Below are 72,089 nucleotides of genomic sequence, written 5' to 3' on the forward strand. Positions count from 1 at the left end.
TTTGAATAAATAAATTTGTTCAAAAGTAAGGACATAAACATACTTCTAAGAAACAAGCCTTCATTTGTTGTAAGCAAGTTGCAAGAACATCATCTTTCCTCTTGTTGCCTTGCTTTCATGTCCTCTTCATTCATATTGCGCAGATACGGCTTCCAAAGTTCATACCTGAAATTGTCAAACACGTTGCAAACACATAGTTTCGAGGATCCAATTTAACAAAAATAATTGTCATATTTCAGAAGAAAATGATATTTGTTACAACATCAAAAAGTGAAGAAAAAAATAAGAAGTTAGTTATGCCTTACTCACCCCATATCGTTATATCCCATAACCAATGCCTCCCCCTGTAATCCATTCAGATTTGTAACTAAATTAGAAAAAAGTATTGAATAAAATATATGGCAGAAGAGAGAAATATTAGGGCAGATAAGGTTTAGAATTAAGAAATACAAGATTAGTTGGCTTGAAATGTGAGGCCTCTTTAGTACCATAAAACCGATCTGTCAGCTTCTTAATACCAATGCCTGTCTAATAGAATTACAAAATGAAGATTAATGGTGTATCCTAGGAGATACACACATAAAAACACCATTTTTGTACTGAAATATGGATCAAGCAACACAAAACATGACAAAATTTGGCAGTTTTCAGAGTCTGCCGCCCAGCGTACAGCAGGCCGACCAGCGTCAAGCGTAAGCCCTGCATGCAGCTTCTATGCATAAGCCCTTCTACTCAGCGCGTGAACGACACGCAGCCACATCAGCACACGCCACCGACATTCCGGATACTTCACGTAACAGAACCATTCAGTGATTGACACGTGTATCCTGTGAATTTTGGACATTCTGTGCCTATAAATAGACCCCCTGGGTCACCACATTTCATATCATTCTGATCTGAACTTCAGTCAGAGAGAAGTACACTTTCTCTCTCACACAGTTCTTTCTCACTCTAAACATACATTAGCCGCTTAGCAGTAGTACGCTAGACGGATCATTACAGATTGATCCACAGATTGATTGAGGCCACCCCACAGATCTTATATCTGTGTTCCGGGTCTGCAGAGATTATTTCTCGAGGGCAAACAACAATCAACAGTATACACCACACGCTGAGCAACTTATTTTCTGTACTAGTACCTTACAGCCGCTATACGAAAAATCGTACTAACAGATGGCGCCACCCGTCTCAAAGACCACCAAAAACACCAAGAACGCAAAGACAACCGAAACAACCTCATCAAAAACAACACTTGAACCAGTCAATGAAAACCTCATTGAAAATATACCAGTCGATCAGCTAACTCTTGAAGAGACTTCAATTGAAGAAGAAGATCATTTGCACACTGACACAGCAGATGATCAAGTTCATGAAACCATACCACGATTGAGAAAATCACTGATAGGAGGTTCTAGTGCCGGAATGTGGAAAGCTAGGCGAGGAACACATAATGTTTCTTTCAAGAAGACATCTGATGTCAATGTTAAGCACAACAGCAAAGGAAAATCAATTTCCAAATCACAGTTGTTTAAGCTATTCAATCAGTTGAATGCTTTAGTTGATGACACTGAGAATCAACACAGTGATGAAGGTTTTCTGGACGACGATTGAAATTTTGAAGAAGAAGATGAACAGTTCTTTATGACCGAAGAAATGACAAGCAAGTTACTGGATGGAATTTTGACTAAAACAGCGCCATCACGATCTAAGCAAAAATTAGCACAACCAACCATCCGTTCAACAACTGTGGATAATTTGTTTGCTTGATTACTGGAGATGAAGATATCAAACCTCCAACAATGGCAGAGTCAACACAGTGTTTTATCCCTCGAATTGCAGATTATCCATTACCAAGAAGTTTGGGAATTCCATCTATCGGTGTTTATGATGGTACAACAGATCCAGAAGAATTTCTGACTATGTTTGAAGGTGTTATGAGGTTGCAGAATTGGGAAGATGAAACTGTGTGCCATATGTTTCCAATGGTATTGCAGAAAATGAAAAGGGAGTGGTTTGCTAGTTTGCTACCAAGGAGCATTACCAATTTTCTTGATTTGAGGGCAAAGTTTGTGATGCAATATCAAAGCTTGAGAAGCTGCACATTGTCACATCTTGATGCACATGAGATAACAATGCACCAGAATGAATCACTGAGTGATTTTATAAAACGTTATACCATTGAATGTCAGAAGATACCAGACATACCAGAGTCTCAGCTTGTTTCAGGATTTATATTTTGTCTTGATCAGTGACGTTTTGCACGATTAATTCATGCTTTGCGTTATGACATTCCAAAAACATTGCATCAGCCGTTGGGTATCGCTCAGAAGCATTTACGAGCAGGAGAAATGGGATATCCAAGAGTGGATAATTATTAGAGATATTTCAGGCAGCAAGGCGGAGAACGGAACAGAAATGACAATTATAAGAGGCAACGTGGTTACGACAATAATTACCAGAAACAGCAGAACGGCTGGAGGGGAAATAATCATCCAAATGACAATTATCACCATCGAAAGCCATTAGACAGGCATCCACTTATCATGGCATTAACCAAAACTCCAAAAGAAATCTTGTTCACAGAACCTGTTAAGGAAACCTTTCACCCCCCACCGCCGATGAACGAGCGTCAGGGACCACAAAGTGACAAATGGTGTGACTTCCATGAAGCATATGGGCGTGACACCGATAATTGCAAGTCATTGATGAGAGAGATCATTGCAAAGATCAAGGCTGGAGATTTAAATCATCTTTTACCAGGAAAAAACTGAAATGTCCCATTCTTATTGATTAAAAACATTCCATATTAATTGATTTCGTTGCGAGGTTTTGACCTCTATATGAGACGTTTTTCAAAGACTGCATTCATTTTTAAAACAAACTATAACCTTTATTTCATAAATAAAGGTTTAAAAAGCTTTACGTAGATTATCAAATAATGATAATCTAAAATATCCTGTTTACACACGACCATTACATAATGGTTTACAATACAAATATGTTACATCGAAATCAGTTTCTTGAATGCAGTTTTTACACAATATCATACAAACATGGACTCCAAATCTTGTCCTTATTTTAGTATGCAACAGCGGAAGCTCTTAGTATTCACCTGAGAATAAACATGCTTTAAACGTCAACAAAAATGTTGGTGAGTTATAGGTTTAACCTATATATATCAAATCGTAACAATAGACCGCAAGATTTCATATTTCAATACACATCCCATACATAGAGATAAAAATCATTCATATGGTGAACACCTGGTAACCGACATTAACAAGATGCATATATATAAGAATATCCCCATCATTCCGGGACACCCTTCGGATATGATATAAATTTCGAAGTACTAAAGCATCTGGTACTTTGGATGGGGTTTGTTAGGCCCAATAGATCTATCTTTAGGATTCGCGTCAATTAGGGTGTCTGTTCCCTAATTCTTAGATTACCAGACTTAATAAAAAGGGGCATATTCGATTTCGATAATTTAACCATAGAATGTAGTTTCACGTACTTGTGTTTATTTTGTAAATCATTTATAAAACCTGCATGTATTCTCATCCCAAAAATATTAGATTTTAAAAGTGGGACTATAACTCACTTTCACAGATTTTTACTTCGTCGGGAAGTAAGACTTGGCCACTGGTTGATTCACGAACCTATAACAATATATACATATATATCAAAGTATGTTCAAAATATATTTACAAATATATTTTGATGTTTTAAGTTTATTAAGTCAGCTGTAGTAACCTACAACTAGTTGTCCACAGTTAGATGTACAGAAATAAATCGATAAATATTATCTTGAATCAATCCACGACCCAGTGTATACGTATCTTAGTATTGATCACAACTCAAACTATATATATTTTGGAATCAACCTCAACCTTGTATAGCTAACTCCAACATTCACATATAGAGTGTCTATGGTTGTTCCGAAATATATATAGATGTGTCGACATGATAGGTCGAAACATTGTATACGTGTCTATGGTATCTCAAGATTACATAATATACAATACAAGTTGATTAAGTTATGGTTGAAATAGATTTGTTACCAATTTTCACGTAGCTAAAATGAGAAAAATTATCCAATCTTGTTTTACCCATAACTTCTTCATTTTAAATCCGTTTTGAGTGAATCAAATTGCTATGGTTTTATATTGAACTCTATTTTATGAATCTAAACAGAAAAAGTATAGGTTTATAGTCCGAAAAATAAGTTACAAGTCATTTTTGTAAAGGTAGTCATTTCATTCGAAAGAACGACGTCTAGATGATCATTTTAGAAAACATACTTCCACTTTGAGTTTAACCATAATTTTTGGATATAGTTTTATGTTCATAATAAAAATCATTTTCCCAGAATAACAACTTTTAAATCAAAGTTTATCATAGTTTTTAATTAACTAACCCAAAACAGCCCGCGGTGTTACTACGACGGCGTAAATCCGGTTTTACGGTGTTTTTCGTGTTTCCAGGTTTTAAATCATTAAGTTAGCATATAATATAGATATAGAACATGTGTTTAGTTGATTTTAAAAGTCAAGTTAGAAGGATTAACTTTTATTTGCGAACAAGTTTAGAATTAACTAAACTATGTTCTAGTGATTACAAGTTTAAACCTTCGAATAAGATAGCTTTATATGTATGAATCGAATGATGTTATGAACATCATTACTACCTCAAGTTCCTTGGATAAACCTATTGGAAATGAGAAAAATAGATCTAGCTTCAAAGGATCCTTGGATGGCTTGAAAGTTCTTGAAGCAGAATCATGACACGAAAACAATTTCAAGTAAGATTTCCACTCGAAATAAGATTGTTATAGTTATAGAAATTGAATTAAAGTTTGAATATGATTATTACCTTGTATTAGAAAGATAACCTACTGTAAGTAACAAAGGTTTCTTGATCTTGGATGATTACTTGGAATGGATTTAGAAAACTTGGAAGTAAACTTGCAATCTTGGAAGTATTCTTGATTTTATGAAACTAGAACTTTTGGAATTTATGAAGAACACTTAGAACTTGAAGATAGAACTTGAGATAGATCAATTAGATGAAGAAAATTAAAGAATGAAAGTGTTTGTAGGTGTTTTTGGTCGTTGGTGTATGGATTAGATATAAAGGATATGTAATTTTGTTTTCATGTAAATAAGTCATGAATTATTACTCATATTTTTGTAATTTTATGAGATATTTCATGCTAGTTGCCAAATGATGGTTCCCACATGTGTTAGGTGACTCACATGGGCTGCTAAGAGCTGATCATTGGAGTGTATATACCAATAGTACATATATCTAAAAGCTGTGTATTGTATGAGTACGAATACGGGTGCATACGAGTAGAATTGTTGATGAAACTGAACGAGGATGTAATTGTAAGCATTTTTGTTAAGTAGAAGTATTGTAACACCCCGTTTTTCCCCGTACATGATTTATAGGTGTATTGTGTATGTACGACAGGCGTATGAAGGGTTCGATACATGTTTGGGTGTTAAAGTCTTGTATGCGAGAAAATGTGTCAGGCCACGTTGGGTGTCGCGGCGCGACAAAGGGAGCCGCGGCGCGGCGTTTCAAATAAATCCAGATCAGAAAGCTTGTTAACAAAGTCACCAGTTCGAGGCAATCGTCGCGGCGCGACGAATTAGGCCGCTGCGCGGCGAATGGTGTGAACTGGCACCAGATTCTTGTAAATTTAAATGAAGTTCAAGGGCATTTTGGTCTTTTCACGATTGAGCCAGATTTGAGGCTTTAACCTCATCCACCCATTCATTTCCTTATTTTCTTTTATCTTTTCTTTTCATTTTCTCTCAAGAAAACTCAAACACCCAAGTGATTCAAGTGGAATTTTGGAAAGGAAGAAGCGGGTTTTGATCTTTGGCGTAGTCGACAAGTATGTTCTCCTCGTTCCTAGCTACACGGTGATACTAGTGGTAAGCTCTAACTTCGAATTTCGTTTTTGTGTTCATCATTCAATTTGGGGCTTTTGATTGTATGATTCATAGGTGAAACCCATTTAGTTGTTAATTGGAGATTAACACCAAGATTCGGGTTTATTGTTGTTAATGTCGGGTTTTGGGTTTGGTGTGCAAGTTCATGATTGTAAGACTTGTAAATGGTGTATAATCACTAGTATTAGTGATTATTGAGGTTTTGGGGACATTTAGGGTTCTTGGAGTTGACTAATTTTGAATAGAGCCAAAATTAGGGGTTGGTGATGATTTTGACCCGATTGTTGATTTATTAAGGTTTATAAACTTAAAATGGATTAAGTTGAAGTATTAAACCGAGTTAAATGTGTTTTGGTGTCAAGACTTGTAAACGGTGAGATTTTGACTTAATGGGTCAAAATTAGGGTTTTGGTGTCAAAATGGGTGAGACATGTGTTTAACACTTGTGTTTGGGTTTACTTGGCATATTAGGACCATTTTCACCCGTGTTAGTAATTATTGGTTAGTTTGGGCGCGGTTTGTACTTGGAATTACATTTGGGTCGAATTTGCACTAAGTGTCAAATTGGGTTGGTTTGTAAATCCAATCTAAGTGTGTTGTTGAATTTGTGATAATGGAATAGGTACTTTCCATTGACGAGTTGCGGATTACTTGGTTGCATTCATCAAGGCTTAAGGTGAGTGTTAATATCCTATATGCATATGTATGTGTAGGATGGGTGCGGGTCGGGTGAAGTGGTTCTCGGTTATAGAGCTCACTTCACATATAGGTGGATTGATGGACTTGTGTGTAGGTCCAATTGGCACGGTTGTGCATTTTGGTTGACCATCTTTGACGAGATGCACACCTTGCGTGTACTCTATCACATGGGCGTGTGATGTGGATTATATAACCCCAATGGCGAAGGGTTAATATTGTGAGTGGAATAATTATGCGTGTACGTATATAATGTATTTATTTGTGTAGTATGAATGTGGTATTGTCGCGGTGTTCAAGACACCACATTCTAAGTAACGAGTAGTAGTGTCGCGGTGTTTAAGACACTACTCATTGTTTGATTGGCATGTGGTATTGTCGCGGTGGTTAAGACACCACATTGTCATGGGAGTGGAATTGTCGCGGTGTTCAAGACACCACTCATTATTTTGATTGACGTGTGGATTCGTCGCCGTGTTTAAGACGCCACATTGTCATGGGGGTGAATTAGTCGCGGTGTTTAAGACATCACCCGGGGGATTAGTGATTACGCGGTGTTTAAGTAACGCTAATGGATGTTACGAACTCCGACGGTCTCTTACGAGTATCGTTCCCTTGTACGATTGGTTAACCATGGTTATTGTGTTGTAAGCGTAAGCAAATTATGTTATTCGAGAGATATATACATATATATACATATATATTGTATACATATAATGTTGTATTGTCGTGTTGTAGCTAACCCTCCGGGTGTAGCTTATTGGCATTGTTCACATCGTTGTTGGCAAACTTATATTTTGTTGATGTATCTTTAGCTCATTGCTTAGTGATCTTACGGTATGCTTAGACTAGCTTGCCTTTATGTTTAGATGCTCCGGTATGCGGTATTTGCTATTTTGTGGCGTGTCCATTTTATGCATATATATGTATGTAGTATATTCTCACTCACTAAGCGTTAGATTACCCTCTCGTTGTTGATATTTTTATAGGTTCGCATGCTTGGCGGCTCGGGTAAGCTTGGGAATTAGAGATCTCGGCTAGGTTGCTTTAGAAGATCTTGCTTTTGGACTCGATTAGGGTTTGGGTAGCGTAGTCCCAAATCACCATGCTCGGTTTGGTGTAAACGTAACTAGTCGGGTCATAATGATTATAACCGGTTTACGATTTAATTAATGAACCATTGTATTAAGGAGTTTAAATCATTAATGTATGTTTTGAGTTTGATGAACTTACCTTGATAACAAATACGTTTTGGAATATGTGTAATGGGACCTAAAGTATTATTTAACGCGTATTAAAAGGAAAAAATTTTATGGGCCGGTTTTAATACGGGTTGGGTTGTTTCAAGTGGTATTAGAGCATGGTCTAAGGGATTTAGGCGACTTGAGATAGGTGCCTAGACTTAGACTTTTGTGTGTGCTTATTGTTGCGGGACTTGTAGGATTACGGGTCGGAATGGGTTTAGTTAGTGCCTTGTTTATAGGTTGACTAACGTTTATATTAGTAATGCGGATATTATTAATATATTATTTGTGTTGTGATGATAATTCTCGCGTGTGTTATATCGCGTAGAATTTTGTTTGTGTTTGTTTATAACATTGAGCGAGATGGTTGTTGTACTAACAAGTCAGTACGGCGTGTGTGCGTAATAAGGACTTGCAAACCTTATTACGGGTGCAAATCGTGTCTAACAAGTGATGTACGACGAGTGTTGAGCAAGATGGGGCGGTGTTGTGCGTATGTTTTTATACGTTCGTGGACTAATCGTTTTGCATTCTTTAGAATGACGACGCGAAACGAGATCGAGACGAATGACGAGGAGTTTAACTCTAGAGTTGCGGCCGCCGTTGCGGAGCAAATGAGTGCATTTCGAGAAAAATGGATAGGAGGTATTCCGAATTTCGAAATAGTAGTGAAATGGAGCATTGTCTTAAGAGCTTCATGAGGACTAAACCCCCGATGTATGACGGGAAACCGGATCCTTTGGTAAGCACAACTTGGATCTCGGATGTCGAAGGGTGTTTTCGTACTATTGAATGCCCTCCTGAGAAGAGGACAAGACTCGCTACTAGTTTATTGCGGGATAGGGCAAAGGATTGGTTGGATGGTAAGATTGATCTTGTCGGTGGTGAACCGTTTATGGCGTTATCGTGGGACGGGTTTAAGAAGGAATTCTTCGAGGAGTTCCGTACTTCAGCCGATTTGTCGGAAATGCGTAATGAGTTGCGAAATTTGCAATAGGGTTCTATGGATTTGAATACTCTCAAGACGACCTTTATGGCGAAGGCTCGTTTTTACCCGGAGTATTTAGGGAATGATAATTTGTTGATGCAAGATTTTCTATCAGACTTTGAATGATGACTTGAAGAGTAAGATTAGCCGGGGTTACGCGAAGTCGTTTGCGGAATTATTCGCGGTGGCTAGAGGTTTCGAGTCGTATACGCGATCAAAGATTGGTGAACCTTCAAGTGAGAGAAGGGTTGTTTCGTATGGTGCTCCTAGTAAGAGGACTAAGGGTCCGAGTGTGAGCACGGGTGGTATGCAGATGAGTATAACGGATTCTAGTGCGTCTAGGTGTTACAATTGTGGCGTAAGGGGTCACAAGTCTTGGGAATGTTCGGTACCAAAGGATGATGGCATGGTGTGCTTCAATTGCCAAGAAAAAGGACATCGTAAGTCGGAATGTCCCAAGTTAGTGGGGACGGGTGTGGCAAGGAGACGTTAGGGTACGTTTCGTTTTAATAAATATTCCTTTTGATTATTTATTAAGTGCCGTTTGAAGTTGAGTTTATTAAATGCATTGTGTTGTGCATGTTATTGATATGGGTGATGTTCCTAATGGAAGTACCCTATGACGACGTTTTGATTGACGGGCGAAGGGCGTAAGACTTGGTGTAACCAAGCATTCCTTGATTTTGTAAAATGTTTCTACCAAGCCATGGAAATGGGTTGGTGTTCGGTTGTTAAGCGCGTGTTCGCTTTTGTGTTGAGGTCGATGAACCGTGAGGTTCGACGGGTGGGCTGAAACCCTTGAGATCGAGTGTTTTGAATCTCGATGTATGTTGGTAATGGAGTCTTTATGACGCGACATTAGGTGCCTCTTTTATACCTACTAGCGTGGTGTTCGACTCCGATTATGTTGCGGTTACATTGTACTTAGGGTACCGAAGTGAAATCCTTAGGTACATGAGTGACTAGGTGTAATTTGACAAACTAAAGTAATTGGATGATTGCGAAGGGATGGTTTGTGTAATCGTGGTACACTTTTTGCTCGAAGTGTTTAAGGATTGATTGAAATCCTTTGTGTGCTCAAGGCTGGAGCAAGATATGGTGACGGGTCGTGTGAGCCCAATCTTTGTAAAGTCTACCTTAGGTAGCATTGTACGGTTGTACGAGTTGTGGATATGGGACGTAGTTCCAAATGGGGGAGTTACACTCCCGCACGAGGAAGTTTTAGCGTGAGATTTCGGATGATGCTTTTGGTAGATCCGGAAAATGTTGTCGAGACCTGATTTTGGTCGATTTGTGGTAGATTACAATTTCGGATAAATTGTACTTATTGTTTGGATTTGAATTATCACCGAGGTGGTAATGTGGTAAATCTCGATTGAGAGATAATGGACGTGTTTGGCGAGCAAGGTGAAATCCTTCGGTTAAGGGAGGTGTGTGTCGGATTCTCTTCTAGAGAATAATTGTTTTGTGCCTATGTTTGATATAGGTGGTTCTTGCTCGTGTATGTGAATGGTTAGTGGTATCCGTTAGGATTCACTATGGCGTAGCAGAGCGCGATGTTACGCTACTCGTCGTTCGAGGCCAAAAGGGCGTTGATTGATGGAGCATGACCTTCGGGGTCCGCTGACTTCATCATGGTATTGGTGATTGATGAAGCATGACCTTTAGGGTCCGATGACTTCATCATGGGAGTATGCGATTGGTGGAGCATGACCTTCGGGGTCCGCTGATTTCATCATGAGCGAGGTGTTATATCGGTGAAGCATGACTTTCGGAGTCCGCTGACTTCATCCGGTGTTGAGATTGGTGAAGCATGACCTTCGGGGTCCGCTGACTTCATCATGGGATTATTGATTGGTGAAGCATGATATTCGGGTTCGCTGACTTCATCATGGTAGTGAATCGCGTGTAGTTCGGATTCACTAAGGCGCGTGTGTTTTCGGCCAGCCTTCGTGTTGTGTGATCTGTCGGTTGTTTTATACACCGATGGTGGGGTCGTAAGGACCGTGATGTTGATCTGTTGGTTGTTTTATACACCAATGGTGGGGTCGTAAGGACCGTGTTGTGTGATCGATCGGGTGTTTTTATACGCCGATGGTGGGGTCGCGAGGACCATGTGGTATGATTAGTAATGCGATAGCCGTGTTTCGCTCACGTGTTGTTACGGGTGTGACGATAGTCGATTTTGTACACCTTTGGATTTGGCATTTTCATAGTCGTTTTGGGCGCTATCGGTTTAGCCTTTTGATTATGATGTTACGGTAGTTGCGTATTGATCGTATTGCGCACTACAAGGGATGTTTAGTGATTGGTGTTATCCGTCAGGATTCGTTGGTTCGGTCTTCATCGTTTCGGATTGTTGACCTTAGGTTGAGACTTGGTTGCTTTTAGCGTTGTACTCGGTAAGGGTACGCTAAGGGGTTGATATCTCTGTACGAGATTGGTTGAGTTTTCCCGATGTTAGGGAATGAGCATGGTTTTAGTGCTCGGATTGTAGATTTGATAAATCGCGGGTGACGATTTAGTTGTTAAAGGTAATTCAGTGGGAAGAATTGCTTAGGAAAGTCGGTTTGGACTTATGGTTGAGGACCGTGAAGTGTGGTCCGTTTGGTTAAATGACAAGGATCACGAGGACGTGATCGAGTCTAAGTGGGGGAGAGTTGTAACACCCCGTTTTTCCCCGTACATGATTTATAGGTGTATTGTGTATGTACGACAGGCGTATGAAGGGTTCGATACATGTTTGGGTGTTAAAGTCTTGTATGCGAGAAAATGTGTCAGGCCACGTTGGGTGTCGCGGCGCGACAAAGGGAGCCGCGGCGCGGCGTTTCAAATAAATCCAGATCAGAAAGCTTGTTAACAAAGTCACCAGTTCGAGGCAATCGTCGCGGCGCGACGAATTAGGCCGCGGCGCGGCGAATGGTGTGAACTGGCACCAGATTCTTGTAAATTTAAATGATGTTCAAGGGCATTTTGGTCTTTTCACGATTGAGCCAGATTTGAGGCTTTAACCTCATCCACCCATTCATTTCCTTATTTTCTTTTATCTTTTCTTTTCATTTTCTCTCAAGAAAACTCAAACACCCAAGTGATTCAAGTGGAATTTTGGAAAGGAAGAAGCGGGTTTTGATCTTTGGCGTAGTCGACAAGTGTGTTCTCCTCATTCCTAGCTACACGGTGATACTAGTGGTAAGCTCTAACTTCGAATTTCGTTTTTGTGTTCATCATTCAATTTGGGGCTTTTGATTGTATGATTCATAGGTGAAACCCATTTAGTTGTTAATTGGAGATTAACACCAAGATTCGGGTTTATTGTTGTTAATGTCGGGTTTTGGGTTTGGTGTGCAAGTTCATGCTTGTAAGACTTGTAAATGGTGTATAATCACTAGTATTAGTGATTATTGAGGTTTTGGGGACATTTAGGGTTCTTGGAGTTGACTAATTTTGACTAGAGCCAAAATTAGGGTTTGGTGATGATTTTGACCCGATTGTTGATTTATAAAGGTTTATAAACTTAAAATGGATTAAGTTGAAGTATTAAACCGAGTTAAATGTGTTTTGGTGTCAAGACTTGTAAACGGTGAGATTTTGACTTAATGGGTCAAAATTAGGGTTTTGGTGTCAAAATGGGTGAGACATGTGTTTAACACTTGTGTTTGGGTTTACTTGGCATATTAGGACCATTTTCACCCGTGTTAGTAATTATTGGTTAGTTTGGGCGCGGTTTGTACTTGGAATTACATTTGGGTCGAATTTGCACTAAGTGTCAAATTGGGTTGGTTTGTAAATCCAATCTAAGTGTGTTGTTGAATTTGTGATAATGGAATAGGTACTTTCCATTGACGAGTTGCGGATTACTTGGTTGCATTCATCAAGGCTTAAGGTGAGTGTTAATATCCTATATGCATATGTATGTGTAGGATGGGTGCGGGTCGGGTGAAGTGGTTCTCGGTTATAGAGCTCACTTCACATATAGGTGGATTGATGGACTTGTGTGTAGGTCCAATTGGCACGGTTGTGCGTTTTGGTTGACCATCTTTGACGAGGTGCACACCTTGCGTGTACTCTATCACATGGGCGTGTGATGTGGATTATATAACCCCAATGGCGAAGGGTTAATATTGTGAGTGGAATAATTATGCGTGTACGTATATAATGTATTTATTTGTGTAGTATGAATGTGGTATTGTCGCGGTGTTCAAGACACCACATTCTAAGTAACGAGTAGTAGTGTCGCGGTGTTTAAGACACTACTCATTGTTTGATTGGCATGTGGTATTGTCGCGGTGGTTAAGACACCACATTATCATGGGAGTGGAATTGTCGCGGTGTTCAAGACACCACTCATTATTTTGATTGACGTGTGGATTCGTCGCGGTGTTTAAGACGCCACATTGTCATGGGGGTGAATTAGTCGCGGTGTTTAAGACATCACCCGGGGGATTAGTGATTACGCGGTGTTTAAGTAACGCTAATGGATGTTACGAACTCCGACGGTCTCTTACGAGTATCGTTCCCTTGTACGATTGGTTAACCATGGTTATTGTGTTGTAAGCGTAAGCAAATTATGTTATTCGAGAGATATATACATATATATACATATATATTGTATACATATAATGTTGTATTGTCGTGTTGTAGCTAACCCTCCGGGTGTAGCTTATTGGCATTGTTCACATCGTTGTTGGCAAACTTATATTTTGTTGATGTATCTTTAGCTCATTGCTTAGTGATCTTACGGTATGCTTAGACTAGCTTGCCTTTATGTTTGGATGCTCCGGTATGCGGTATTTGCTATTTTGTGGCGTGTCCATTTTATGCATATATATGTATGTAGTATATTCTCACTCACTAAGCGTTAGCTTACCCTCTCGTTGTTGATATTTTTATAGGTTCGCATGCTTGGCGGCTCGGGTAAGCTTGGGAATTAGAGATCTCGGCTAGGTTGCTTTAGAAGATCTTGCTTTTGGACTCGATTAGGATTTGGGTAGCGTAGTCCCAAATCACCATGCTCGATTTGGTGTAAACGTAACTAGTCGTGTCATAATGATTATAACCGGTTTACGATTTAATTAATGAACCATTGTATTAAGGAGTTTAAATCATTAATGTATGTTTTAAGTTCAATGAACTTACCTTGATAACAAATACGTTTTGGAATATGTGTAATGGGACCTAAAGTATTATTTAACGCGTATTAAAAGGAAAAAATTTTATGGGCCGATTTTAATACGGGTTGGGTTGTTTCAAGTATTTTGATAAGTGTCTTGAAGTCTTTCAAAAGTGTATGAATACATATTAAAACACTACATGTGTATATATTTTAACTGAATCGTTAAGTCATCGTTAGTCGTTATATGTAAATGTTGTTTTGAAACCTTTAGGTTAACGATCTTGTTGAATGTTGTTAACCCATTGTTTATTATAACAAATGAGATGTTAAATTGTTATATTATCATGATATTATGATATATAATATATCTTAGTATGATATATATACAGTTAAATGCCGTTACAACGATAATCGTTACATATATGTCTCGTTTCGAATTCATTAAGTTAGTAGTCTTATTTTTACATATGTATTTCATTGTTAATACACTTAATAATATATTTACTTATCATTTAACATAATTAACCAAGTGTATCAATATCTTAATATGATTCATATGTACCTAGTAAGACGTTATTATAACGATAATCGTTATATATATCGTTTTCGAGTTTCTTAAATTAATAGTCTCATTTTTATGTATATAACTCATTGTTAAAATACCTAATGAGATACATAATTATAATAAAATCATGTTAACTATATATATAACCATATATATGTCATCGTATAGTTTTTTCAAGTTTTAACGTTCGTGAATCACCGGTCAACTTGGGTGGTCAATTGTCTATATGAAACCTATTTCAATTAATCAAGTCTTAACAAGTTTGATTTCTTAACATGTTGGAAACACTTAATCATGTAAATAACAATTTCATTTAATATATATATAAACATGAAAAAGTTCGGGTCACTACAGTACCTACCCGTTAAATAAATTTCGTCCCGAAATTTTAAGCAGTTAGAGGTGTTGACGTATCTTCTGGAAATAAATGCGGGTATTTCTTCTTCATCTGATCTTCATGCTCCCAGGTGAACTCGGGTCCTCTACGAGCATTCCATCGAACCTTAACAATCGGTATCTTGTTTTGTTTAAGTCTCTTAACCTCACGATCCATTATTTCGACGGGTTCTTCAATGAATTGAAGTTTTTCATTGATTTGGATTTCGTCCAACGGAATAGTGAGATCTTCTTTAGCAAAACATTTCTTTAAATTTGAGACGTGGAAAGTGTTATGTACAGCCGCGAGTTGTTGAGGTAGCTCCAGTTGATAAGCTACTGGTCCGACACGATCTATAATCTTGAATGGTCCAATGTACCTTGGATTTAGTTTCCCCCGTTTACCAAATCGAACAACGCCTTTCCAAGGTGAAACCTTAAGCATGACCATTTCTCCAATTTCAAACTCTATATCTTTTCTTTTACTGTCCGCGTAGCTCTTTTGTCGACTCTGGGCGGTTTTCAATCTTTGTTGAATTTGGATGATTTTCTCGGTAGTTTCTTGTATTATCTCCGGACCCGTAATCTGTCTATCCCCCACTTCACTCCAACAAATCGGAGACCTACACTTTCTACCATAAAGTGCTTCAAACGGCGCCATCTCAATGCTTGAATGGTAGCTGTTGTTGTAGGAAAATTCTGCTAACGGTAGATGTCGATCCCAACTGTTTCCGAAATCAATAACACATGCTCGTAGCATGTCTTCAAGCGTTTGTATCGTCCTTTCGCTCTGTCCATCAGTTTGTGGATGATAGGCAGTACTCATGTCTAGACGAGTTCCTAATGCTTGCTGTAATGTCTGCCAGAATCTTGAAATAAATCTGCCATCCCTATCAGAGATAATAGAGATTGGTATTCCATGTCTGGAGACGACTGAAGCGACCCGTCCTAATCCATCTGGACGAAGTCCATATCGATTACAAATGATTCACAATATTTGGTTACATCGCGAGGTACTTGACCTCTATATGATACATTTTACAAACATTGCATTCGTTTTTAAAAAGACAAACTTTCTTTACATCGAAAGTTGACGGCATGCGTACCATTTCATAACATATTCAACTATAATTGACTTAATAATAATCTTGATGAACTCAACGACTCGAATGCAACGTCTTTTGAAATATGTCATGAATGACTCCAAGTAATATCTTTAAAATGAGCAAATGCACAGCGGAAGATTTCTTTCATACCTGAGAATAAACATGCTTTAAAGTGTCAACCAAAAGGTTGGTGAGTTCATTAGTTTAACATAAATAATCATTTCCATCATTTTAATAGACCACAAGATTTTCATTTTTCAGATCTCATAAATATATGTCCCATATATAGAGACAAAAATATCATTCATATGGATTGAACACCTGGTAACCGACATTTACAATATACATATAAGAATATCCCCATTATTCCGGGATCCTCCTTCGGACATGATATAAATTTCGAAGTACTAAAGCATCCGGTACTTTGGATGGGGTTGTTGGACCCGATAGATCTATCTTTAGGATTCGCGTCAATTAGGGTGTCTATTCCCTAATTCTTAGATTACCAGACTTAATAAAAAGGGGCATATTCGATTTCGATAATTCAACCATATAATGTAGTTTCAATTACTTGTGTCTATTTCGTAAAACATTTATTAAAATTGTGCATGTATTCTCAGCCTAAAAATATAAAGGGTAAAAAGGCAAATGAAACTCACGCATATAAATATTGTAAAACAGTTAATAAAGCATTTGCATGCATTCTCAACCCAAAAATGTAATAAGTAAAAAGGGAGCAAATGAACTCACAATACGATATTTCGTAGTAAAAATATTCATACGACTGAACTGAACAATTGCAGGGTTGACCTCAGATTCACGAACCTATATCAATTATATATGTCAAAATATATAATAAACATATAATAGTAATAAAACAAGATTAAATGTTATTACTAGTAATATACTTGTTATATTATTAAATTATATGTTATATTAATAATAAATTACATATATTTATTTAATAAGCCACTCGATATAACATGTATTCTAGGGGTGAGCGTGGTACCATACCAGTACCGAATTATGAATTCCGGGTGCATTGGCAATCGAAAAGTTACCATAAATTACCTCTGTATTAGTCAAATCGTGATCTAAAGTTGTATAAACCTTTAGTGGTTTAAACATGGTGACTAATATTAAAAGTTACATGGTTTGTCTTGGTGTGTTATATTACTAATTACTATTAAATTAAATTAAATATCTTGTTTATGAATAGATGTCAGAAAAAGACATAACTAAAGCAACCTTTTAATATCTACTTATTAGCTTTTACTAATATTCTACAACATCCATTTTAATTATATGAATACAGTACCTTGGCTATTTGAACAAACACAATAATCAAATATGGGAACTTTATTCTATAAAAGATTAAATGTAAAGAAGATACTGATGGCTATGTTGATTTGATGTACGTGTATACATACTGACGTGGTGTTGTAATATGTTTGTATATTTGCAGAAGGCGTATCCTAATGATTTAGAAGTTGTAATCCAAAAATGTGAATATAATATGAGACTATTATTTCTAAAGCGGTATCTGGTACTAAACGGTAAAATACTGGTACGGTACCGAAAGTACCGCATTCAAAAAGAAAAAAATAAAAATAAATTTTGAACATGTAATTACCGAATACCGTACCGAATGTAGCGGAACGGTACCGGTTCGGTACAAGTACGGTATCGGAATTTTGGATACTAATTCTCATCCCTAATGTAATCATAGTCATATATTACTATTAGTATATATAAATATAATATCATAACTATAGAATACTCATGTCCCTATTTAAGTAATAATGGGAGGCTGTGTGAATCACAGTCTAGATTGGAGACCCATGTGGATGAATTATCTATCATTCAAATTTTTTGTTTTTTAACTCTAATATTTAACCAAAGTTAATCATTTATTGTTATTGATATAATATAATATATTTTGCATTATCAACAAGTTTTATTATAAAAAAAAAAATATCATTTTTAAAGAAATTTGATCATTTACGAGATCATTAATTTCTTTACTTTTAACTTCACATGTAACGTTTTAGTAATTCATTTTCTAAATAATAATTGTTGTAATAAACAAAGTACCTAAAATGTGACATTAGATTGGTTGTATAATCTTCTCCATCCCCATTATCCATTCATCAAAACGTCGAGTGACCCATCTGTTTCTGTCGTCCAATGATCGAAACATTGAAGCTCTATTGCCACGTTGGTACCAACAAACACAACCAGAATAACGGCTATGTACATGTTCTTTATAGCCATGGTCAACTTCTAAGTTTGCGTGATTGAATTTAAGATATTCGTTAAGAGAATTATTTGATGATGGTTTATTGGGTTGACTTTGATAGTCTTGTGGGTTTGTATTGAATTGGAACCCGAAAGCAGCAATAATTAACAAGTTGGTTTGTACGTAGGTTGTAAGGGTGGTTCTCAAGCTGGTTAGTAACAGAACAGTAGCAGACGTAGTAAGGCACTAGGAATGATTTGGTTTGAGCAGATGTGTTTCTATTAGTATGCAGAAAAAAAATTAAATATTAAATAAATAAATAAAAGGTGGTGGTGGTTTGTTTCATCAAGAGAACATGTGTATATATGTGTGACTTTGAAATCACAACATCACAAAAATAGTACCAAAGTGCATGCATCTAAATATAATTAAAAATATTCCCACTAGTTTGAATAGAAAAACATGTGTAAATAATCTTGCCAACAGTTTAACAAAAAAAAAAAAAAAAAAAATTTGAGTTTGTGGTTTTAAAGTGCCATATTTTATTTGGGAAGGAATTAATTCAAGAGGATCACAACAAAAATAAAAGGATTAGTTGGAGACTTCGATTTGTGGGTGACGATCAGAAGGATTGCCAGTCTATGTTCCATCATTAAATTTTTTTTATTTTTTTTAAGGTCTGCTTTTAATTCATAAAATAAAACGAAAAAAAAAATCGGATATTATATCGTGCCCCGTTAATAATTAGTGGCGAATAAATGTATTCTGGAAAAATCCCAAATTTTTATATTAGTTATATTTATTTATTTTGTTCATTATGGTATAAAATTTGGTCATTAATTTATTAAATAAAAATTACATCAACTGTCCCTCTCATTTATGGGTAAAATATAAAAAGTGTTAAAACTTAACAAATAGTTCCTAAATACATTTTTAATAAGCCTAAAATTTATAGAACTCATTTTCGTATCACTGTTTATTTTAAAATCACATAAGTTTGTTTTTCACTGGTTTACTATCAATTGAATGATAAATGAGTGCTACTGTTGCTTACTAAATAAATTCAAAATCAAATATATATATTCAATATACTTTATTTACATATATAGATGCATTTTAAATTATGATATCATGTATTATTACTTTATTTACATAATTAATTCAAATAACTAAATTTTGTAATATTACCATTTACCATTATATATATATATAATATATATTTAAGTACATACATTTTTATTTACAAATAAACGTTCGTGAATCGTAGGAACAGTCAAAGGTTAAATGAATATATGGAACAGTTCAAAGTTTTTGAGATTCAATTAAATAGACTTTGCTTCTTGTGTCAAAATCAAATATAGATCAAGTTTAAATTTGGTCGGAAATTCCCGGGTCGTCACAGTACCTACCCGTTAAAGAAATTTCGTCCCGAAATTTGAGTGAGGTGATCATCGCTAACAATAAAATTGCTTTCATGACGAATATGAGTTGATAAATGGAAGTTTATCATCATTGAGTAATATGGATAAAACAATTCGATTATTCGAAGAGTACGAATGAAGCTGTCACAAAAGATTGAGATAGAGATTTAACTTTTGACGTAGATACGGTGGATTTTCGGAATTCAAGGAATTTAAAAGAAAATCTTGGAAATCTATAAGATATGATTCTTCGGGATTTAGGGAAATTAAGATCTCCATAATTAAATGCGATCAACTGTCTCGATTGCTCTGTCAGGTAATTTCATTATAAATTGACCTCTTTCGTTTTATTATTCTCACCATTCCTATATTTCTTCCCTAGTTCATACATCCAAAAGATTGTGAAAATGCTTAATCCAGTTCTGATCCTTGTCCTCATCCTTACTATCGCAACAATCATTCTCCTTTTCCAACTTCCACCAGAGGAATCTGCTTTCTTCTACTTCGCCCTTGGGATTATAATGTTTTTAATTCTCCCGTGTCTTTATGTTGCGATAAACATTGATATACACGGTTTGTAATTTATGTGTTGTTATCGGGCTTTATATTCTCCCTTATATTTCAAAGCTCTATGCTTTTGTTTTCTCTTCCCGACTCCAAGTCAAGCGAATAATGGTCCAGAATTTGTAGATATAGAGTTTTGAATGATTATAATGTTCTAAGTAGGAAGGAACGTGATAGCACTATTTGATTTTCAAATTTATCAATATCACGGAAGAGAACCATCAAGAATACATTTTCTTGATATGTTCAGGAATTAAGTAGAATGAAAGAGTTATGTAACATGGCACATGATAACGTTATGATCTGTGAATCTTCACATCCCATTAGAAACTCAGCATAACTTACTGTAATATAATCACGTTGATCAAATGTCATTATATTATACTAACTCATGCTTCAGTTCCCAACACTACTTCAGAATTCATTCATAGTTTATACTTAGCTTTTACAGAAATTTCCAATATAATGTATTACAGATAGCACGAAGAGGTATATAATTTTGGACGAGAATATTTATGAAAATATCCTCAGAAATATCAAAGATATTTATGATGATATTTTGGATTTTCTAAGTTCGATGGTTGATGAAGAAAGATTTTCCGCAAGATTTTAACATGACCTCGGAGCAAGATATTCTCTAAAGATTTCATCGGATCCAGAATTACCTGGATCCTTTGAATATAGGGTTTGGTCCTTGTATTTATCCTTGGTCTCCTTCATGGGTAGCTCAATCTGTTTTTCAATACAAATTTTCTATCGAGCGTTCCTAACACTCCTTTCTTTATCATCAAACTTTTGGCCATTTAGACCATCTACCATTTTTCTGTTTTCTCTGCATTTAATGCTATGATATCTGAATCATTGGTTATTAATCCAAGGTGGTTTCAGGAGAATTGTGTTTTTAGATGATTAAACGCTGATGGTAATATGGTGGAATATGAAAGGTTCCCCGGTAACATTAAAAAAGCACGCGTATATATCAAGGTTATAATAAGGTTGTTTCGAACGAAAAGTCGAAGTTGTCTTGCTGGAGCTGTGACAAAATTGGCTATTTTCAAGAAGAACTGCAAAGTTATTTTGGGTAATAATAATACTAAAGGAATTAGCACAGCTATGTGTTAAACGTTTACTCAGTTTCCGAGAGTTTTTCAGGTGCATAACTATATGCATAAATCTTTCCTTCCATAGATGAAATGCGGTTGGTTCATTCTCTCAATCGAGGTGTTCTCAAGAATCATGATAGGTTTGAACGCAGATTGTAATCGTTAAGATACAATTGAGGTTTAAGATGAAATCAAGTGGCAAACTTGAAGAATTGTTTAGTTTCATATGTTATAATTAATATTTCAATTCATTTTTAATTGTCCAATGTTGATAATCCACAGTTGATAGTTCACAGTTAGCAATTCAATAATTCATATATAGTTTAATATATAATATTCGAATTAATTAATACGTATCGTGACCCGTATTCGTCTCAGACTCGATCACAACTCAAACTATATATATTATTGTAGAATCAACCTCAACCCTGTATAGCTAACTCCAGCATTACTGCATATAGAGTGTCTATGGTTATTCCAAATAATATATATAAATGCGTCGATATGATATGTCAAAACCTTGTATACGTGTCCCGATATTTAAAGTGTGTAACATAAATAACAGAAGTTAAATGACGATAAATAAAGTGCGTAAAGTAAATAACAGAAATTAAATGACGATAAATAAAATTACGAGAATTAAAATTGCGATAATTAAATTGCGATAAATAAATTGCGATAAATAAAATGTAATCAGTTAGCTGGAACAGTTAGCGTGGATTCTTAACAAATTTTTTTTTCGTAGTTAATTTGTTTGTTTCTATCAATTTTTTTTTATTTTGTCAAATGTTTTCTTCATTATGCCACTTGTTGGATTCTGATAGGTCAAAATCCAAATATGAAATTGAATGAAAATGGTTATTCTGCGGTGAACGGATATGTATGTCGGTGGTTGTAAGTAGGATAGTAAATGATTGTTGAATCAGCTTCGTCGAATGTACAGTGTAACTTATCAATGTGAAATCTAAATATTCCTCGAGTATTACCTACGCGTTAAAATATTTTCACCATTAACAGTTTGTACTATAGAATTTTTAATTACAATCTTTATGAAAACATGTATACATATATATTTTCTTCAGATGTAATTATAGATTTAATGAGTTAATATGATATTAAACTCATTTTGATTTACCGATGAAACAAGAATATGAGATTACATAATCGCCAAAACATTAGAGATTACATAATCGCCATGAAGAACGAAGATAAATGATGCAGAACGTCATGTAGAACGATGATTATGCTCGGGGTACCGATTGTGATGTTGAGGCGTGTGTTGTTGTGGTTTGTGTTGTTGCTGGTGGTACAGTTGATGTCGTTGATGATGTTGAAGCTGGTACATTTTGCACAATATTTTCCAAGGCTACAACTCGGGTGCGAAACTCATTGACTTTATTACTCCGGGATGATTGTCGGTATGAACGAGCGAATGAATAAGGTTTTGAATTTGACTTGTGATATAGTCGTGGCGAGATACTCTGGCAATGAGAGAGAAAATGGTGTTACGAACAGGTTCGCCGGTAAGTGCTTCAGTTTCTTCATCAAGAGGTGAATTCGGTTAGTGTAAGGGACCGCCTTCTGCGCGTCTCCATTGATTAAGTCGACTACGAACCCATCAGATGAATTGGGGATGGCTGATTGGTTGATTCATTCCGGTGACACTGCTTTCGGAGCTTGAGTGAAACTCTATGTCGGAATAGCTGTCGGAATAACTATCGGAATAGTTATCGGAATCTAAGGGACTCGAACTGGTTGAGGGACTCATCTCGTACGATCAGATGAAGGATTTTTAATAAGGAATAGAATAGGATGTAGATTAGTACCCTACAATACATAATTTACATATGCATATATAATACTAAAATCCCATAAGTTATGGAGGAATCTACGGAAGCTGTCAGGCAAAGGTAACAGTAACAGATACGCTACGATATGAATTAGCAGATATGCTAAAATATGAGTTTTGTCTATACACTATCTAGTCAATAGAGGCAGTAAGATGTGTCTAGACTTTAAGGATGATAAGCAAATAATTTTCGTCACTAAGTGATAAGCAAAACTTTTGACATGCAGACACGGTCAAAGTCCAGACTCACTAATGCATCTAAACAACTATCAATTAGACACACTAATACAAGACCTAGTTCGCTAAGACCACCGCTCTGATACCAACTGAAGCGACCCGTCCTAATCCATCCGGACGAAGTCCATATCGATTACAAATGATTCACAATAGTTGGTTACATCGCGAGGTACTTGACCTCTATATGATACATTTTACAAACATTGCATTCGTTTTTAAAAAGACAAACTTTCTTTACATCGAAAGTTGACGGCATGCGTACCATTTCATAACATATTCAACTATAATTGACTTAATAATAATCTTGATGAACTCAACGACTCGAATGCAACGTCTTTTGAAATATGTCATGAATGACTCCAAGTAATATCTTTAAAATGAGCAAATGCACAGCGGAAGATTTCTTTCATACCTGAGAATAAACATGCTTTAAAGTGTCAACCAAAAGGTTGGTGAGTTCATTAGTTTAACATAAATAATCATTTCCATCATTTTAATAGACCACAAGATTTTCATTTTTCAGATCTCATAAATATATGTCCCATATATAGAGACAAAAATATCATTCATATGGATTGAACACCTGGTAATCGACATTTACAATATACATATAAGAATATCCCCATTATTCCGGGATCCCCCTTCGGACATGATATAAATTTCGAAGTACTAAAGCATCCGGTACTTTGGATGGGGTTGTTGGACCCGATAGATCTATCTTTAGGATTCGCGTCAATTAGAGTGTCTATTCCCTAATTCTTAGATTACCAGACTTAATAAAAAGGGGCATATTCGATTTCGATAATTCAACCATATAATGTAGTTTCAATTACTTGTGTCTATTTCGTAAAACATTTATTAAAATTGCGCATGTATTCTCAGCCCAAAAATATAAAGGGTAAAAAGGCAAATGAAACTCACGCATATAAATATTGTAAAACAGTTAATAAAGCATTTGCATGCATTCTCAACCCAAAAATGTAATGAGTAAAAAGGGAGCAAATGAACTCACAATACGATATTTCGTAGTAAAAATATTCATACGACTGAACTGAACAATTGCAGGGTTGACCTCAGATTCACGAACCTATATCAATTATATATGTCAAAATATATAATAAACATATAATAGTTATAAAACAAGATTAAATGTTATTACTAGTAATATACTTGTTATATTATTAAATTATATGTTATATTAATAATAAATTACATATATTTATTTAATAAGCCACTCGATATAACATGTATTCTAGGGGTGAGCGTGGTACCATACCAGTACCGAATTATGAATTCCGGGTGCATTGGCAATCGAAAAGTTACCATAAATTACCTCTGTATTAGTCAAATCGTGATCTAAAGTTGTATAAACCTTTAGTGGTTTAAACATGGTGACTAATATTAAAAATTACATGGTTTGTCTTGGTGTGTTATATTACTAATTACTATTAAATTAAATTAAATATCTTGTTTATGAATAGATGTCAGAAAAAGACATAACTAAAGCAACCTTTTAATATCTACTTATTAGCTTTTACTAATATTCTACAACATCCATTTTAATTATATGAATACAGTACCTTGGCTATTTGAACAAACACAATAATCAAATATGGGAACTTTATTCTATAAAAGATTAAATGTAAAGAAGATACTGATGGCTATGTTGATTTGATGTACGTGTATACATACTGACGTGGTGTTGTAATATGTTTGTATATTTGCAGAAGGCGTATCCTAATGATTTAGAAGTTGTAATCCAAAAATGTGAATATAATATGAGACTATTATTTCTAAAGCGGTATCTGGTACTAAACGGTAAAATACCGGTACGGTACCGAAAGTACCGCATTCAAAAAGAAAAAAATAAAAATAAATTTTGAACATGTAATTACCGAATACCGTACCGAATGTAGCGGAACGGTACCGGTTCGATACAAGTACGGTATCGGAATTTCGGATACTAATGCTCATCCCTAATGTAATCATAGTCATATATTACTATTAGTATATATATAAATATAATATCATAACTATAGAATACTCATGTCCCTATTTAAGTAATAATGGGAGGCTGTGTGAATCACAGTCTAGATTGGAGACCCATGTGGATGAATTATCTATCATTCAAATTTTTTGTTTTTTAACTCTAATATTTAACCAAAGTTAATCATTTATTGTTATTGATATAATATAATATATTTTGCATTATCAACAAGTTTTATTATAAAAAAAAATATCATTTTTAAAGAAATTTGATCATTTACGAGATCATTAATTTCTTTACTTTTAACTTCACATGTAACGTTTTAGTAATTCATTTTCTAAATAATAATTGTTGTAATAAACAAAGTACCTAAAATGTGACATTAGATTGGTTGTATAATCTTCTCCATCCCCAATATCCATTCATCAAAACGTCGAGTGACCCATCTGTTTCTGTCGTCCAATGATCGAAACATTGAAGCTCTATTGCCACGTTGGTACCAACAAACACAACCAGAATAACGGCTATGTACATGTTCTTTATAGCCATGGTCAACTTCTAAGTTTGCGTGATTGAATTTAAGATATTCGTTAAGAGAATTATTTGATGATGGTTTATTGGGTTGACTTTGATAGTCTTGTGGGTTTGTATTGAATTGGAACCCGAAAGCAGCAATAATTAACAAGTTGGTTTGTACGTAGGTTGTAAGGGTGGTTCTCAAGCTGGTTAGTAACAGAACAGTAGCAGACGTGGTAAGGCACTAGGAATGATTTGGTTTGAGCAGATGTGTTTCTATTAGTATGCAGAAAAAAAAATTAAATATTAAATAAATAAATAAAAGGTGGTGGTGGTTTGTTTCATCAAGAGAACATGTGTATATATGTGTGTCTTTGAAATCACAACATCACAAAAATAGTACCAAAGTGCATGCATCTAAATATAATTAAAAATATTCGCACTAGTTTGAATAGAAAAACATGTGTAAATAATCTTGCCGACAGTTTAACAAAAAAAAAAAAAAAAAAAAAAATTTGAGTTTGTGGTTTTTAAAGTGCCATATTTTATTTGGGAAGGAATTAATTCAAGAGGATCACAACAAAAATAAAAGGATTAGTTGGAGACTTCGATTTGTGGGTGACGATCAGAAGGATTGCCAGTCTATGTTCCATCATTAAATTTTTTTTATTTTTTTTAAGGTCTGCTTTTAATTCATAAAATAAAACGACAAAAAAAATCGGATATTATATCGTGCCCCGTTAATAATTAGTGGCGAATAAATGTATTCTGGAAAAATCCCAAATTTTTATATTAGTTATATTTATTTATTTTGTTCATTATGGTATAAAATTTGGTCATTAATTTATTAAATAAAAATTACATCAACTGTCCCTCTCATTTATGGGTAAAATATAAAAAGTGTTAAAACTTAACAAATAGTTCCTAAATACATTTTTAATAAGCCTAAAATTTATAGAACTCATTTTCGTATCACTGTTTATTTTAAAATCACATAAGTTTGTTTTTCACTGGTTTATTATCAATTGAATGATAAATGAGTGCTACTGTTGCTTACTAAATAAATTCAAAATCAAATATATATATTCAATATACTTTATTTACATATATAGATGCATTTTAAATTATGATATCATGTATTATTACTTTATTTACATAATTAATTCAAATAACTAAATTTTGTAATATTACCATTTACCATTATATATATATAATATATATTTAAGTACATACATTTTTATTTACAAATAAACGTTCGTGAATCGTAGGAACAGTCAAAGGTCAAATGAATATATGGAACAGTTCAAAGTTTTTGAGATTCAATTAAATAGACTTTGCTTCTTGTGTCAAAATCAAATATAGATCAAGTTTAAATTTGGTCGGAAATTCCCGGGTCGTCACAACGACTTCCTTCAAATACAGTCGTGCTAACTTCTCCATCTTGTCATCTTCTCTTATTGGCAGGAAGTGTGCTGATTTGGTGAGACGATCAACTATTACCCAAATAGTATCAAAACCACTTGCAGTCCTTGGCAATTTAGTGATGAAATCCTTGGTAATATTTTCCCATTTCCATTCCGGGATTTCGGGTTGTTGAAGTAGACCTGATGGTTTCTGATGCTCTGCTTTGACCTTAGAACTCGTCAAACATTCTCCTACGTATTTAGCAACATCGGCTTTCATACCCGGCCACCAAAAATGTTTCTTGAGATCCTTGTACATCTTCCCCGTTCCAGGATGTATTGAGTATCTGGTTTTATGAGCTTCTCTAAGTACCATTTCTCTCATATCTCCAAATTTTGGTACCCAAATTCTTTCAGCCCTATACCGGGTTCCGTCTTCCCGAATATCAAGATGCTTCTCCGATCCTTTGGGTATTTCATCCTTTAAATTTCCCTCTTTTAAAACTCCTTGTTGCGCCTCCTTTATTTGAGTAGTAAGGTTAGTGTGAATCATTATATTCATAGATTTTACTCGAATGGGTTCTCTGTCCTTTCTGCTCAAGGCGTCGGCTACCGCATTTGCCTTCCCCGGGTGGTAACGAATCTCAAAGTCGTAATCATTCAACAATTCAATCCACCTACGCTGCCTCATATTCAGTTGTTTCTAATTAAATATGTGTTGAAGACTTTTGTGGTCGGTATATATAATACTTTTGACCCCATATAAGTAGTGCCTCCAAGTCTTTAATGCAAAAACAACCGTGCCTAATTCCAAATCATGCGTCGTATAATTTTGTTCGTGAATCTTCAATTGTCTAGACGCATAAGCAATCACCTTCGTTCGTTGCATTAATACACAACCGAGACCTTGCTTTGATGCGTCACAATAAATCACAAAATCATCATTCACTTCAGGCAATGACAATATAGGTGCCGTAGTTAGCTTTTTCTTCAATAATTAAAACGCCTTTTCTTGTTCATCCTTCCATTCAAATTTCTTCCCTTTATGCGTTAATGCAGTCAAGGGTTTTGCTATTTTGGAGAAATCTTGGATGAATCTTCTGTAGTAACCAGCCAATCCTAAAAATTGACGTATATGCTTCGGAGTTTTTGGGGTTTCCCACTTTTCAACGGTTTCGATCTTTGCCAGGTCCACCTGGATACCTTCTTTGTTCACTATGTGACCGAGGAATTGAACTTCTTCCAACCAAAATGCACACTTTGAAAACTTAGCGTACAGTTTTTCTTTCCTCAATACTTCTAGCACTTTTCTCAAATGTTCTTCGTGCTCTTGATCATTCTTTGAGTAAATAAGTATGTCATCGAAGAAAACAATGACAAACTTGTCAATATATGGCCCACACACTCGGTTCATAAGGTCCATGAACACAGCTGGTGCGTTAGTCAATCCAAACGGCATTACCATAAACTCGTAATGACCATAACGCGTCCTAAAAGCAGTTTTTGGAATATCATCCTCCTTTACTCGCATTTGATGATATCCAGAACGTAAATCGATCTTCGAATAAACCGACGAGCCTTGTAGTTGATCAAATAAGTCGTCAATTCTCGGCAGTGGATAACGATTTTTGATGGTAAGTTTGTTCAACTCTCTGTAGTCAATACACAACCTAAATGTACCATCCTTCTTCTTGACAAACAAAACAGGAGCTCCCCATGGTGATGTGCTTGGTCGAATGAAACCACGTTCTAATAGTTCTTGCAGTTGGCTTTGCAGTTCTTTCATCTCGCTGGGTGTGAGTCTATAAGGAGCACGAGCTATTGGTGCAGCTCCTGGTACAAGATCTATTTGAAATTCAACAGATCGATGTGGAGGTAGTCCCGGTAATTCTTTCAGAAATACATCGGGAAATTCTTTTGCGACGGGAACATCATTGATGCTCTTTTCTTCAGTTTGTACTTTCTCGACGTGTGCTAGAACAGCATAGCAACCTTTTCTTATTAGTTTTTGTGCCTTCAAATTACTAATAAGATGTAGCTTCATGTTGCCCTTTTCTCCGTACACCATTAAGGGTTCTCCTTCTTCTCTTACAATGCGAATTGCATTTTTATAACATACGATCTCTGCTTTCACCTTCTTCAGCCAGTCCATGCCAACTATTACATCAAAACTCCCTAACTCTACTGGTATCAAATCAATCTTAAATATTTCGCTACCCAGTTTAATTTCTCGATTCAGGCATATATTATCAGCTAAAATTAATTTACCGTTTGCTAATTCGAGTAAAAATTTACTATCCAACGACGTCAATGGACAACTTAATTTAGCACAAAAATCTCTACTCATATAGCTTCTATCCGCACCCGAATCAAATAAAACGTAAGCAGATTTTTTGTCAATAAGAAACGTACCCGTAACAAGCTCCGGGTCTTCCTGTGCCTCTGCCGCATTAATATTGAAAACTCTTCCGCGGCCTTGTCCATTCGTGTTCTCCTGGTTCAGGCAATTTCTAATAATGTGGCCCGGTTTTCCACATTTATAACAAACTACATTGGCATAACTTGCTCCGACACTACTTGCTCCACCATTACTCGTTCCGACACCATTTGTTCCTTTCGTTCTGTTAACCCCTGGTCCGTAGACCTCACACTTCGCCGCGCTATGACCATTTCTTTTACACTTGTTGCAAAATTTGGTGCAGAACCCCGAGTGATACTTTTCACACCTTTGGCATAGCTGCTTCTGATTGTTGTTGTTGTTGTTGCGGTTGTTATTGTTGTTGGGATGATTGTTGTTGTTGTTGTTGTTGTTGTTGTTGTTGTTGTTGTTGTTGTTGTTGTTGGGCCGTTTGTTGTAGTTGCGATTGATGTTGCGATTGTTGGGATAATTGTTGCGATTATTATTGTAATTGCTGTTGTTGTTGTATTGGTGATTCTTATCACCGTTTTCTTCCCACTTTATTTTGACTTGCTTCACATTGGCCTCTTCAGCCGTCTGTTCTTTAATTCTTTCCTCAATCTGGTTCACTAGTTTGTGAGCCATTCTACATGCCTGTTGTATGGAGGCGGGCTCGTGTGAACTTATATCTTCTTGGATTCTTTCCGGTAATCCTTTCACAAACGCGTCGATCTTCTCTTCCTCGTCTTCGAACGCTCCCGGACACAATAGGCACAATTCTGTGAATCGTCTTTCGTACGTGGTAATATCAAATCCTTGGGTTCGTAACCCTCTAAGTTCTGTCTTGAGATTATTGACCTCGGTTCTGGGATGGTACTTCTCGTTCATCAAGTGCTTGAATGCTGACCACGGTAGTGGCTACGCATCATCTTGTCCCACTTGCTCTAGATAGGTATTCCACCACGTTAACGCAGAACATGTGAAGGTATGCGTAGCGTACTTCACTTTGTCCTCTTCAGTACACTTACTTATGGCAAACACCGATTCGACCTTCTCGGTCCACCGTTTCAATCCGATCGGTCCTTCGGTTCCATCAAATTCCAAAGGTTTGCAGGCAATGAATTCTTTGTAGGTGCATCCTACACGGTTTCATGTACTGCTAGATCCAAGGTTATTGTTGGTATGTAGCGCAGCCTGTACTGCGGCTATGTTTGAAGCTAGAAAAGTACGGAATTCCTCTTCATTCATATTCACGGTGTGTCGAGTAGTCGGTGCCATTTCCTTCAAAATAGTCAAATGGAACAAGTTAATCATACAGAATATTAAGAGTAGTTAATAGTATTTCGTAGCATAATATGAACTCATTTATAAAAGCTTTTTCTTCATATTAGCGTTTTATAAGTTTAAATTCGGGTAGTACCTACCCGTTAAGTTCATACTTAGTATTACCTACCCGTTAAGTTCATACTTAGTAGCTAATATACAATTCAACTACTACAATTCTATATGAAAAACTGATTATAATAATATTTCGCGTTCAAACTTTTACACAATATTTTACAAACTTACAATACCGGTTTTTTTTTTACATATAGCATGAAATATAGCACACAATAAATTTGATACAAGATGGTTGTGAAGATAATTCTAGCTAGTACACAAGTCGTTCAGCAAAGGCAATAAAGACACGTAATTCATACGTCCAGAAACAAGTCATGCATTCTGGTTTTACTAGGATTACTTCCCATCCTTGGTCTTGTGGAACATAACCGTTATGGCCGTGGATAAGACAGCGTGTTGTAACGTCGTCAAAGGGACGAGGGTTACGTAATGTCCAACAGTCCCGTAACAATCTAAAAACCTCATTTCTTACCCCAATTACCGATTCCGTTACTTGTGGGAAGGTTTTGTTTAATAGTTGTAGCCCGATGTTGTTGTTCTCACTTTGGTGAGAAGCGAACATTACTAACCCGTAAGCATAGCATGCTTCTTTATGTTGCATGTTAGCCGCTTTTTCTAAATCATGAAGTCCTATATTCGGATACATTGAGTCAAAATAATTTCTTAACCCGTTGCGTAAAATAGCATTTGGGTTCCCCGCAATATATGCGTCAAAGTAAACACATCGTAACTTATGGGTTTCCCAATGTGATATCCCCCATCTTTCAAACGAAAGTCTCTTATAAACCAAGACATTCTTGGAACGTTCTTCGAATGTCTTACAAACTGATTTCGCCTTAAATAGTTGTGCCGAGGAATTCTGACCGACTCTAGACAAGATTTCATCAATCATGTCTCCGGGTAGGTCTCTTAAAATATTAGGTTGTCTATCCATTTTGTGTTTTTAAACTGTAAAATAGACAAGAGTTAGATTCATAAAAAAAAATTACTTATTAATACAAGCAATTTTTACATATATCATAAAGCATAAGCACACTATATTACATATATTACACCACACGAATACAACCCTAATACGAGCCGTCGTTTTCCACATTGGTTTAGAAAAACCTGGTGGTTTAGAGGTTCCCGGGTCATTGTTACAACTTAAGGGCTTCGGGGGTTGACGATACATATAAAGTTCATCGGGGTTGGAATTAGATAACTCTATTTTTATGCCCTTTCCCTTATTATTTTCTTTTGCCTTTTTAAATTCAGTTGGGGTAATTTCTATAACATCATCGGAATTCTCGTCGGAATCCGATTCATCGGAGAATTGGTAATCCTCCCAATATTTTGCTTCCTTGGCGGAAACACCATTGACCATAATTAACCTTGGTCGATTGATTGAGGATTTTCTTTTACTTAACCATTTTATTATTTCCCCCACCGGTTCTATTTCCTCCTCCGGTTCCTCCTCTTCCGGTTCTGATTCTTCTTCCGGTTCCGACTCTTCTTCCGGTTCCTCTTCGGGAACTTGTGAATCAGTCCACGAATCATTCCAATTTACATTTGACTCTTCATTATTATTAGGTGAGTCAATGGGACTTGTTCTAGAGGTAGACATCTATCACATAATATCAAACGCGTTAAGAGATTAATATATCACATAATATTCACATGTTAAAAATATATATAGTTTCCAACAAAATTTGTTAAGCAATCAGTTTTCAAGTAAACACGGTCGAAGTCCAGACTCACTAATGCATCCTAACAAACTCGATAAGACACACTAATGCAAAATTCTGGTTCTCTAAGACCAACGCTCGGATACCAACTGAAATGTCCCGTTCTTATTGATTAAAAACGTTCCATATTAATTGATTTCGTTGCGAGGTTTTGACCTCTATATGAGACGTTTTTCAAAGACTGCATTCATTTTTAAAACAAACCATAACCTTTATTTCATAAATAAAGGTTTAAAAAGCTTTACGTAGATTATCAAATAATGATAATCTAAAATATCCTGTTTACACACGACCATTACATAATGGTTTACAATACAAATATGTTACATCGAAATCAGTTTCTTGAATGCAGTTTTTACACAATATCATACAAACATGGATTCCAAATCTTGTCCTTATTTTAGTATGCAACAGTGGAAGCTCTTAGTATTCACCTGAGAATAAACATGCTTTAAACGTCAACAAAAATGTTGGTGAGTTATAGGTTTAACCTATATATATCAAATCGTAACAATAGACCACAAGATTTCATATTTCAATACACATCCCATACATAGAGATAAAAATCATTCATATGGTGAACACCTGGTAACCGACATTAACAAGATGCATATATATATAAGAATATCCCCATCATTCCGGGACACCCTTCGGATATGATATAAATTTCGAAGTACTAAAGCATCCGGTACTTTGGATGGGGTTTGTTAGGCCCAATAGATCTATCTTTAGGATTCGCGTCAATTAGGGTGTCTGTTCCCTAATTCTTAGATTACCAGACTTAATAAAAAGGGGCATATTCGATTTCGATAATTCAACCATAGAATGTAGTTTCACGTACTTGTGTCTATTTTGTAAATCATTTATAAAACCTGCATGTATTCTCATCCCAAAAATATTAGATTTTAAAAGTGGGACTATAACTCACTTTCACAGATTTTTTACTTCGTCGGGAAGTAAGACTTGGCCACTGGTTGATTCACGAACCTATAACAATATATACATATATATCAAAATATGTTCAAAATATATTTACAACACTTTTAATATATTTTGATGTTTTAAGTTTATTAAGTCAGCTGTCCTCGTTAGTAACCTACAACTGGTTGTCCACAGTTAGATGTACAGAAATAAATCGATAAATATTATCTTGAATCAATCCACGACCCAGTGTATACGTATCTTAGTATTTATCACAACTCAAACTATATATATTTTGGAATCAACCTCAACCCTGTATAGCTAACTCCAACATTCACATATAGAGTGTCTATGGTTGTTCCGAAATATATATAGATGTGTCGACATGATAGGTCGAAACATTGTATACGTGTCTATGGTATCTCAAGATTACATAATATACAATACAAGTTGATTAAGTTATGGTTGGAATAGATTTGTTACCAATTTTCACGTAGCTAAAATGAGAAAAATTATCCAATCTTGTTTTACCCATAACTTCTTCATTTTAAATCCGTTTTGAGTGAATCAAATTGCTATGGTTTTATATTGAACTCTATTTTATGAATCTAAACAGAAAAAGTATAGGTTTATAGTCCGAAAAATAAGTTACAAGTCATTTTTGTAAAGGTAGTCATTTCATTCGAAAGAACGACGTCTAGATGACCATTTTAGAAAACATACTTCCACTTTGAGTTTAACCATAATTTTTGGATATAGTTTTATGTTCATAATAAAAATCATTTTCCCAGAATAACAACTTTTAAATCAAAGTTTATCATAGTTTTTAATTAACTAACCCAAAACAGCCCGCGGTGTTACTACGACGGCGTAAATCCGGTTTTACGGTGTTTTTCGTGTTTCCAGGTTTTAAATCATTAAGTTAGCATATCATATAGATATAGAACATGTGTTTAGTTGATTTTAAAAGTCAAGTTAGAAGGATTAACTTTTATTTGCGAACAAGTTTAGAATTAACTAAACTATGTTCTAGTGATTACAAGTTTAAACCTTCGAATAAGATAGCTTTATATGTATGAATCGAATGATGTTATGAACATCATTACTACCTCAAATTCCTTAGATAAACCTACTAGAAATGTGAAAAATAGATCTAGCTTCAAAGGATCCTTGGATGGCTTGAAAGTTCTTGAAGCAGAATCATGACACGAAAACAATTTCAAGTAAGATTTCCACTCGAAATAAGATTGTTATAGTTATAGAAATTGAATTAAAGTTTGAATATGATTATTACCTTGTATTAGAAAGATAACCTACTGTAAGTAACAAAGGTTTCTTGATCTTGGATGATTACTTGGAATGGATTTAGAAAACTTGGAAGTAAACTTGCAATCTTGGAAGTATTCTTGATTTTATGAAACTAGAACTTTTGGAATTTATGAAGAACACTTAGAACTTGAAGATAGAACTTGAGAGAGATCAATTAGATGAAGAAAATTGAAGAATGAAAGTATTTGTAGGTGTTTTTGGTCATTGGTGTATGGATTAGATATAAAGGATATGTAATTTTGTTTTCATGTAAATAAGTCATGAATGATTACTCATATTTTTGTAATTTTATGAGATATTTCATGCTAGTTACCAAATGATGGTTCCCACATGTGTTAGGTGACTCACATGGGCTGCTAAGAGCTGATCATTGGAGTGTATATACCAATAGTACATACATCTAAAAGCTGTGTATTGTACGAGTACGAATACGGGTGCATACGAGTAGAATTGTTGATGAAACTGAACGAGGATGTAATTGTAAGCATTTTTGTTAAGTAGAAGTATTTTGATAAGTGTCTTGAAGTCTTTCAAAAGTGTATGAATACATATTAAAACACTACATGTATATACATTTTAACTGAGTCGTTAAGTCATCGTTAGTCGTTATATGTAAATGTTGTTTTGAAACCTTTAGGTTAACGATCTTGTTGAATGTTGTTAACCCATTGTTTATTATAACAAATGAGATGTTAAATTGTTATATTATAATGATATTATGATATATAATATATCTTAATATGATATATATACAGTTAAATGCGGTTACAACGATAATCGTCACATAAATGTCTCGTTTCGAAATCATTAAGTTAGTAGTCTTATTTTTACATATGTATTTCATTGTTAATACACTTAATAATATATTTACTTATCATTTAACATAATTAACCAAGTGTATCAATATATTAATATGATTCATATGTACCTAGTAAGACGTTGTTATAACGATAATCGTTATATATATCGTTTTTGAGTTTCTTAAATTAATAGTCTCATTTTTATGTATATAACTCATTGTTAAAATACCTAATGAGATATATAATTATAATAAAATCATGTTAACTATATATATAACCATATATATGTCATCGTATAGTTTTTACAAGTTTTAACGTTCGTGAATCACCGGTCAACTTGGGTGGTCAATTGTCTATATGAAACCTATTTCAATTAATCAAGTCTTAACAAGTTTGATTACTTAACATGTTGGAAACACTTAATCATGTAAATAACAATTTCATTTAATATATATATATATAAACATGGAAAAGTTCGGGTCACTACAAAAACTATCGGAGAAATGATCCAAACAAACATTTTGCTTGGCAGGGAAAAATGCGTCACAGTGGACGGCGTGACAGGAACAGAAGAGAAGAAAGGAATGATGAAAGGGATCCAACTCCTGAAATGCACATCAAGGTTATATGGAATGAGATAGAGGAAAATGAGGGAGAACGCAGGACGGAGACCTGGATGTATGCTCCAATCATATTTCATACCATTCCCAATTGGCGTCTGTTAGAAGAGCCTGTGGTCATCTCAGCTGTAATTGCAAACAGAAGCATCAATCGAATTTATACTGATACAGGTAGTGAGGCAGATATTTTATATTTGCATTGTTTCAAAAGTTATCCGTTCAGCGTGAAGGATAGGCTTCGCTACACGACTGTGAAAATTGCTGGCATTACGGGAAAATCAATGAAGGCAGTTGGTAGAGTGAAGCTGGATGTAACATTGGGAACACACCCTTTAGTCCGAACAGAAATTGTGGACTTTACAGTTCTTGATGGCAGATCAAGATTCAATGTATTGTTCGGTAGGCGGACTCTTCGCAAATTTGGAGCAATTACTTCCACACCACATGCAGAAATATGGTTCCCAACACCAAATGGTGTAGCAGTAGTACACTCTGAGTATGTGGGACCCACAAGATAAAAATCAGTTGTTTATGAAGCTCAAGGGAATTTTGTCAGAGGGGAATCGTCGAAGCAGTTATTTAGCAGAAATGATGTGAATGGGTATTTTAAATCACCCAAAATGTGGGAACACTAATAGCAAGACGCAGAATGCTGAACGGAAGACAGTACAATAACATAAATCCCGCAGAAGCAGTCTTTATCACGTTTTTAATTTTTCCCAGTTCAGACAATCGCACAATACGCTTTTTGTAATTTTCTGATTGGGACTTGATCACCCCATACGAAGATATTACACAAAAATGTTGTATCAGTGACAGTATTATCAATGAAATTTTAAATTTTTCTTACGCACAACGTTACGCATTACGAATATAAAGCATAGCATTCATTCCTACCCACATAAGGCAAGGCATTTTTATGCCCCCGATGGTAGAGGCTCTTGTGTCAACATTATAGACACAATTGATCGGCTAGCGTAAAGTGTTTACTTCGCTAGAGGGCACCGAGGCAAAACTAAAGATCTCATAATGTCATGACATACATAATGGTTTATCACAACGACATAAATCCATTTATATCTTGAAAATAGAAAAAATTGAAATACAAGTGTATTTTGTAAGCCGCACAAAACCTGAGCGCAACACGCTAAACGGAACACCGTTAATTCCATAAACAGAAATTTCTTTAACAGACTTATCAATTTTTATAACATAGCATAACAGCATTATGATTCATTCATATCTTACTTCACAAAGTAGTTTGAGAATTCTCAAAATCTCTTTACAAAACATATGCTCTGATACAGAATGGAGAACGGATAAATTATTCGATATATTCATTACAGCAATAACAAAGTTCTACATAACTTGTTTTGACTAAATGGAAATACAAAACAGATGTACAATTTTAATAACCTATATACATAATATCATTTATGTAGCAGAACACCTCTGATTCATAAAGAGGAATTATGCATTACGGACAGCGGATGACGGATGACAGTTCAATTCATGTACAAATTCAAAAATTAGTTTAAGACAAAAATCATTTCATATGATATATGCAAATCTAAGCTGTTTAATAAGCTTGTAATGGTTAAACGCATATATCAGTGATACGTCAATCATGGAAAGCAACAAAAATACCAGCATTAACCAAAAAGGCTGGATATATACATAATATCAGTGTAAAGATGCTACACATTGTTATTACAGATTAGTTATCTTTTCAAATAGGCATATCCAAGATGTCCTTAACAGACACATCTTCCCTAGCACATATTTCTTCTAAAGAGTTAATCTTCAGAGAGGTTACTTCATTGATGGCCATTTGCAGCTTGGCATTAGCATCAGGTTTGATATGTTTTGAGATTGAAGTTGGTAAAGGGTCAGGTCATACAGGAAGAGCATTCAAAATTTCCACCATAGCATCTGAAAGGTCACTCTCAGTAGATGCCTCCAGATATCTATGAAAAGTCTGACCAACAAGAGGAGAGCTCAACACCCTTTGCACAAGAGCAGGAATTCCATTCTTTAAATCAATAAAATTCTTCTCTGAAGCAGCAGCAGCAATAGTTTTTTCATCAGCACGACATTCTTCTTGTTCAAACAACTTTTTCAATTTTTCAACTACCTTCAATAATTCATCCTTCTCCTCCATCACCTTCTCTTTTTCAGTCCTTTCAGCAACACATTTTTTCTCAATCGATTGGAGTTCCTCTTCCTTCTTTTGTGCCAAGTCAACTGCTGTTTTCCACTTCAGATTAGCATCTTTTAGCTCAACTTCCATCCTTTTCAATTTGCTGGCATTCTGGAGAGCATTATCAACAAGAGTTGATTGAGCCTCTTGCATTTTCAGACCATGAAGAACATGCTGATTCAGAAGCACCAGTGATGCAGCAGTTGATTGGCAACTTTTTTTAAGGGTCATTGCAGATAAGGATGTTGAAAGATCAGCAATCATATTTCCCTACAAAAATAAACTACATATTCAGAAATCACAAACAATATAGCCAATACAAATGGATTTTCATGAGTCAACTGGTGAAATGTACCTTCAGAAAATTAACAAAGCTGTCAGATTTGTTAACAGGATCTTCCATAAAGCTTCTTAAGCCGGTTAGAGGGACAACGGAAGGCGGCTGAGAAGATGATGAAGACTGTGTTGTACCTATTTTTGTAGAAGTTATTGGATTGGTGAAACGAGGAGTTTTGACAATATTATTCTCATATGTTTCTTCATCCTCTCCTTCTTCATCATTATCATCTTCAGCATTAACAGCTTTACCACTCTTGTCACTATTAGCAGTGGCTTCATCACCATCTGTTGACAAAGTTGGTTCTGCATTGTAGATAATCAACTTTCCAGAATAAGCATTAACACATATTATACATATTATGTCAAGGCAGAAGATAATATTTGTAACGACCCGGATTTTTCCGCTAATATATATAAGATTAATATTTACATAATTAAATGTTTCCAACATGTTAAGCAATCCAACTTGTTAATACTTGTCTATTTGAAATGAATTTCATACAAACGTTTGGCCACCCAGTTTGTCTGACGATTCACGAACGTCATAACATGTAATAATTATTTAATGGAATATATATATATGGATATATATATTTATAAATTGTTAAAATGATATTTAAGTATTTCATTAAGTATATTAACAATTGGTTATATATATAAAATGAGACTACTAACTTAAAGACTTCGAAACAATATACATATATGTAATGTTTTTCGACGTCTTAAACCCTAATTTAAACTAAATGTATATGTATTGTATTAAGATGTATTAATACACTTTTGAAAGATTTAAATACATATATCAACATATTTATACTCAAAAAAGATAGCTAGACTCATAATATCATTCAACTCTATCAAGAATTCTACTCGTATTTATTCGGTATTTATACCCGTATCATACCCAGCTTCTAAACGTATTTACTATTGGTATATACATACCAAATCATTGATCTTAGCAGCCCTCAATCAGTTGTTAGACATGTATAAATATGATGGAGACTTGTGGGAACCATCCTTTGTCATTAACCATGACTTATTTGTAACAAAACAAAACTATACATATCATATATCTATATCTATATTCACATGTGTATATATACACATCTCATTTCATTTACATCTTCATTTTAACTCACTCTTAAACAAATACTCAAAGTATTCAGCAACCTTTCATCATATATCTCATAAACCACTTCAAGAACAAGCTTAAAACATCATAACAAGAATCATTCAAGAATATATCAAGATAACCTTCCAACATGAAGAAGTTTACTTCTAATCTTTCAAGCTAACTCAACAACTCTTTAGGATCACTAATTCTACTTTCTTTCCAGTAGCTTTTCATCTTATAATCAAGGTAAGAATTATATATAAGCTTTAGTTCAATTCATATACTTATAACTATCTTATTTCAAGATAGAATTCTTATTCAAACTTTTGTTCATTACATGATTTTACTTCAAGAATTCCAAGCCATCAAGGGTATCTTTGAACTCAAGATATTCTCCTTATTTTTCCAGCAACTTTGTTCATTTGATTTGAGGTAGTAGCCTTATTCATAATCTTATACGAATCATATTCACATAGCTATCTTATTTTGAGTTATAACTAATAACAACAAGAACATAGTTTAGATTATTTCTAAACTTGTTTGCAAATAAACTTAATCCTTCTAACTTGACTTTTAAAATACTTCAATACATGTATTATGACAGTATGTCAAGCTAACATAAGGATATAAAACTTGTAAACGCGAAGAACACCTTAAAATAGAATATACACCGTCTTAGTCGAACGGGGGCTGTTTTGGGTTTAATTTTAAAAACCTATCTTAAACTTTGAATTAAAAGATTTCCTTTGGTGAAAAATCTTATTTTATATGGATATGAAATATATCCAAAATTCATGGTTAAACTCTAAGTGGAAGTATGTTTTTCAAAAGGGTCATCAAGATGTCGTTCTTACGACGGATATGACTATCTTCTCTTATTTGAAACCTAAGCTGTATTTTCGACTATAAACCTATACTTTTTCTATTAAGATTAATAATTTTGAGTTCAATACAAAACCATATCAACTCGAATCACTCAAAACCGATTTGTAACGAAGGAATTATGGGTAAAACAAAATTGGATATTTTTCTTAATTTTTAGCTACGGACATGATTTATAAAAATGGATGCTAACCTTATCCTAGCTAACTTACCTTGTATCCTACATGTATTTATACATGTCTTGTTCCAGAACTTATGGAAATACAAATTATAATAGTCGTGATTAAGTTCTACGACAATATATTATAGTCTTAATAAAGATCGTAAGGCACCATATATATATATGACTTGATCACCGTGGATTCGTATACAAAGTTTTGACATATCATTTTGACTTCTTCTATATATATTATTGGAACGAACTATTAGACACCATTGGCAGTAACCTTGAGTTAGCTGTGGGTCGAAGTGGATTTCAAAATATTATATACTTTGAGTTGTGATCGAGCCTGAGACATGTATACAATGGGTCGCGGATTGCTTCAGACAATATACATATTATGTGTCTTATTATATTAAGACAATATATTATAGTGTTAGTGAATTCTAACACAATATACGCATTTATATTTATATATATATTTATACTGTTGGACTATTGGACTATGAATGTTAGACTACTAACAATGGACAATTAAAATCATCACAAGTATCATAAGTATGGAATATTAATTTTATATATATATATATATATATATATATATATATATATATATATATATATATATATATATATATATATATATATATATATATATATATATATATATATATATCTTGACACAAGAATATTATTATTAGGTTCGTGAATTGGTCAAAAGGCCAAGTCTTATCACCATCTATTCGGAAATCAACACAAGTGAGTTATAGTCCCATTTTTACTATCTAAATTATTTTGGGATGAGAATACATGCAAAATTAATAAATGTTTTACAAAATAAGCACAAGTTCATGGAACAACATTCTACGATTGTTTTGTTATACCGGATATCTGTACTTATTATTATTATGCTTGGTAACCTAAGAATTAGTGAAAAACACTAATTGACGCGAATCCTAAAGGTAGATCTACGGGCACCAACCACCCCCATTTTCGAATAGTGGAAATGCTTTAGTACTTCGAAGGGTTCTTGTCATACATTTGAATAGTGAAATGTATGTTGCCAGATATCTTAAGCACTCTATGTTAAGGTCGGTTACCAGGAGACTCATCGTATGAATGATTTTTGAAGTTGTAATGATCCTGCGCATTTAATTAAATGAAATCTTGTGGCTTATTAAATGTTATGATTATTATATAGAAATTAAACCTATGACTCACCAACATTTTTTTGTTGACGTTTTAAGCATGTTTATTCTCAGGTGAATATTAAAAACGCTTCCGCTATCGTATGCCAACCCAAGGTCAAGATTTGGAGTCGGCATAATTGTTTATATTGTTTAAACTTGCATTCGGAGTGTTGTTGTAATATATTTGATCATATTGTAATGGGTTGTGTAAAAACTTATTTATTTGTGGAGATTGTCTTTGATAGACAATCTAAATTATGTCATTAAGACCTTTATTCAATAATAAAGGTTATGGTTGTTTTTAAAAACGAATGCAAGATTTGAAAAACGTCTCATATAGAGGTCAAAACCTCGCAAAGAAACCAATTAATATGAAACGTTTATAATTAATATGAACGGGGCATTTCAATATTGAAAACATACTCCTTTTCTTTGTTTGGTGAGAAGCTTTGCCAGTTGCACGCTTCCATAGACGCTTTGTGCATTTCCCAGTTTTCTTGGCAGTAGGCGGTTTTGGATTAGCCTCAATAATTTCCACATCAGATGAAGAGGGCTGTGCAGTATCATCATTACCGCCTTCCGTATGCCGTTCAGGGCTATTCAATTGTTCTTCAAAAATAGTGTCTTTAACCTTATCGGCCTCAAGTTCGGCAGCAATCTTTGGCCGTTCAGTAACAGTAAGAGAATCCAGATTGGCCTTCTTAAATACTTTAAAGACCTGCATCTCTTCTTCTGCAAAAAATAGACACATTAAATGCATAACAATAAGAAAGCATTCTACAATGACATAGTGCAAATAAGGCAAATTTATAAATGGCCTACCACAGCCTTTCCAGTGCAGCACTGGTACAAATCCAGCACGCCAATTATCACTCATCCCACAACACGCTAAAATGGCTTCGTTATCAGCATATGAACGTTATGGCAGTTCCAACGATTTCCACTCTTCAACAGTTGTTCTTTCATCATCAGACAAAATAATTGATTTACTTATTTCTATTTTGGTTTTCCTCCACTTTCGAATGTTTGCCCAATTGTCCTGTATAACTCTTTTGTTAACAAAAAATAATGGTTCTTTCCATCTTTTCAAGGAGGTTTCTTTCATTCCGGTAAAGGCCTTATTAGCTTTACAATCAAAGGTGTACCAGCATTTGCTCACCAATCGAGTTCTAAACAACTCGTGCAAAACGTTTATACTTGTAATTTTCCCAACAGCATTACATTACAATTCAAAAAGCACAATTTTTTGCAAACCAAGTGGGTGAATTTGACTAAGGCCAATCCCATAATGAGATAGAAGTTCTTGCAAGAAAACGGTGGGAGGAATACGAAGGTTACCTATTGTAAGTTGAAGCTTATACAGTGTAATCATCTTTTTCGGTGGTTTATTTGCCCTATCATCAAGAGAAGGAATCATGGGATTCAACAATCTAAGGTTCCTATGATCTATACATAGTCTATCTATTTCGGCTTCAGTGATACTCGACGAAATAGTGCTGACATCTCGGTTATCTCTTTGAGATGAGGTGCTGCTGGATTCGGCCATGGTAGTGGAAAAATAAAAAGGAGAAGAAGACGAGTAACGAATAATTGTACTAACCTCATACTTAATAGCTTTGCTAAAACGACTAATTGCAGTTATCTTCAAAGCAGACGAACGGTTTTCGGAAGCGGAAAAAGAAAAGAGGAACGGCTTATTTGTAATTCAACTAATGGATGATAAATGGATGAGATTGATACACGTGTATGGATAAGATCAATTGAACACAGCAATTTAAATTTTGAAAATAAGTCAAACGAATTTTGGGGGCAAGTTCATGATGGATAATATGACGTCAGAGCAGAAAAACAGACGGCTATAGCAGTTTTTATGTCTTCGAGGAAAAAAGCATCTTTTATTTTTAGTTTAATGACTTTATTTTTTACAAAAATAAAGACATTAAACTGGAGGGACTTAATGGTGTATCCTAGGAGATACACACATAAAAACACCATTTTTGTACAGAAATATAGATCAAGCAACACAAAACATGACAAAATTTGGCAGTTTTCAGAGTCTGCCGTCCAGCGTCAAGCGTAAGCCCTGCAGGCAGCTTCTATGCATAAGCCCTTCTACTCAGCGCGTGAACGACACGCAGCCACGTCAGCACACGCCACCGACATTCCGGATACTTCACGTAACAGAACCATTCAGTGATTGACACGTGTATCCCGTGAATTTCGGACATTCTGTGCCTATAAATAGACCCCCTGGGTCACCACATTTCATATCATTCTGATCTGAACTTCAGTCAGAGAGAAGTACACTTTCTCTCTCACACAGTTCTTTCTCACTCTAAACATACATTAGCCGCTTAGCAGCAGTACGCTAGACGGATCATTACAGATTGATTGAGGCCACAACACAGATCTTATATCTGTGTTTTGGGTCTGCATAGATTATTTCTCGAGGACAAACAACAATCAACAGTATACGCTACACGCTGAGCAGCTAATTTTTTGTACTAGTACCTTACAGCCGCTATACGGAAAATCGTACTAACATATTGAGACAAGTGTAATTTCTCATACAATAATTAGTATTGTTTAATATTAAAAACTTAAAACCGAAGCAAGCATTAAATGTTGGTGACCTTGTCCATAGAATCTAAAAGATCGGATTCACTAAGAGAGGTGGTGGTCTTGTAATCCCAAACTCAAGAGTCAATGATGTTGGAGTAAACTGCACCATTTTCAGGCAAAGTTAACAATTAACGACTTCCATCGAAAAATTAATGAAATAAAATTAGTAAAATAAATGAATAATATATAATTTATAAAATATGATACATACAATATTACAATATATAGATTATTAGAAGACTTTATGTGCCAATTATATGGACAAAAAATCTCAAATGAGTAAATATATGCGTGACACATATAGAATGGTACAGTATCAAATCTAGAAAATGAAAACATGTTCCCAAATGTGAAGTATTCATTTTTAAGAATTTTGGGAAATAGTTTATAAGTCTAGTCATTGCAGGATACTCTTTATGACACAAATAAATTGCAATGATAAAACCTTAAATGTAAAAGCAGATATTAAACAACTATAACATGTGGTCCATCACACACCTGCTGTCCAAATGTGTAGCTTGGGATTAGTGATCCACCCCACGATTCAAATCGATAAACCTCCGAATACTTTTTCTGTACAATATGTCAAACATACCACCATTAACCAATTAAACTAAATTACTGAAAGTCTTACACAGGAAAAACTTCACATGAATGTATGAATAGCATTATATTTGGGAGATACATAACATACACACTACTAATACACACTATCGTGTATTATAAATATTTGAAGACAAAAACAATCGACAGATGATAGTGCTCAATATATGCATATTTATCCTCGCACTATCTTTCTAGTTTTGCTTGGTTTTGATGGGTTCTTGAGCGTTAATGATGATTATTTGGTTAAAGTTGGTTCAAGGCCAAAAAGCCTAACTTGGTGCAAAATTAACCAAATCTCGAGCCAAATCGTTAGGAAATGAACCAAGTAAAGTTAAGTGAAGTTTTGGAGTGTTATAAGGTGCGGCGCACCAGCCTTATGGTGTGGCACACCCAGTCCACATGTTATAAGGTGCGACGCACCTCGCTGTTTTTAGGTGCAGATTTTTGCCAAGTATAAATACGAATTGAGGGGATTTGTTCAAGGAGAGCTGCAACTTAGGGCCATTTTGGAACCCTAAATGGGTTCCAATCATGATTCCATCAAGATCAAAGCCTAATTTCATGTTCCAAGTCAAAGATTAGTGAAGCTAGAAGCTAGATCTCCATCATCCATCTTCATTTTTGTAATCTCTTTCCTTTTTAACACTAGTTCTTCTCCACTTTAGTTGTAATGATGAATGCTTTAGTTTTGATTGATTTTGTTCTTGTTTATCTTATGGTGTTGGCTTAAATTTGTTTGTGTTCACTTGATTTGTAAACTTGATGCTTGGATTTTGCCCTAATCTATGAATTTGGTGTTTGAATGAGTTGATAATTATTGTGCTTGATTAATGATCCATTGCTATGCATTTGTTTTAGACTTTACTTTGATTACATAGATTGTGTAACTTTTCTAAGTGATTTGATTAGTAAAACAATTTGTGCTTCAACACCTTGTGTGATCTAGACAATCAAATTGGGGATTTCAAGTGATTGTATTCTTGGTTTGGGTTGGTTTTCAATTGATCTTTAGTCAACATAGTGGTGTTTGATTATCTTAAGTGATTTTGATAATTAAAGGATTTTAAGTGATTTTAATCCAAAATCAAGTCTCAATGATCTCACTCAAAACATAGTTTGATCTTTTGAGATGAGTCTACGTGAGTTAATGAATTTCATTTGGTTGAGGTTTTATGAAAGTTGACGAATGGAAACGAAACTATATGTTTAAACATTGTTATGTAATGAATGAATTGGGTAAACCATGGCAAAAGGTGGAATAATCAAGTGAACACGTTTTTATCTTATTTGTTAATCTCTTTTAGTTTAAGTTTAACTTAATCAACACTTTATTAAAACCCCCAATCAACTTAGGATAATTACTAGTGTTTTGAGATTCATGTAAATTGCTCCCTGTGGAACGAACCTTGACTGAATACTTGCTAGTTGCTATATGATCGGGTTATTGTTGCCCGGGCGTTTGTGTTAATTGGTTAAGTGTTTTATCATTGTTTTTATATTATTATAAGTTGAACGCGAAATGTCTCCCAAATCAACTTTTTGGCACCGCTGTCGGGGAGCGGTTTTTAATTGGATTTTGAAAAATTTGCTAGTAGTTGTTCATCCTTTTGTAAGAATTTCATTCTTGCAAAAGTTACTTTTTGTTTATATTTACTTGCATTCGAAAAACGCTTGCTTGTTTGCGGTGTGATTAAGCTAGATGGCGGAGTATGATGCTTTGTATGACTACTTGATGTCAAGAACCATGAATTATGATCAACAATTAATGCAAGACTCAAGTTATACGGATATGAATGATGGTTATTCGGGCATGAACGGTGATAATGATTATATGGGCAACAATGGTGATTATATGGTATGAATGATGATTATGGGTATGTGAATGATGGTTACATGGGTAATTTTGATAATGGGTGTATTGAAATGTCCCGTTCTTATTGATTAAAAACGTTCCATATTAATTAATTTCGTTGCGAGGTTTTGACCTCTATATGAGACGTTTTTCAAAGACTGCATTCATTTTTAAAACAAACCATAACCTTTATTTCATAAATAAAGGTTTAAAAAGCTTTACGTAGATTATCAAATAATGATAATCTAAAATATCCTGTTTACACACGACCATTACATAATGGTTTACAATACAAATATGTTACATCGAAATCAGTTTCTTGAATGAAGTTTTTACACAATAACATACAAACATGGACTCCAAATCTTGTCCTTATTTTAGTATGCAACAGCGGAAACTCTTAGTATTCACCTGAGAATAAACATGCTTTAAACGTCAACAAAAATGTTGGTGAGTTATAGGTTTAACCTATATATATCAAATCGTAACAATAGACCACAAGATTTCATATTTCAATACACATCCCATACATAGAGATAAAAATCATTCATATGGTGAACACCTGGTAACCGACATTAACAAGATGCATATATAAGAATATCCCCATCATTCCGGGACACCCTTCGGATATGATATAAATTTCGAAGTACTAAAGCATCCGGTACTTTGGATGGGGTTTGTTAGGCCCAATAGATCTATCTTTAGGATTCGCGTCAATTAGGGTGTCTGTTCCCTAATTCTTAGATTACCAGACTTAATAAAAAGGGGCATATTCGATTTCGATAATTCAACCATAGAATGTAGTTTCACGTACTTGTGTCTATTTTGTAAATCATTTATAAAACCTGCATGTATTCTCATCCCAAAATATTAGATTTTAAAAGTAGGACTATAACTCACTTTCACAGATTTTTTACTTCGTCGGGAAGTAAGACTTGGCCACTGGTTGATTCACGAACCTATAACAATATATACATATATATCAAAGTATGTTCAAAATATATTTACAACACTTTTAATATATTTTGATGTTTTAAGTTTATTAAGTCAGCTGTCCTCGTTAGTAACCTAAACTAGTTGTCCACAGTTAGATGTACAGAAATAAATCGATAAATATTATATTGAATCAATCCACGACCCAGTGTATACGTATCTCAGTATTGATCACAACTCAAACTATATATATTTTGGAATCAACCTCAACCCTGTATAGCTAACTCCAACATTCACATATAGAGTGTCTATGGTTGTTCCGAAATATATATAGATGTGTCGACATGATAGGTCGAAACATTGTATACGTGTCTATGGTATCTCAAGATTACATAATATACAATACAAGTTGATTAAGTTATGGTTGGAATAGATTTGTTACCAATTTTCACGTAGCTAAAATGAGAAAAATAATCCAACCTTGTTTTACCCATAACTTCTTCATTTTAAATCCATTTTGAGTGAATCAAATTGCTATGGTTTCATATTGAACTCTATTTTATGAATATAAATAGAAAAAGTATAGGTTTATTGTCGGAAAAATAAGTTACAAGTCATTTTTGTAAAGGTAGTCATTTCAGTCGAAAGAACGACGTCTAGATGACCATTTTAGAAAACATACTTCCACTTTGAGTTTAACCATAATTTTTGAATATAGTTTCATGTTCATAATAAAAATAATTTTCCCAGAATAACAACTTTTAAATCAAAGTTTATCATAGTTTTTTAATTAACTAACCCAAAACAGCCCGCGGTGTTACTATGACAGCGTAAATCCGGTTTTACGGTGTTTTTCGTGTTTCCAGGTTTTAAATCATTAAGTTAGAATATCATATAGATATAGAACATGTGTTTAGTTGATTTTAAAAGTCAAGTTAGAAGGATTAACTTTTATTTGCGAACATGTTTAGAATTAACTAAACTATGTTCTAGTGATTACAAGTTTAAACCTTCGAATAAGATAGCTTTATATGTATGAATCGAATGATGTTATGAACATCATTGCTACCTCAAGTTCCTTGGATAAACTTACTGGAAATGAGAAAAATAGATCTAGCTTCAAAGGATCCTTGGATGGCTTGAAAGTTCTTGAAGCAGAATCATGACACGAAAACAATTTGAAGTAAGATTTCCACTCGAAATAAGATTGTTATAGTTATAGAAATTGAATTAAAGTTTGAATATAATTATTACCTTGTATTAGAAAGATAACCTACTGTAAGTAATAAAGGTTTCTTGATCTTGGATGATTATTTGGAATAGATTTAGAAAACTTGGAAGTAAACTTGCAATCTTGGAAGTATTCTTGATTTTATGAAACTAGAACTTTTGGAATTTATGAAGAACACTTAGAACTTGAAGATAGAACTTGAGAGAGATTAATTAGATGAAGAAAATTGAAGAATGAAAGTGTTTGTAGGTGTTTTTGGTCGTTGGTGTATGGATTAGATATAAAGGATATGTAATTTTGTTTTCATGTAAATAAGTCATGAATGATTACTCATATTTTTGTAATTTTATGAGATATTTCATGCTAGTTGCCAAATTATGGTTCCAACATGTGTTAGGTGACTCACATGGGCTGCTAAGAGCTGATCATTGGAGTGTATATACCAATAGTACATACATCTAAAAGCTGTGTATTGTACGAGTACGAATACGGGTGCATGCGAGTAGAATTGTTGATGAAACTGAACGAGGATGTAATTGTAAGCATTTTTTTTAAGTAAAAGTATTTTGATAAGTGTATTGAAGTCTTTCAAAAGTGTATGAATACATATTAAAACACTACATGTATATACATTTTAACTGAGTCGTTAAGTTATCGTTAGTCGTTACATGTAAACGTTGTTTTGAAACCTTTAGGTTAACGATCTTATTGAATGTTGTTAACCCATTGTTTATTATAACAAATGAGATATTAAATTGTTATATTATCATGATATTATGATATATAATATATCTTAGTATGATATATATACAGTTAAATGTCGTTACAACGATAATCGTTACATATATGTCTCGTTTCGAAATCATTAAGTTAGTAGTCTTATTTTTACATATGTATTCCATTGTTAATACACTTAATAATGTATTTACTTATCATTTAACATAATTAACCAAGTGTATCAATATCTTAATATGATTCATATGTACCTAGTATGACGTTGTTATAACGATAATCGTTATATATACCGTTTTCGAGTTTCTTAAATTAATAGTCTCATTTTTTTGTATATAACTCATTGTTAAAATACCTAATGAGATACATACTTATAATAAAATCATGTTAACTATATTTATAACCATATATATGTCATCGTATAGTTTTTACAAGTTTTAACGTTCGTGAATCACCGGTCAACTTGGGTGGTCAATTGTCTATATGAAACCTATTTCAATTAATCAAGTCTTAACAAGTTTGATTGCTTAACATGTTGGAAACACTTAATCATGTAAATAACAATTTCATTTAATATATATATAAAAATGAAAAAGTTCGGGTCACTACAGTACCTACCCGTTAAATAAATTTCGTCCCGAAATTTTAAGCAGTTGGAGGTGTTGACGTATCTTCTGGAAATAAATGCGGGTATTTCTTCTTCATCTGATCTTCACGCTCCCAGGTGAACTCGGGTCCTCTACGAGCATTCCATCGAACCTTAACAATCGGTATCTTGTTTTGTTTAAGTCTCTTAACCTCACGATCCATTATTTCGACGGGTTCTTCAATGAATTGAAGTTTTTCATTGATTTGGATTTCATCCAACAGAATAGTGAGATCTTCTTTAGCAAAACATTTCTTCAAATTTGAGACGTGGAAAGTGTTATGTACAGCTGCGAGTTGTTGAGGTAGCTCCAGTTGGTAAGCTACTGGTCCGACACGATCTATAATCTTGAATGGTCCAATGTACCTTGGATTTAGTTTCCCCCGTTTACCAAATCGAACAACGCCTTTCCAAGGTGAAACCTTAAGCATGACCGTTTCTCCAATTTCAAACTCTATATCTTTTCTTTTACTGTCCGCGTAGCTCTTTTATCGACTCTGGGCGGTTTTCAATCTTTGTTGAATTTGGATGATTTTCTCGGTAGTTTCTTGTATTATCTCCGGACCCGTAATCTGTCTATCCCCCACTTCACTCCAACAAATCAGAGACCTGCACTTTCTACCATAAAGTGCTTCAAACGGCGCCATCTCAATGCTTGAATGGTAGCTGTTGTTGTAGAAAAATTCTGCTAACGGTAGATGTCGATCCCAACTGTTTCTGAAATCAATAACACAAGCTCGTAGCATGTCTTCAAGCATTTGTATCGTCCTTTCGCTCTGACCATCAGTTTGTGGATGATAGGCAGTACTCATGTCTAGACGAGTTCCCAATGCTTGCTGTAATGTCTGCCAGAATCTTGAAATAAATCTGCCATCCCTATCAGAGATAATAGAGATTGGTATTCCATGTCTGGAGACGAATTCCTTCAAATACAGTCATGCTAACTTCTCCATCTTGTCATCTTCTCTTATTGGCAGGAAGTGTGCCGACTTGGTGAGACGATCAACTATTACCCAAATAGTATCATAACCACTTGCAGTCCTTGGCAATTTACTAATGAAATCCATGGTAATGTTTTCCCATTTCCATTCCGGGATTTCAGGTTGTTGTAGTAGACCTGATGGTTTCTGATGTTCAGCTTTGACCTTAGAACACGTCAAACATTCTCCTACATATTTAGCAATATCGGCTTTCATACCTGGCCACCAAAAATGTTTCTTAAGATCCTTGTACATCTTCCCCGTTCCAGGATGTATTGAGTATCTGGTTTTATGAGCTTCTCTAAGTACCATTTCTCTCATATCTCCAAATTTTGGTACCCAAATTCTTTCAGCCCTATACCGGGTTCCGTCTTCCTGAATATTAAGATGCTTCTCCGATCCTTTGGGTATTTCATCCTTTAAATTTCCCTCTTTTAAAACTCCTTGTTGCACCTCCTTTATTTGAGTAGTAAGGTTAGTGTGAATAATTATATTCATAGATTTTACCCGAATGGGTTCTCTGTCCTTTCAGCTCAAGGCGTCGGCTACCACATTTGCCTTCCCCGGGTGGTAACGAATCTCAAAGTCGTAATCATTCAACAATTTAATCCACCTACGCTGCCTCATATTCAGTTGTTTCTAATTAAATATGTGTTGAAGACTTTTGTGGTCGGTATATATAATACTTTTGACCAGATATAACTAGTGCCTCCAAGTCTTTAATGCAAAAACAACCGCGCCTAATTCCAAATCATGCGTCGTATAATTTTGCTCGTGAATCTTCAATTGTCTAGACGCATAAGTAATCACCTTCGTCCGTTGCATTAATACGCAACCGAGACCTTGCTTTGATGCGTCACAATAAATCACAAAATCATCATTCCCTTCAGGCAATGACAATATAGGTGCCGTAGTTAGCTTTTTCTTCAATAATTGAAACGCCTTCTCTTGTTCATCCTTCCATTCAAATTTCTTCCCTTTATGCGTTAATGCAGTCAAGGGTTTTGCTATTTTGGAGAAATCTTGGATGAATCTTCTGTAGTAACTAGCCAATCCTAAAAATTGACGTATATGCTTTGGAGTTTTTGGGGTTTCCCACTTTTCAACGGTTTCGATCTTTGCCGGGTCCACCTGGATACCTTCTTTGTTCACTATGTGACCGAGGAATTGAACTTCTTCCAACCAAAATACACACTTTGAAAACTTAGCGTACATTTTTTCTTTCCTCAATACTTCTAGCACTTTTCTCAAATGTTCTTCGTGCTCTTGATCATTCTTTGAGTAAATAAGTATGTCATCGATGAAAGCAATGACAAACTTGTCAAGATATGGCCCATACACTTGGTTCATAAGGTCCATGAACACAGCTGGTGCGTTAGTCAATCCAAACGGCATAACCATAAACTCGTAATGACCATAACGCGTCCTAAAAGCAGTTTTTGGAATATCATCCTCCTTTACTCGCATTTGATGATATCCAGAACGTAAATCGATCTTCGAATAAACCGACGAGCCTTGTAGTTGATCAAATAAGTCGTCAATTCTCGGCAGTGGATAACGGTTTTTGATGGTAAGTTTGTTCAACTCTCTGTAATCAATACACAACCTAAATGTACCATCCTTCTTCTTGACAAACAAAACAGGAGCTCCCCATGGTGATGTGCTTGGTCGACAGTTGGATTTGCAGTTCTTTCATCTCGCTGGGTGCGAGTCTATAAGGAGCACGAGCTATTGGTGCAGCTCCTGGTACAAGATCTATTTGAAATTCAACAGATCGATGTGGAGGTAGTCCCGGTAATTCTTTCGGAAATACATCGGGAAATTCTTTTGCGACGGGAACATCATTGTTGCTCTTTTCTTCAGTTTGTACTTTCTCGACGTGTGCTAGAACAGCATAGCAACCTTTTCTTATTAGTTTTTGTGCCTTCAAATTACTAATAAGATGTAGCCTCATGTTGCCCTTTTCTCCGTACACCATTAAGGGTTCTCCTTCTTCTCGTACAATGCGAATTGCATTTTTATAACATACGATCTCTGCTTTCACCTTCTTCAGTCAGTCCATGCCAACTATTACATCAAAACTCCCTAACTCTACTGGTATATAATCAATCTTAAATATTTCGCTACCCAGTTTAATTTCTCGATTCCGGCATATATTATCTGCTGAAATTAATTTACCGTTTGTTAATTCAAGTAAAAATTTACTATCCAACGGTGTCAATGGACAACTTAATTTAGCACAAAAATCTCTACTCATATAGCTTCTATCCGCACCCGAATCAAATAAAACGTAAGCAGATTTATTGTCAATAAGAAACGTACCTGTAACAAGCTCCGGGTCTTCCTGTGCCTCTGCCGCATTAATATTGAAAACTCTTCCGCGGCCTTGTCCATTCGTGTTCTCCTGGTTCGCGCAATTTCTAATAATGTGGCCCGGTTTTCCACATTTATAACAAACTACATTGGCATAACTTGCTCCGACACTACTTACTCCGACACCATTTGTTCCTTTCGTTCTGTTAACCCCTGGTCCGTAGACCTCACACTTCGCCGCGCTATGACCATTTCTTTTACACTTGTTGCAAAATTTGGTGCAGAACCCCGAGTGATACTTTTCACACCTTTGGCATAGCTGCTTCTGATTTGTTATTGTTGTTGCGGTTGTTATTGTTGTTGGGATGATTGTTGTAGTTGCTGTTGTTGTTGTTGTTGTTGTTGTTGGGCCGTTTGTTGTAGTTGCGATTGATGTTGCTATTTTTGGGATAATTGTTGCGATTATTATTGTAATTGTTGTTGTTGTTGTATTGGTGATTCTTATCACCGTTTTCCTCCCACTTTCTTTTGACTTGCTTCACATTGGTCTCTTCAGCCGTCTGTTCTTTAATTCTTTCCTCAATCTGGTTCACTAGTTTGTGAGCCATTATACATGCCTGTTGTATGGAGGCGGGCTCTTATGAACTTATATCTTCTTGGATTCTTTCCGGTAATCCTTTCACAAACGCGTCGATCTTCTCTTCCTCATCTTCGAACGCTCCCGGACACAATAGGCACAATTCTGTGAATCGTCTTTCATACGTGGTAATATCAAATCCTTGGGTTCGTAACCCTCTAAGTTCTGTCTTGAGCTTATTGACCTCGGTTCTGGGACGGTACTTCTCGTTCATCAAGTGCTTGAATGCTGACCACGGTAGTGCGTACGCAGCATCTTGTCCCACTTGCTCTAGATAGGTATTCCACCATGTTAACGCAGAACCTGTGAAGGTATGCGTAGCGTACTTCACTTTGTCCTCTTCGGTACACTTACTTATGGCAAACACCGATTCTACCTTCTCGGTCCACCGTTTCAATCCGATCGGTCCTTCGGTTCCATCAAATTCCAAAGGTTTGCAGGCAGCGAATTCTTTATAGGTGCATCCTACACGATTTCCTGTACTGCTAGATCCAAGGTTATTGTTGGTATGTAACGTAGGCTGTACTGCGGCTATGTTTGAAGCTAGAAAAGTACGGAATTCCTCTTCATTCATATTCACGGTGTGTCGAGTAGTCGGTGCCATTTCCTTCAAAATAGTAAAATGGAACAAGTTAATCATACATAATATTAAAAGTAGTTAATAGTATTTCGTAGCATAATATGAACTCATTTATAAAAGCTTTTTCTTCATATTAGCGTTTTATAAGTTTAAATTCGGGTAGTACCTACCCGTTAAGTTCATACTTAGTAGCTAATATTCAATTCAACTACTACAATTCTATATGAAAAACTGATTATAATAATATTTCGCGTTCAAACTTTTATACAATATTTTACAAACTTACAACACCGCTTATTTTACATAAAGCATGAAATATAGCACACAATAACTTTGATACAAGATAGTTGTGAAGATAATTCTAGCTAGTACACAAGTCGTTCAGCAAAGGCAATAAAGACACGTAATTCATACGTCCAGAAACAAGTCATGCATTCTGGTTTTACTAGGACTACTTCCCATCCTTGGTCTTGTGGAACATAACCGTTATGGCCATTGATAAGACAGCGTGTTGTAACGTCGTCAAAGGGACGAGGGTTACGTAATGACCAACAGTCTCGTAATAACCTAAAAACCTCATTTCTTACCCCAATTACCGACTCCGTCACTTGTGGGAACGTTTTGTTTAATAGTTGTAGCCCGATGTTTTTTTCTCACTTTGGTGAGAAGCGAACATTACTAACCCGTAAGCATAGCATGCTTCTTTATGTTGCATGTTAGCCGTTTTTTCTAAATCATGAAGTCCTATATTCGGATACATTGAGTCAAAATAATTTCTTAACCCGTTGCGTAAAATAGCATTTGGGTTCCCCGCAATATATGCGTCAAAGTAAACACATCGTAACTTATGGGTTTCCCAATGTGATATCCCCCATCTTTCAAACGAAAGTCTCTTATAAACCAAGACATTCTTGGAACGTTCTTCGAATGTCTTACAAATTGATTTCGCCGTAAATAGTTGTGCTGAAGAATTCTGACCGACTCTAGACAAGACTTCATCAATCATGTCTCCGGGTAGGTCTCTTAAAATATTGGGTTGTCTATCCATTTTGTGTTTTTATACTATAAAATAGACAAGAGTTAGATTCATAAAAAAAATACTTATTAATACAAGCAATTTTTACATATATCATAAAGCATAAGCACACTATATTACATATATTACACCACACGAATACAACTATCTTATTCCGACTCACTCGTTTCTTCGTCTTCGGTTTTGGTTCATTTTGCCAAGTTTCTAGGGATATATGATGTTCCCCTAATACGAGCTGTCGTTTTCCACAACGGTTTAGAAAAACCTGGTGGTTTAGAGGTTACCGGGTCATTGTTACAACTTAAGGGCTTCGGGGGTTGACGATACATATAAAGTTCATCGGGGTTGGAATTAGATTTCTCTATTTTTATGCCCTTTCCCTTATTATTTTCTTTTGCCTTTTTAAAATCAATTGGGGTAATTTCTATAACATCATCGGAATTCTCGTCGGAATCCGATTCATCGGAGAATTGGTAATCCTCCCAATATTTTGCTTCCTTGGCGGAAACACCATTGACCATAATTAACCTTAGTCGGCTGGTTGAGGATTTTCTTTTACTTAACCGTTTTATTATTTCCCCCACCGGTTCTATTTCCTCCTCCGGTTCCTCCTCTTCCGGTTCTGATTCTTCTTCCGGTTCTGATTCTTCTTCCGGTTCTTCTTCGGGAACTTGTGAATCAGTCCAATATATATTCGACTCTTCGTTATTATTAGGTGAGTCAATGGGATTTGTGCTAGAGGTAGACATCTATCACACAATATCAAACATGTTAAGAGATTAATATATCACATAATATATACATGTTAATAATATATAGTTTCCAACAAAAATGTTAAGCAATCATTTTTAAAGAAAACACTGTCGAAGTCCAGACTAACTAATGCATCCTAACAAACTCGATAAGACACACTAATGCAAATTTTCTGGTTCTCTAAGACCAACGCTCGGATACCAACTGAAATGTCCCGTTCTTATTGATTAAAAACGTTCCATATTAATTGATTTCGTTGCGAGGTTTTGACCTCTATATGAGACGTTTTTCAAAGACTGCATTCATTTTTAAAACAAACCATAACCTTTATTTCATAAATAAAGGTTTAAAAAGCTTTACGTAGATTATCAAATAATGATAATCTAAAATATCCTGTTTCCACACGACCATTACATAATGGTTTACAATACAAATATGTTACATCGAAATCAGTTTCTTGAATGCAGTTTTTACACAATATCATACAAACATGGACTCCAAATCTTGTCCTTATTTTAGTATGCAACAGCGGAAGCTCTTAGTATTCACCTGAGAATACACATGCTTTAAACGTCAACAAAAATGTTGGTGAGTTATAGGTTTAACCTATATATATCAAATCGTAACAATAGACCACAAGATTTCATATTTCAATACACATCCCATACATAGAGATAAAAATCATTCATATGGTGAACACCTGGTAACCGACATTAACAAGATGCATATATAAGAATATCCCCATCATTCCAGGACACCCTTCGGATATGATATAAATTTCAAAGTACTAAAGCATCCGGTACTTTGGATGGGGTTTGTTAGGCCCAATAGATCTATCTTTAGGATTCGCGTCAATTAGGGTGTCTGTTCCCTAATTCTTAGATTACCAGACTTAATAAAAAGGGGCATACTCGATTTCGATAATTCAACCATAGAATGTAGTTTCACGTACTTGTGTCTATTTTGTAAATCATTTATAAAACCTGCATGTATTCTCATCCCAAAAATATTAGATTTTAAAAGTGGGACTATAACTCACTTTCACAGATTTTTTACTTCGTCGGGAAGTAAGACTTGGCCACTGGTTGATTCACGAACCTATAACAATATATACATATATATCAAAATATGTTCAAAATATATTTACAACACTTTTAATATATTTTGATGTTTTAAGTTTATTAAGTCAGCTGTCCTCGTTAGTAACCTACAACTAGTTGTCCACAGTTAGATGTACAGAAATAAATCGATAAATATTATCTTGAATCAATCCACGACCCAGTGTATACGTATCTCGGTATTGATCACAACTCAAACTATATATATTTTGGAATCAACCTCAACCCTGTATAGCTAACTCCAACATTCACATATAGAGTGTCTATGGTTGTTCCGAAATATATATAGATGTGTCGACATGATAGGTCGAAACATTGTATACGTGTCTATGGTATCTCAAGATTACATAATATACAATACAAGTTGATTAAGTTATGGTTGGAATAGATTTGTTACCAATTTTCACGTAGCTAAAATGAGAAAATTATCCAATCTTGTTTTACCCATAACTTCTTCATTTTAAATCCGTTTTGAGTGAATCAAATTGCTATGGTTTCATATTGAACTCTATTTTATGAATCTAAAAAGAAAAAGTATAGGTTTATAGTTGTAAAAATAAGTTACAAGTCATTTTTATAAAGGTAGTCATTTCAGTCGAAAGAACGACGTCTAGATGACCATTTTAGAAAACATACTTCCACTTTGAGTTTAACCATAATTTTTGGATATAGTTTCATGTTCATAATAAAAATCATTTTCCCAGAATAACAACTTTTAAATCAAAGTTTATCATAGTTTTTTAATTAACTAACCCAAAACAGCCCGCGGTGTTACTATGACGGCGTAAATCCGGTTTTACGGTGTTTTTCGTGTTTCCAGGTTTTAAATCATTAAGTTAGCATATCATATAGATATATAAAATGTGTTTAGTTGATTTTAAAAGTCAAGTTAGAAGGATTAACTTTTATTTGCGAACAAGTTTAGAATTAACTAAAGTATGTTCTAGTGATTACAAGTTTAAACCTTCGAATAAGATAGCTTTATATGCATGAATCGAATGATGTTATGAACATCATTACTACCTCAAGTTCCTTGGATAAACCTACTGGAAATGAGAAAAATAGATCGAGCTTCAAAGGATTCTTGGATGGCTTGAAAGTTCTTGAAGCAGAATCATGACACGAAAACAATTTCAAGTAAGATTTCCACTCGAAATAAGATTGTTATAGTTATAGAAATTGAATTAAAGTTTGAATATGATTATTACCTTGTATTAGAAAGATAACATACTGTAAGTAACAAAGGTTTCTTGATCTTGGATGATTACTTGGAATGGATTTAGAAAACTTGGAAGTAAACTTGCAATCTTGGAAGTATTCTTGATTTTATGAAACTAGAACTTTTGGAATTTATGAAGAACACTTAGAACTTGAAGATAGAACTTGAGAGAGATTAATTAGATGAAGAAAATTGAAGAATGAAAGTGTTTGTAGGTGTTTTTGGTCGTTGGTGTATGGATTAGATATAAAGGATATGTAATTTTGTTTTCATGTAAATAAGTCATGAATGATTACTCATATTTTTGTAATTTTATGAGATATTTCATGCTAGTTGCCAAATGATGGTTCCCACATGTGTTAGGTGACTCACATGGGCTGCTAAGAGCTGATCATTGGAGTGTATATACCAATAGTACATACATCTAAAAGCTGTGTATTGTACGAGTACGAATACGGGTGCATACGAGTAGAATTGTTGATGAAACTGAACGAGGATGTAATTGTAAGCATTTTTGTTAAGTAGAAGTATTTTGATAAGTGTATTGAAGTCTTTCAAAAGTGTATGAGTACATATTAAAACACTAAATGTATATACATTTTAACTGAGTCGTTAAGTCATCGTTAGTCGTTACATGTAAACGTTGTTTTGAAACCTTTAGGTTAACGATCTTGTTGAATGTTGTTAACCCATTGTTTATTATAACAAATGAGATGTTAAATTGTTATATTATCATGATATTATGATATATAATATATCTTAGTATGATATATATACAGTTAAATGTCGTTACAACGATAATCGTTACATATATGTCTCGTTTCGAAATCATTAAGTTAGTAGTCTTATTTTTACATATGTATTTCATTGTTAATACACTTAATAATATATTTACTTATCATTTAACATAATTAACCAAGTGTATCAATATCTTAATATGATTCATATGTACCTAGTAAGACGTTGTTATAACGATAATCGTTATATATATCGTTTTCGAGTTTCTTAAATTAATAGTCTCATTTTTATGTATATAACTCATTGTTAAAATACCTAATGAGATACATACTTATAATAAAATCATGTTAACTATATATATAACCATATATATGTCATCGTATAGTTTTTACAAGTTTTAACGTTCGTGAATCACCGGTCAACTTGGGTGGTCAATTGTCTATATGAAACCTATTTCAATTAATCAAGTCTTAACAAGTTTGATTGCTTAACATGTTGGAAACACTTAATCATGTAAATAAAAATTTCATTTAATATATATAAACATGGAAAAGTTCGGGTCACTACATGTATAAATGACAATAGTTACATGAATTATTGGCAAGCTAATTTTGGGCCGAATGGTTATTGTGTACTTATGATGGGAGTTATCCAAACGAGGATTATGATTACAATTATATGAATGATTTTTCCCATATGGATCAACCTTGTGATAATGGTCCTATTTTAATTTTGACTCTTTTGGTCAACCAATGGACTATTTTTATGAGGGGAATAACTCGACATGGAATTCTCCTCAGTTTCAATTTCAAAATCAACAACAAGAGGAGATCAATCCGAATTTACTAGAGTTATTCTCAAACATTATGAGAACCCACATTAACCATATGGAGGCTTTAATTCAAGAGAAAAGAGACTTGAGGGAAATGTTAGAAATTCAACAAGCTTCAATTCAAAGCTTAAAGAAAATCGTGAGTTCCATGCTCCCTTTAGTTAAAGATTTTGTATCCATTACCATTTCACCACCCACCTCACCCGTAGTCTCTACTTCTTGGTCAAGAAATTGGTTCTTTTATGATGATGATGATGATGATGATGTAAGCTTTTATGCCAAGAACCAAGTAGTGGAGATTGCACAAGTACTCGAATCTTCGATAACCAATGATGAAGAAAAGAATGAAGATGATGATAAGGATAATGATGAAGTTGAAGATGATTGTAAGGAGTATGATGAAGAAGTTAGTGAGAGTGATGAGGAAGATGATGAAGTGAGTGAAACTTTGCCAACACCCAACGTTTTTACAAATCATGATAATCCACTTGGTGATGGCAAGTATGATAGTGATGATGATAGTGAAGATGATGATGATGATGATGAAGGAGATGAGGTTGAGAATATCATACCAGAAACTTTCAAAGTGTATAACAATCCTCTAGGGTATGGTATTGATGATTTTAAGGAGGTTTTGCAACCCGAGGTTGATGATTCGTGTTTGTGTGAGCCGATTAAGAAAGCAAACCTCTTGTTCAAAACCATGTTTGGAAGAGAGTCTTTTGTTGACTCTTGGGTTGGTTCAATCTTCTTCATGCAAATGAAGAAGATTATTCTCTTCTTATACACCACCCGAGGGGTTAATGATTGGCTCACTCTCTTGATTCGTGGAACTTTTTTCACCGATTTTACATGTCATCCGATAAAGTGTGGGGGAGAACCATCCCGATAAGGAGTGTTAAGAAGACAGGGACGAGTCAAGATAACGACTCGTTAATCAAAATCAAAAAGGAAGTTTGGCAATGCGGATATGCCAAGAGAATTTCATGCAATTTGATGAATACTTGTGAAATGACTTTTGTTCTTGGGTATCTCTATTTCTCTTCCACTTTTTCATTTTGTCCTCTCAAATTTATTATTTTATTTCGATTTCATGTAATGAGGGCATTACATGATCTCAAGTGTGGGGGGAGAGATAAATTCTCGTGGACTTATTCTTTAACAAAATTATGACCTAATTTTAAAATTTTCCTAAGTGTTTTGTTCAATTGTTGAAAAATTTTGGTCAAAATTAAGACATATCTTACCTTGTTTGAATGGTTAAAGTTCCATTCATTTATGGTTCCAAGTTTCAACTTGAATGGTTAAAGTTCCATTCAAGTGTGGGGGAAGTAAAGTCTTCCTGGTTTTAAAAATTCGGTGGTTAAAGTCCACCCTCTTATGTCACAAAAAAAAAAAAAAAAAAAAAAAAACTTGAATGGTTAATTCACTTGTTGTAGGAAACTTCCCAATCTACACCATTTTACATTTAGTTATGCTAAGTGTCATGGGAAGAGGAGCCTTGAGCTTCACAAAGTGCTATCCTTTTTAGGAGCAATGGCTTCGTGCTAGTGTTGCTTAGACAACACACGCCATAGCCAAAACCTATGGCACCTTTGTTCGATCAATTATGGAGGGGTAGTTCTACTTCCTACCCTTACTCAATATAAGCATAAAAGCTTGTTATGTAGGAACTAGCCGAGTGAATAAAACCCATGAGCTTTGACACTCCCGGGAGAGTCGAGTCCTCCCAACGTTTCATTTTGGAAGTCAATTCTTTCAAACTTGGAAGTAAAGTCTTTCAAGTTTTGTTTTGTTCCAAGCTTGGGAGTAAAGTCTCCCAAGTTAAGTTTGTCCCAAAAAGACCTAAGCTTTGAAGTAAAGTCTTCCAAGTATCGTGCAATAGACCCAACGCCAATCTTACACCCAAGGTAGTTGCTTTCTCATCGCCTTCAATATAAGAAGGTAGTTCACTTCGGTGATATACCGGGGAAGTAGCTACCCGTGCGGTCGTCCCTTCACCGGGATGGCTTGTATGCACACAACCTTATGAGCCCATGATAGTTATTGTCTCATCGCCTTCAATACAAGGAGGTAGTTTACTTTTGTGATATACTGGGGCAATAGCTATCCATGCGTTTATCCCAAAACCTGGATGGCTTCGGATGCAAAAAGCTTTCAAACCAAAATTCTCGAAAAACTTGTCTTGTTTCACAACTTGACTCGTTTACTCTTTCTAAAAATAAAAATGGTTTTCTTAAAAGCCTTGTCTTCCTTAAGGCTAAAATTTATTGGGTGACTTATGCAACTTGGCGCTCCATTACACCAAAGTGAAGCTTGTGGGTGATTCTTGATCGATTGTTATATGGAGAGTTACATGGTGGAGGTGAAACTCGATGATTATTGGTTCGAAGAATGCTCATAGAAAGGTTTGCTCTAAAAAGCTCGATTCTTGATTTGATTGTTCTTAAATGCTAATACTTATGGATATTTGAGCCTTTCTAGGGAGTATGTTCGTTTGTTTGATTGATTATTTTGAAGAAGTGAAGATGTTTTAGTGTAGGCTTGAATTGTGATAGATTTTGAGATGCTTGAAGAAAACTAGTTTAGGCTTGAATTTGATTGATGGTTTTGAGTGGAGTTTGTTGAAGATGTGAAGAAGATTATGGTTTGAGAAAGTTTGATTTGAAATATTGTTGAAATGACTTGAAGACAATTCCTTGAAGGTCAAAGTTGGTCAAAGTCTTGGAAGTCAAAGTTCAAGATGTGAAAATTGATGATTGATGAAATTTTGTGAAGAGTTGTTAAGGTTGAAGTAGTTTGGAGATTATGCTTGAAGATTGAATTGTGAAAAGACCATACTTGAAGTTACAAGTTATATTAGCCAAAGTAGGTCAACATTTTGACGTTGTGGTTAGGTTTAAGCTTGCTTGGGGATAAGCAAGGTTCAAGTGTGGGGGATTTGATAGTTCTCAAAATATGCATATTTATCCTCGCACTATCTTTCTCGTTTTGCTTGGTTTTGATGGGTTCATGATCGTTAATGATGATTATTTAGTTAAAGTTGGTTCAAGGTCAAAAAGCCTAACTTGGTGCAAAATTGACCAAGTCTCGAGCCAAATCGTTAGGAAATGAACCAAGTAAAGTTAAGTGAAGTTTTGGAGTGTTAAAACATTGGTGCAAATCGAAACAGAAAATAAAGCTGAAATGCACTCAATGTCATCAGTAAAACTGATTCTATGACTTGCGCAGATTTTGCAAGTTAAGGAGGTGCAGGCAAGGCAAATGGTACGGCGTACCATATGCCAGGTGCAGCGCACCTTAACACTAAAAATCCAAATTTCAAATTCTAAACTTGACGATCAGAATTCCAGTGCGGCGCACCTCGCTGTTTTTAGGTGCAGATTTTTGCCAAGTATAAACACGAATTGAGGGGTTTTGTTCAAGGAGAGCTGCAACTTAGGGCCGTTTTAGAACCCTAAATGGGTTCCAATCATGATTCCATCAAGATCAAAGCCTAATTTCATGTTCCAAGTCAAAGATAGGTGAAGCAAGAAGCTAGATCTCCATCATCCATCTCCATTTTTGTAATCTCTTTCCTTTTTAAAATTAGTTCTTCTCCATTTTAGTTGTAATGACGAATGCTTTAGTTTTAATTGATTTTGATCTTGTTTATCTTATGATGTTAGCTTAAATTTGTTTGTGTTCACTTGATTTGTAAACTTTATGCTTGGATTTTGCCCTAATCTATGAATTGGGTGTTTGAATGAGTTGATAATTATTGTGCTTGATTAATCGATCATTGCTATGCATTTATTTTAGACTTTACTTTGATTACATAGATTGTGTAGCTTTTCTAAGTGATTTGATTAGTGTAACAATTTGTGCTTCAACACCTTGTGTGATCTATTCAATCAAATTGGGGATTTCAAGTGATTGTGTTCTTAGTTTGGGTTGGTTTTCAATTGATCTTTAGTTAACATAGTGGTGTTTGATTATCTTAAGTAATTTTGATAATTAAAGGATTTTAAGTGATTTTAATCCAAAATCAAGTCTCAATGATCTCACTCAAAACATAGTTTGATCTTTTGAGATGAGTCTACGTGAGTTAATGAATTTCATTTGGTTGAGGTTTTATGAAAGTTGACGAATGGAAACGAAACTATATGTTTAAACATATTTATGTAATGAATGAATTGGGTAAACCATGGCAAAAGGTGGAATAATCAAGTGAACACGTTTTTATCTTATTTGTTAATCTCTTTTAGTTTAAGTTTAACTTAATCAACACTTTATCAAAACCCCCAATCAACTTAGGATAATTACTAGTGTTTTGAGATTCATGTAAATTGCTCTCTGTAGAACGAACCTTGACGGAATATTTGCTAGTTGCTATAATGATCGGGTTATGGTTGCCCGGGCGTTTGTGTTAATTGGTTAAGTGTTTTATCATTGTTTTTATATTATTATTATAAGTTGAACACGAAACGTCTCTCAAATCAACTGACCTTGTCAGCTTCATTCCTTAATATCATTACTGTGAAGCTTTTATTGCACACCATAAAATTAGAAATCAAGACACTTCATAACACTAACAAGCATGCCTTTCTAAATGTCACAACCAAGGTTGTATGACATCAAAGATATGTGCGACAGGGATTCAATCAAAGTTGTAAAAGTCACGAGTCGGTATTAACCAACGTTGACTTCTAGTAATAAATAAGTTAAACATATATTATATATTACACATAAATATCTCAAACATAACACACAAATATTTGGAACACATATATGTGACACAAAATTTAATTTTAAAAAATACAAATTTTTTGACCTAACTTTGACTTTCAGTGAAATAGGGCTGAAGTCATGAGAAAAAAAGCAACTAAAAGCTTGCTGTAAACGAATTTTATATCATAATCCAAATAACATGAGTGCATTTTGCTTACAATTTGAACAGTTGTTTAAAAGGCATAGTAGAAACTCACAGCAAGTATCATCCTTCGCAATGCTGAAAACATGTCACCCGCAATGTCTTTTTCAACTGTAGTTTAAGCTTCAACAGCAGTGTTACATAATGAATTCCCGTTAATACTATTGATAATAGTAGACGGTATTTATAGGGTACAAGAACCCTAAACTACATCTAAAACCTAATGGACCCAAGTCCATATATTGGACTCGGACCTAACTAATATGTCTAACAAGTAGGTTGAGAAACACATGCCAGATAATGACGAACCACCTTTTTACTAAATGTACGCGATGATCCACTTGTTCTTGTACAAGTATCTAAAACCCATCCAAATAAGCAAAGCCCGAAATAAGCTGAAAAATTAACAAGAAAATAAGTGGCAACACTTCTTTCTTTATGGTCATGTGTCTTTCTTAACCTTCACCAGCATATGTATGATATGAAACACTTACTACTCAGAAAGTAAAAACATATCTTGGTTTATGGGGAATAAAAAAATTAATTTAATTATGATATAAAAGCAGGATGGTACCCACACGCAAGTCAGTCGGTGTTGAGAAGGAATCAGTCTCCGTAGGAGGATAACTTATAAACCAGATTGATAGAGGTCTTCTGCAATCTACAGATTAATTAAGGGGCCAAATTATATATGAGAAAAAAAGATTTTAATATCTACTAAACCAACTGGTATAGAGCGAATTCAATTATTTATTTCACATAAATCGATGGAATGTTTAAAAACTGTCTTCCTAAGAGGCAAAATCTAAACTTCATGGTTTGTTCAGAACTAATCCTGAAATAGCGTGATGCTCGTTTTTATAGCTCAATAGTGTTTAAAGGGTGAGGAGGGTATTTTAGTCTCTCCTGCTGTCTAACTTTTGTGATCTGACAACGAAGAAAATTATTAATGACACTCTTTCACCCATAAACTTGTTATAGATTCGAGGCATGATGCTTGAACGCTTACGGTTGCAATGGGAACTTGGACACACATCTCATAAAGTGATACTGCACAGGTGTAATCAAATAAATGCCCACGCCTGCAACATCGAAACTAAATGTGTTAAGTCACTCAATCAATAAATTTAAAAGAGAACACGATTAGGTGACAAGTTGTATGTGAACACTGAATCTTCCTAATTAGTTACTGTGCACTACTCTTTTAAACTTTAAACTTTTTTTGTTAAACAGACTTTTACCTGACAAGGACCATAGCTTAAAACAAGATTTCTACCCTCTGTAGAAAAACTGAAAACAAAGGCATCTTCCAGTAGCATTGTCTGAAATCTTGTGAAGGAAGCACATATTTGAAGATCTATTTCCTGCACATGCCACCAAATACTTAGATAATTTAACAAGTAGATGCCAAATTTAATTCACTTTTTATTTTTAAAGGTAAAAATAGGGAGAATAACATAAAAAAATGAAACAAATGAGACAAGCAAGTCAAAAGTCACCCAACAGAGTGTTTTTAATGCATAAAACCTCGTATATCATTCATGGATTCCAAACATTAATTTAAGTAGTACTCACTTGCCTAACATCCAAAGCATCGGAAAATAATTGATTAAGCCGCACAAGCTGTTGGGCAGCTTGGTGGATTTCCCTGAAAAATAAAAAACAGATCTTGTAAATGTTTTGGCATTGATTAAAATACGCAACTACAATTAAATAGAAACAGATAACTGACGATCATACCTATCAATTAATGAAGGAAAACTAGCCCTCCAGATATTGAGATGAGAATTCACACTTGAGCAAATTTCCACAACTTCAAATGCAATGTTCTCTCCTTCTCTATCACAATCGAACCACAAGACAAGCCATTGGCATTTTAGGGCTTCCTCCTCTAAGGTCCTTTTAATGTCTACCTTATCCTGGATTACATACACCATAGCCAAATTCACAGGTAATAAGTGAGCTCAAGACACATTAACAGTTGAAAAGCCTTCGATAAATCATAAAACATCATCCAAAGGAAGCATAATTTATCAATTATACCTAATGTCATCCCATAACATTGTTAGAATTCAGACTGCAAGATTAGACCCACGTCCTAACCTCACATACTAACTCTGCATCAAAGATGTAGGTCTTTTGTGTATTGATGCAATGGTAACAGTTACGTAAGTTAAATAGAACGAGAATTAAAACTTACTCGTATCACATAAAAAAGGTTAATAGTACTTGTGACGATCCGAAAATTTTCGACCAAATTTAAACTTTATCTTTAAATGACTTAATGTTTCCGACACGATAAGCAAAGTCTGTAATGTTGAAATCTCAAAAACTTTGAACTGTGTTCATGTATTCATTTATCCTTCGACCGTTCTCGACGATTCACGAACAATTATGTGTAAATAGATATGTATGTATGTATGTATGTATATATATATATATATATATATATATATATATATATATATATATATATATATATACATATATATATGTGTGTGCATATTAAATTGAGAAATATTAATAAAACATTAAACGGTTTGGTTGATATGAAAATAAATTATGAGATCTATTATATGACTTGAAAACATTAACAAAGTATTGGATGTATAATACTTTACATGAACGTATTTGTTTCAATGTATGTTTAATATATTTATCGACTAACTTAAAAGATAATATCAAATGATTGAATTATCAGATACATTGTGATATGATTACGGGTCTCTGTTATGAGATCCACTAGGATTTAAGAAATCTATTTAACGGTATTCGAAATAAATGGTAAAGTGATTTATAAGTAAGAACAAATGTGTCAAATAACGGGAACTAGACAAGGGTTAGTAGAGATTCCTATTTAATTTCCAATTCATGTTTTATAATATTTTCCTCGTGACCTTGGTAAGATAACTATGTTAACTTTCATTTTATTTAATATGAAAATAAGAACGTAGAGTGTAAATAACTTAGATGTTGGATATCGACAAGTTAAGTAACTCGACATTTTTCATTAAGATGATTTCACACGTTTACTTAACCTTTGGACTTCATCCCATGCTTCACCAACAGACTGTAATTTAAAAACTTGAAACCTATTATGAATATATATAATTCTACTTTTCTAAAACGTTTTATGATATAACGATTTCTATTATTTTAACATTTTAACAAAATGATTCTTAAATATATTTAGTTTTGGAAAACAAAATTATCATATTTATTTGATTTAGTTTCAAACGTACAAAAACGTTTTTCAATTTAAAAAGAACTTTTTTATTAAAACGTATATAACTTTTATAAATATCTAGAACCACTTTTGACAACTCATTACTTAACCAGTATGATAAAGATAACGATATTTATATTTATATTTTATTAAATATATATAACGATTTAAATTAATATTATATATATTTATACGCGTATTATACGTACATAGTTTTATACTTTTACTATACTTTAACTTTAACTTTACTTTACTTTTACTTTACTTTAACTTTAATAATTCACTTTAATAATTCATACTTTAATAATTCATACTTTAATAATTCACTTTAATAACTTAAAAAATCTATTATAAATAGAATTCAATAGGTTTCATTATTTCATAAAAACTTGAAAATATATTTCTCTAAACTCTCTCAATCAATTTACATATATATACATTTACTTCGTATTATTTCAAGATATTATTAGTATACATAAAATACTACGACAGAGTTATGTTTAGGCGATTTCAAAATAAGTTTTCAAATGGGATAGAGCTAAGGAAATTATGGGTTATAGCTATGGAGGTTATGGGTATTGTTCGAGGGTATTGCTCGTGAGGTCAACCTAGCATTTCTCATTTTCGTTGCGTCTACGTACTTTCTTGCAATACTGAATCACAATATTGATACGTGAGCATTCATATCTTATCTTTTATATATTAATAGTGTATCCCTGACTAGTGCTCGAGTATATAGGATTATGCATGCTTGTATGCTTAGTTTTTTTGTTAAATAGTTTATGATAAATCATGAATTTAATACATATGCTACTAAGATAAGATATATGATATGCATGTCGTTGGAAAACTGACAAAAAATTAATAACTTTTCATTTAGAAAGCTTATGGTTTCGATGAACGGATTAAAATATATGGTCAACTGAATTATTATTAATTTTAGTATTATTATTATTAAAATGATTATTATTATTATTACTATCGTCATTATTATCGTCGTTATTATTATTATTTAATAATTATTATTATTATTAATATCATTATCGTTATTAATATAAGTATTATTATTGTTATTATTATTACTATCTTTATTATCATTAAGGTTATTATTAATATTATCATTATTATTATTATTATTATTATTATTATTATTATTATTATTATTATTATTATTATTATTATTATTATTATTATTATTATTATTATTATCATTAATATTATTATAATATTTATTAGTATCATTATCATTAAAACTAATATTAGTATCATCTAATTATTATGATTATTATTATTATTATTATTATTATTATTATTATTATTATTATTATTATTATTATTATTATTATTATTATTATTATTATTATTATTATTATTATTATTATTATGAATACGATATAAAAGAGGACTAAAAGCTATTAAACAAGTCGATTAACAAATAATGAGTATAAGTATCATGATTCAGTTAAAATATTGTTAAGATTATGATTTAGATAAAAATATCATTTTCATTATTTTTATCATTATTAGTAATATTATTATGACAATAGTATTACTACAAAAGATTATTATTTATTATCAAAATTATTATTATCATTAGTAAATATCAATATTGTTATTATTATTATTATTATTATTAAAATAATTAATATTATTATTATTATAAAATAATACAACCTTTGGTGCATTGTTATTATTATCAATATTATATTATTTAATCAAATAAATACTTGATACAAATATATATTTATGATACATATCACTACATTTTTTTTATCATTAAAAAGATATTATGTGAACATTATACAAATTATAATACTTACTATATAAAAATATATTTTTACTATATATTAACATAAATTTTTATCATTAATACATTATAATAAATGATGAAATTAAAATATTGTAAGATACTGATTTAAATAAAAATATCATTTTCATTATTTTTATCATTATTATTATTATTAAAAGTATCATTAATATTAAAACTATCATTCTATTAAAATTATCATTTTTAATAGAAATATCATTGTTATTATAAGATATCGTTTTTAGTATCATTTTAGTATTAGTATTATTAAAAATAATCATTTTGAATAGAATTATTATTTTTATATAAAATATTATTATATTATAGTTAATATTAAAAAGTATCGTTATTATTAAAATAATAATGATTAGAATTATCACTTTATTATAATTAATATCATCATTATTAAATAAATATTGTTATTATTATTAGTAGTAGAATAATAATAATAATTATTATTATTATTATTACAAAATAATACAACTTTTACTCATTATTATTATCATCAATATTATTTTATCAAATAAATATGTGATACAATTACATTAATAATACATACCACTATATTTTTATGATATTGAGTGAACTGTATAAATTTTATTACTTGAGATATATAAAAGTATATTTTTATCATATATAAATTTTAATATAAATTTTTACTTATTAATAAATGACTTGTATTATTTAATTTAATAAAATCTAATAAATATATTTAAATATATAAAACGACTATATTTAAGTTATATAATAAACATGTATAGATTTTGGAAGTCATTTTGGGTCAAGTTGACTTTTGTTGACTTTTGCATATCAGTCCCGAGCATTAGGATTGTGATACACTACGACTTGACCTAAAATGTTAGGCA

At 34.0% G+C, this 72,089-nt stretch overlaps 1 protein-coding gene and 1 long non-coding RNA gene across 2 annotated transcripts in view; one reads left to right on the plus strand and one right to left on the minus strand.

Annotated features, from left to right (window-relative positions):
* LOC139877132 (uncharacterized) overlaps positions 1–444 on the minus strand; it is a 1,666-nt gene extending 1,222 nt beyond the window's left edge. The window contains exons 1-2 of the long non-coding RNA XR_011768480.1: positions 310–444; positions 44–165 (exon numbers count right to left, since the gene is read on the minus strand). This is a non-coding gene — a long non-coding RNA (uncharacterized lncRNA). The remainder of the gene's footprint in view (positions 1–43; positions 166–309) is intronic.
* A 2,099-nt stretch (positions 445–2,543) lies between these two features.
* LOC139875231 (uncharacterized) lies at positions 2,544–37,083 on the plus strand. The gene is made up of 2 exons (XM_071862572.1): positions 2,544–2,732; positions 36,478–37,083. Exons 1-2 carry the CDS (start codon positions 2,544–2,546, stop codon positions 37,081–37,083), a joined length of 795 nt encoding a protein of 264 aa, XP_071718673.1.
* The last annotated feature ends 35,006 nt before the right edge of the window (positions 37,084–72,089 follow it).

This window comes from Rutidosis leptorrhynchoides, chromosome 11 (assembly GCF_046630445.1).
Source record: "Rutidosis leptorrhynchoides isolate AG116_Rl617_1_P2 chromosome 11, CSIRO_AGI_Rlap_v1, whole genome shotgun sequence".
NCBI classification, from domain to species: Eukaryota; Viridiplantae; Streptophyta; class Magnoliopsida; order Asterales; family Asteraceae; genus Rutidosis; species Rutidosis leptorrhynchoides.

What these genes read in the sequence shown, in the direction of transcription:
- LOC139875231 (XM_071862572.1), top strand. Translation starts at nt 2,544, where the DNA reads ATGGCATTAACCAAAACTCCAAAAGAAATCTTGTTCACAGAACCTGTT. An exon ending in AGATCATTGCAAAGATCAAG is followed by an intron (nt 2,733 to 36,477) that starts GCTGGAGATTTA and finishes TTTGCTTGGCAG; the next exon opens with GGAAAAATGCGTCACAGTGG.